Genomic DNA, 72,089 nt, shown 5'->3' with positions numbered 1-72,089 from the left:
TGAAATGTAACAATACAGAACTATGTGCCCTTGGGCATTGTTAAAAGCCAAATTATCAGGGCACCAGGAAGTACTCCAGGAGTTCTGGGAGCCTATGCTCTGTCATTTGAGCTGCGATGGAGGGATCTGTATAATGCTGTCCAGAAGGGGAAAGAAGGGCAATGCAGACCAGAGGCAGAAGCCAAGTTTCTAGTACTCTCCAAAAATGTCCCATTTTTTCCCCCTGCAATTCAGTGAAGGAGAACAAGTCAACCAGGCTGGGGAATATGGAAAGTGCCTACACGTGTACTGAACCGAGACTACTGCATTTAAGCCTCTGAATAGCTGGCAGGTGGTCAATTTCTTAAGCAATCTCTTGGAGATTGATATGGGGAAAGATATGGGGAGCACTGGGGTTTTATTACCCATCACTTAGATGCTAGCACCGGCTCCTCTTCTCTCGCTCCCTGCTTCCCTCCCCCTCTTTCTCCTTCTCTTCTTCCCATTTTACTTTGTCTCCTGTCATTCTCTGTTATAATTAAGACAAATAGAAAACATTGCAGGTGTCTGCTATAAAACATCTGCAGATACTGTACGTTGCATGGGGGGAAAAAAAGCAGCTGCAAATTGTGTAATTTGGTCTTTAAAGAAAGCCTGAAAGACATTTCCGGAAACAAATACATCTTTCATCCTGGTAGACGTTGAATTTTCTTTTTGTTTGTACTTCAGCCCAGTTCATCACCGTTTTCTCACTGCCTTGCACAGAAAGTTTCAGCGCTAACCAGCGACTGTTGTCCCTACTTTAGAAGAGATGGGGGATTTCTGGAATGATGGCTTAAAATGCGGAAACCGTGACTGCAGGGTCTGGTGCAGTTTTAGACAGTGTTTCTCTCAGTCAAAACAAAACCTAAGAATGACAGCATCTGTAAGTTACTAAATGTGGGAAGAAAGTAAAAATACGCTGAAATATTATCTGCAATAGTTGGAAGGGACCTGTCTTCCCCAAAGGAAAACAATGTATTGGCATGGATAACACTGGGGACACCCCATGCTTTCTTGGGTTACCCATTCAGTCTGCAAGTGATTTTTAACAATCTCTTTCTAGGGTGTTCCCCACTAGGTATTCCAGTTTTAGCTTGAGGTTCAGCTATGTCTTCCTCTCCCTTGATTTTCAAATTTCCCAAAGCAGTAGAGTAGGTACAAGGGCTGGGGAAGCCAGGTTAGCAACAAAGAGCTCAGATTCTCCAGTCAGAAAGAGCTGGGATTTAGATCCTGGCTCTACCTCTGAATATGATCATCGGACAAGTTGCTGAACTGCTTGATGCCTTTGTTTCCTCATCTGTAAAACAGAGCCAGTCATCCTATGTGCATCACACTCCTAATTCTTGTGAGTCCAGAAGGAGACAATGCATATGAAGTATTTACTTATACAGTGCCTTGTATGGTAAATGCTCCAGAAAGGATAGACAACAAATGCAGTGATAGTTTTTTTAAGGAACTTCCTTAAAAACTAGAACTAGAGTTACCATATGATCAAGCAATCCCACTCCTGGGCATGTATCTGGAGAAATACCTAATTTGAAAAGATACATGCACCCCAATGTTCATAGCAGCACTATTTACAATAGCCAAGACATGGAAGCAACCCAAATGTCCATCGACAGATGAATGGATAAAGATGTGATATTATACACAATGGAATATTACTCAGCCATAAGAAGATTGAAATAATGCCATTTGCAGTGACATGGATGGACCTAAAGATTATCATACTAAGTGAAGTAAGTCAGACAGAGAAAGACAAATATCATACAATATTGCTTATATGTAGACGCTAAAAGAATTATACAAATGAACTTATTTACAAAACAGAAATAGACTCACAGACATAGAAAACAAACTTACGGTTACCAAAAGGGAAGAGGGGGAATAAATTAGGAATTTTGGATTAACAGATACACACTACTATATATAAAATAGATAAAACAATAAGGATCTACTATAGCAAAGGAAACTAAATTCAATATCTTGTAATAACATGTAATGGAAAAGAATCTGAAAAAGATACTCTTTTATATGTATACCTATATACATATATGTATATACATGTGTGTATATAAATATATATATGTATAACTGAATTACTTTGCTGTATACCTGAAACATTATAAATTCACTATACTTCAATAAAAAAATAAAATAAAACAAACAAAAAAATGATAGTGATAGTGATGGCGGTGGTGGTGGTGATAACTTTGCTTCCCCTCCTTTTAGAGCCCCATACTGTCACCTTGTCTGGGTCACGTATGTACATATATACATCAAAACATACTACATATGTACATCCACCCATCCAATTATTCATTCAACAAATATTATAGACCTTTATTAGGTGCCAGGCATCATTCTAAAGTTCTATAAAATACTACATGTATTTGTGTTCATTAATTTTTAAATAAAGAAAAACAAAAAGCATCCAATTAGTAAAAACTTAACAGAAATGAATAATGAAAGACATGCATATACATTCTCAGTAAATGAATATTAGGTTGAAGTGAAGGGCCTTGGTTATTAGTCAGGCTGTATTTCCACACTTATGTTAAATGTATAGTGCCTCCTGTTGTTCCTTTTGCCGCTGGTAGCTAACCTTTGCATAATAAATTAAACTTCCCTTGGGAGAAACACAAAACCCTTGAAAGCTTTCTCGATCCCAGCAGAGAAATTTATAAAGCCCAGTCCCGGGCCAAAGCATTTGGAAACCTTCACCACATTAGCACCATCACTTTCTGAATGGCTTTTCTGGCTGACCCAAATTTTATTTTGTTTGAGGGTATAGCCATCAGGCAAATTTTCTTTCTGAATTCAGTGGTAAATATTTTGTTCCTTTCTTTTTTACTACAACATGGTTTCCTGCTGGTCTTCTTGCCTTTGTTTCTTTCCTTTCCATTTTATACCGCATGCTCATCTTCCCTGAAAGCCAGGCTATCATTCATTTCATTCATTCATTCATTCTCTTTCACTCAATCAACACTTATCAAATGTCCACTAGCACCAGGAATGTGTCACTCTTCTCCTTAATCACCAGTAATGCTACCCTATCATATACTGAATCAAGGCCAAAGTCTTCACTCCAATTCCACCCTTAGAGTTTATCTTATTTCCATCATGACTGTCTAGATTGGTAGCAGGAGAGTCCTTTGCACATACACTATATTCATTTTCACTTTTATGCCTCTGTTCTCCAACAGCATCTTCCCTACCAGCAAATTTTCAACCATTATTACCCTTCTTATCATTAAAAGTCTTGCTCAAGACTCATTTCCTTTATGTAGTATTCTTGACAATTCTAGCTTGGTTATTCCCAGACTTTAGACTTCATGGAGTGTAAATGAAAAAACAAAACAAACAAAAAAAACAAAAACAAAACAAAAACCAAAACAGGGACCAATATAAGGTTGCTAGGTTGCTACTTTTTTCTTTTATTGTAAAGTAAGTACATTTTAAAATATGGGTTACCAGCTCCTATTATCACTACTCCATAAAAGAAAGGCCATTTTCATTTTTCACAGAACTAGAACAAAGAGTTTTTAAATTTGTATGGAAACACAAAAGACTCCAAATAGCCAAAGCCATCTTGAGAAAGAAAAACAGAGCTGGATGAATCAGGCTCCCTGACTTCAAACTATACTACAAAGCTACAGCCATCAAAACAGTATGGTACTGGCACAAAACCAGAAATATAGATCACTGGAACAGGATAGAAAGCCCAGAGATAAACCCACGCACCTATGGTCACCTAATCTATGACATAGGAGGCAAGAATATACAATGGAGGAAAGAAGTTTCTTCAGTAAGTGGTGCTGGGAAAACTGGAGAGCAACATGTAAAAGAATGAAATTAGAACATTCTCTAAAATCATACACAAAAATAAACTCAAAATAGATTAAAGACCTAAATGTAAAACCAGATACTATAAAACTACTAGAGGAAAACATAAGCAGAACACTCTTTGACATAAATTGCAGTAATATCTTTTTGGATCTGTCTCCTAGAGTAATGGAAATAAAAACAAAAATAAACAAATGGGGCCTAGTGAAACTTAAAAGCTTTTGCACAGCAAAGAAAACCACAAACAAAACAAAAAGACAACATCCAGAATGGGAGAAAATATTTGCAAATGATACAACTGACAAGGAATCAATCTCTAAAATATACAAACAGCTCATACAGTTCAATATCAGAAAAACAAATAACCCAATCGAAAAATGCGCAGAACATCTAAAAAGACATTTCTCCAAAGAAGATATACAGATGGCCAAAAGGCACATGAAAAGATGCTCCACATCACTAATTATTAGAAATGCAAATCAAAACAACATTAAGGTATCACCTCACACCAATCAGAATGGCCAAGAAAAAAACGTCTCCAAATAATACATGCTGGAGAGGATGTGGAGAAAAAGGAACCCTCTACACTGTTGGTGGGAATGTAAATTGGTACAGCCACTATAGAGAACAGTATGGAGGTTCCTTAAAAAACTAAAATAGAGCAACCATATGATCCTGCAATCCAACTCCTGCGCATATATCAGGAGAAAAAAATAATTCAAAAAGATACAAGCACCCCAATATTCATAGCAGCACTAGTTATTGTACAATAGCCAAGACAGGGAAGCAACCTAAGTGTCCATCGACAGATGAATAAAGAAGATGTGGTATACACACATACACACACACACACACACACACACACACACATATACACACAATGGAATATTACTCAGCCATAAAAAAGTTAAATAATGCCACTTGCAGCAACATGGATGGATCTAGCAATTATCATACTAAGTGAAGTAAGGCAGACAAAGACAAATATCATATGATATCACTTATATGTGGAATCTAAAAAATTATACAAATGAACTTATTTACAAAACACAAATAGACTCACAGACATAGAAAACAAACTTATGGTTACTAAAGGGGAAAGTGAGGGGGGATAAGTTAGCATTTGGGGACTGACATATACACACTACTATATAAAATAGATAACCAACAAGGACTTAACTCGTACAGCATAGGGAACTCTATTCAATATCTTGTAATAACCTATAATACAAGAGAATGTAAAAAAAGAATATATATATATATAACTGAAAACTAACACAACACTGTAAATCAACTGTATTTCAATAAATATTAGAAAAAAGAAAGGCCACTTTAACCCAAATAGGAAGGAGAAAATCCATAATCTTAGAATAAAGAGCAGTTCATTAAACACATTTAACTTTATAAAAAACATATTTATGTTTCCTTATTTTTTTCATTTTACCGTGAATATCCATTCATGAGCCAACATGTAGGAAGCACTTACATATAGCATTCTTTGATGCTAAACAAAGTGGATCAGAAGTGCATGATCTTCTTCCAATTTGGCAGGGAAATGACAACTCCTAGCAAGATGATTATTACTACTTCAGGTACTAAGTACCTTTTAATCATATCACTTAATTTAATCCTCACAGCAATTCTATTAATGTTCCCATTCTACAGGTAAGGAAAGGAAGGCTTAAAGAATTTGTTACTTTCTCCAAGTAGCAGAACTAGCAAGTGGTGAAGTTACTATTCAAATTCAGGTCTATATAGTTCCATAGCCCATGTTCTAAAACTTTATGCAATGCTATCCCTCAGAAGTGCAAAATATGAAAGGTCTAATTCACTGTAGATTTCTTCCTAAGCCACACAGACAAATTCCAAAGTTGACTGAACACTTCGAGTTGACTCAAAGTTTATCCAGAATTTTTCAACCTTGGCACAGATATTTTGAGCCAGATAATTTGTGGCTGTGGGGGGCTCTTCTGGACATTGCAGGATACTTCGCAGCATCCCTGGCTTCTACCCACTAGATGCCAGTTGTACTGCCTTCGCAGTTATAATAATCAAAAATATCTTCGGACACTGCCAAATGTCACCTGAGGGGCAAAACTGCCCCTAGTCAAGAACCACTGGTTTAATTCAGTCTTGCTGTATGGATGCATCTAAAGACCTAAACATTATACAAAAGTGGGAATAGTTGTACTGTGCACAAACATATTTTCTTTTCTTTTTTGTGGTACGCGGGCCTCTCACCGCTGTGGCCTCTCCTGTTGCGGAGCACAGGCTCCGGACGCGCAGGCTCAGCGACCATGGATGGCTCACAGGCCCAGCCGCTCCACGGCATGCGGGATCTTCCCGGACCGGGGCGCGAACCCGTGTCCCCTGCATCGGCAGGCGGACTCCCAACCACTGCGCCACCAGGGAAGCCCCATATTTTCTATGAGTAGCTCTGTAAGATAGTTTTAATAAGCAACAGCATTGTCATTTAATTCAAATACCATTTAAAACATTACTCAAAACAATGTTTTTTTTAAGGAAATTTAGCTTATGAAAGAAAACAATTTTATTTTGCTTATTATAAGAGAATAGTTCCAAAAATTTATTTCAAACAAGAAAAGCAGTAACAATTAAATCCTTTATAAGGTTAACACATAAAGGATGTTCAGGGAATAATCGACACCATCCAGTTGAAAAGGCTTCCTTCTGATACGATACAACCACTAGCAAGATCAAAAAGTCTCTCAAGACTGAACATAGATGGCAGCGAGATATCAAATGGGACCTGAGAAAAAGCATAAAAGTGTTCATGAAATGCATTGTTCCGAACTGTTGACTGAAGTAATGTTCTCAAATACCAATTCCATGTAATAATTTTATGTGAAAGATTTTTAACTCTTGCCTAAGACAAATTTCACACAAATTTCACATCTCTACCCTGCTGAAATGTCACATATATCATTTTCTATCCCATGAAGATTCATATCTATGAGTCTATAAAAACAGCCTACAGATTCATATCTGTAAATGTATAAAAATGAGCCTACAAAACAGCAGACACTCGTATAAATATGGACCATTCGTGTTTATATAATCATTGTATATGATTGTAAGTGTAGGAATTTTGGCCCAGTTACTAATGAACCACTTTCCTCCATAACACATTGCTCAGTAGACAAATCTCCCTCCCTCATTTTGAGCTTAAATCCTGACATGGTGAAGCAAAAATTGTGTTTGGAGCTCACTCTTTCTGAAAGAAACACCTAGTTACCATGCTGAGGACTAGTGCAGCCTAAGTCATCTAAGCAGCCTGAAAGATGGAAAATAAAGACCACTTTGGGGGTCATAGCACTGGTTATTTGAATGGGAGAAGGGCAAGAAGGAGAGAACAAACATGAAGGAAAGGAAATAAATGTTTACTGGGGACGCACTTCACGCAGACTTAGATACTTTTGAAGATGTATGAGAAACATCACGGAGAATGGTCACAATGAATTAGATCCTTGGGGCCCTGAATCCTGGTAAGAAACTAGAGGACAAGTTTTTTCAATGTCTTGTCTGTTTGTTAAATGAAACTTTTATTCTCAAGAAAACATAATGAACTTAAAAGTAGAGACTGGTTTTCATTTCTTATTCTTCATTTTATTGGATTAAAAAAATGATCAAAGTATTCCAATGCTTTCTATAACTTCAGATAATAAAGAGGTGAAAAAAATTAATAACATCCTCCTTTTTTACTCAATCCTGAACTAATCAGTGTTAGCAGTTTAAAGAATATCTTTCCAAAACTTAAAAAATCCTCATACAAATGTATAATCATGTGGGTTTTTTTCTTTTCCTTTTTTTCTTTACTTTTTTTTGAAATAGGATAACTAGATTTCCATTATTTGCTTTTACAATTACCAATATGTAAGAGAAATCCCACCTTAACCAATTCAGGGAGGCAGAATAACCACACGGAGGTTAAAAGTGTACATTCTGGAGTAAGACTGCTTGGTTCACTCAGACCTCACCATATACCAGCCGGGTGAGGCTGAGTAAACTATTTGATCTGTTTAAATTTTAATTTCCTAATTTCACTACCCCAGTCCTTGGCAAACACAAATATGCTTCCTGTCTCTGTGTATATGTCTGTTCTGGATATTTCATAAAAATGAAACCATACAGTATATGACCTTTTATGTCTGGCTTAACTTAACATAATATTTTGGAGGTTCATCCACATTGCTGTGTGTATCAATACTTTGTTCCTTTTTATGACTAATGCTCCATTTTATGAATACACCACATTTTGTTTATCCATTCATATGTTGATGGACATTTGTGCTGTTTCCACCCTTTGGCCATTGTTAAGTGTTACTGTTAAATACAAGTACAAGTTTTGTTTGAACGTCTGATTTCAATTTGGGGGGGTCCATATCTAGGAATGAAATTACTGAATCACATGGTAATTCTATGTAAGTTATTGAAGAACCACCAAACTGTTTTACTCTATGTTTTACATAGAGGCTGCAACATTTTACATTCCCACTATTAATGTATGATGGATCTAATTTTTTCACATCCTCTCCAACATGTATTTCTTTTTCACTGTACAAGTTTCAGGTGTATAGCATTATAATTCGACGTCTGTATATACCACAAAGTGATCACCATCACAACTCTAGTTGCCATCACCACAATAAGTTGACCCCCCTCACCTATTTTGCCCACTCCCCAATCCCTTCCCCCTCTGGTAACCACTAATCTATTCTCCGTATCTATGAGTTTGTTTTCATTTTATTTTGTTTGTTCACTTGTTTTGTTTTTAGATTCCACATATAAATGAAATCATACAGTATGTTTCTCTCTCCATCTGACTATTTCACTTAGCATAATAACCTCAAGATCCATCCATGTTGTCACAAATGGCAGGATTTCATTCTTTTTTACGGCTGAGTAATATTTCATTGTATTTATACCACATCTTCTTTTATCTATTCATCTATCAATGGATATTTAGGTTGTTTCCATATGAACACAGGAGTATATGTATTCTTTCAAATTAGTGTTTTCATGTTCTTTGGATAAATACCCAAAAGTGGAATAGTTGGGTCATATGGCAGTTCTATGCTCAATTTTTTGAGGAATCTCCACACTGTTTTCCAGAGTGGCTACACCAATTTATAGTCGCACCAATGGTGTACAAAGGTTCCCTATCTCCATATCTTCTCCAACATTTGTTACTTCTTGTCTTTTCGATAAGTCATTCTAACAGGCATGAGGTGATATCTCATTATGGCTTTGATTTGCATTTTCCTAATAATTAGTGATGCTGAACACAGTTTCATGTGATTGTTAGCCATCTCTATGTCTTCTTTGAAAAAATGTCTATTCAGATTCCCTGCCCAGTTTTTAATTGGGTTGTTTGGGGGCATTTTGTTTGTTTCTTTTTGTTGAATTGTATGAGTTCTTCATAGATTTTTGGATATTAACCGCTTAGTTAATATATGATTTGCAAATATCTCCTCCCACTCAGTGTGTTACCTTTTCATTCTGATAATGGTTTCCTTCACTGGGCAGAAGCTTTTAGTCTGATGTGATGTAGTCCTGTCTATTTATTTTTTCTTTTGTTTCCCCTGCCTTTGGAGCCAGATCCACAAAAACATTGCTAAGATTGATGTTAATGAATTTACCATCTATGTTTTCTTCTAGGAAGTTTATGATTTCAGGTCTTACATTCAAGTTTTCTATCCATCTTGAGTTAACTTTTTCAATTCCATATTTCAAAACTTAACTTGTTTATTGAGCACTTTAAAAAAGATTATAGTTGATTTACAACGTTTCAGGTATACAGCAAAGTGATTCAGTTATACATACATTTATCTATCTATACTTTTCCAGATTCTTTTTTTCTTTTTTTTTAATTGAAGTATAGTTAATCTACAGTGTTGTGTTGTTTCAATTGTACAGCAAAGTGATTCAGTTATACATATGTATATATTCTTTTTCAGATTCTTTTCCATTATAAGTTATTACAAGGCACTGAATATAGTTCCCTGTGCCGTACACAAGGTCCTTGTTGTTTATCTATATAGTAAGTATGTAACTATTAATCCCAAACTCCTAATTTATCTCCTCTCAACCCTCCCCCCATCCCCTTTGGTAACCATAAGCTTGTTTTCTATGTCTGTGAGCCTATTTTTGTAAATAACTTCATTTGTATCATTTTTCTAGATTCCACATATAAGTGACATCATATGATATTTGTCTTTCTCTGTCTGACTTACCTCACTTAACGTGATAATCTCTAGATCCAGTTTGCTGCAAATGGCATTATTTCATTCTTTTTTACAGCTGAATAATATTCCATTGTATATAATATACATGTCTTGGGTATCATAAATAGTACTGCTATGAACATTGGGGTGCATGGATCTTTTCGAATTAGAGTTTTCTCCAGATATAGTTTTTGACTGGGTTTTTTTTTTGATATTGAGCTGTATAAGTTGTTTGTATATTTTGGAAATTAATCCCTTGTCAGTTGTATCGTTTGCAAATATTTTCTCCCATTCTGTAGGTTGTCTTTTCATGTCGTTTATGGTTTCCTTTGCTGTGCAAAAGCTTTTAAGTTTAATTAGGTCCCATTTGTTTATTTTTGTCTTTGTTTCCATTACTCTAGGAGGAGAATCCAAAACTGTATTGCTGTGATTTATGTCAAAGAGTGTTCTGCCTATGTTTTCCTCTAGGAGATTTATAGTATCCAGTCTTACATTTAGGTCTTTGATCCATTTTGGGCATATTTTTGTATATGGGTGTTAGAGAATGTTCTAATTTTACTATTTTATTTGTTGTTGTCCAGTTTTCCCAGCACCACTTATTGAAGAGACTTTCTTTTCTCCATTGTATATTCTTGCCTCCTTTGTTGTAGCTCAATTGATCATAAGTATGTGGGTTTATTTCTGGGCTGTCTATCCTGTCCCATTCATCCATGTGTCTGGTTTTTGTCTTAGTACCATACTGTTTTTATTAATATAGATTTGTAGCGTAGTTTGAAATCAGGGAGTGTGATACCTACAACTTTGTTCTTCTTTCTCAGGATTGTTTAGGGTCTTTTGTGGTTCCATACAAATTTTAGTATTCTTTGTTCTATTTCTGTGAAATATGCCATTGGAATTTTGATAGGGATTGAACTGAATTTGTAAATTGCTTTGGGTAATATGGTCATTTTAACAATACTAGTTCTTCCAATCCATGAACACATAATATCTTTCCATTTATTTGTGTCTTCTTCAATTCTTTCACCGGCATCTTATAATTTACAGTGTACAAGTCTTTCACCTCCTCGGTTAAATTTTTTCCCATGGGCTCCATGGCACTTTGGACACTTCTCCAGCTTCAGCTTTTGGAAATTTTATGGAAGGTTCTGGGCCTTTCATAGGGAACTTCTCAAGAAAATTTAGGTTCCAGGTGAAATTACTGAATTTCTTTCTTTGTCATTCGACAGAGATAACATTGGCAATCACATAATTACTGAGAAGTCTTGTTTGTGTTTAGAAAATAGCTTTGAGTCCAAATTGTCCAGGATAAGGTACCAGAGAATCTTGGTTCCTTTTCCTGGATTAGGAAACACTTTGTAGAAAGGAAGGAAAAAATATCTTGGTAGGTAGCAGATTGTAATTTAGTTCAAGCAGGTTATGGTTCAAGGAGCAATATTAAAGAAATGATGATGATTTTGCCTGCCTAGAGAGGATAAAAGTCTGAAACAGTACAAGGAAGGGAAAGGAAGTTAATCAAAGCGGGGCACCCTGAAGGAGTTCATTCAAATCTGGCCTGGACTTGAACTTGTTTGGGGGAGTTCTGAAAGCCATTGGAAAGTTAAAGGTTTTTTTTGCCAATGCTATACTTTATATGAGTTTCTGCCTGAAAACTAGATTTTATCATAATGAAAGATTTTATTACTTCTGCTCCTTTGTTCTATTTTCCTTGATTGAAACAAAAATCATGTTGTATTCAAAGTATCTATGCTTTGTCTTAAGCCACTGAGTTTTTATTGAGCACCTACTTTGAGACATCTTCTTGCTTCTCTCAGCCCAGTGTCATTTGTCTTTTCATTGATTCTAAGTGTTAATGACCAAGAAAAAAGGGAGAGAGCCAAATAACCACTAATCAATTAGATTTGCCTACTCTTGTAATTGGTAAGCAGGATATAAAAAACTGCAAGCTTTGTGAAACAATTGGATTTAACTTTGTGTCCTTTCAAGAACCTTAAAATACAGAGTCACAGCCATTAAAAGAAAAAACAATAGCTTCGAGGTAGGAAAGCAAATATTGTTTTTTTGTTGTTCTTGTTCAACCACAAATATTGATTGAGCACCTACTATGTGTCAGTCACAATGTCAATCACGCTAAGCACCATGTGAGCCTCAACTTTCTCATCGGCAAAATGAAAACTTGTGCTTCTCAATAGAGAAACAATGGGCATCTTGGGCAGGACAATTCTTTGTGCAAGTCTGTCCCCTGCCCTCTAAACGACATGAACTCTACCTTGTAATTGGTTCAATCCAATGACGCCCCCACACATTTCCAAAGGGCCCCTAGGGGCCATTTCCACCCTGGATGGAGAATCCCAGGCCTACCATCTACGATATCAGGAGCCAGGGAAAGTGGAGAAGCCGTGTAACTGGCAGATTTTGGATGATGTCGAGTCCCAAGAAGAGCAGGTTCTGGACCATGTTTCCAGGGAACTGAGCCACACAGTGGTCCCAGGGTGACGTCAACATCCTAGGGGTTCTTGGTTTTGGCTCCTGAGTCAGAACTCCTACTCCCTATATGCAGCCACGATACAATCCAGGAACTTCGGGTTTCCGTTCCCAGCTGAGCCTGGGGTTCATTCTGAAGAAGATGAAGCAGAATGAGCGGGAGCTGCGACTGCTCATGCTGGATCCTCCTGGACGCCGGAGCCGTGAGGGTAGCAGGGGGGCCCCCGTCCAGCTGGCAGTGCCAGGCACCCCCCTACCGGACACTGGATGTGTGGCCAGCCGGCCCGTACCAACAGGAAATACTGTTTTTATCTAGCATTTTCATATATATATCTTTTTCTACCATGTTTTCTATCTCTTCTTTATATGTCATCTGAGTCTTTGAAGTCTTTTTTTTGGACTGGGGAAAAAACATGCATTCCAAAGTAGAAAGGATAATACAATACTAGCTTACTTAAGAGCAGATATCATGAATGACTGGTGACCCATCTAATAAAAGTTCCAGATGAGAGGGAACTAGATGTATTTGGTTTCACTATATGTTATATGATTGAGAGAATCCCAATACCAACAATGTTATTCTCCGCAATCTAACAGAAACAGCACCTAACTCTTAGGAAGGTGAGAAGGGCTTATATACAACCCTATCAGACCACAGGAAATTTCACACTTTGCTGCAAACAAGATTATCTTTTTCATCACTCTAATTTTTGTATTAATAAAACTTTAAATATAGCAGAAAAGAAGTTTTCTTAAACATAATATGAGATCACAGGGTCATATTGGTAAGGTGGTAGAAATCTTCTAAATTAAAATGTAAAGAAATAACATTATTATAAAGACATTTTGCAGAGAACAAGAAAATTAGAAATTAAAGACAGGATTACCGTTGACAAAGCATATGTTCAGGAAATTGGTTCAATTGTTGTACTGCCTTAGAATAGAATCTCTTCTTAAATCATCCGCCCCATCACCATCGCTCTCACTGACACTCTACAACCACTGAGCCCTGGCTATGCATGGCATTTCCTTGAGCTCTTGAGCAGAGTTCACCTTTTAATAAAGGACAATTCCTGCTCAGATATATTGTCCCACATGGTCAGGAAACCAAAGGTTTCAGTCCAGCCAAAGACATTTCAGCAACATAAGGAGCCCTGTCTCCATTTTCACATCTAAGTAGATGCCAGAAATGTTTTGAACAATGGAACAAACACATGAAGAACACCTCCATGAGAGGAGATATATTGAGGGAGACTACATTCACTGGGATATATGTTTAAAAATCAATTTTACGTGATGTTCATACTTTAAGAGAAAATCCATATTTGGTTTTTGTCCCAGTTTCTTGGCATAGAGGTCCTAAATCCCTTGGAAATTTTCTTTTGTATGTTAATAAGATGACTAAGGTGGGGAAAGGTGCCTAGATAGCTTCAGCATGGGGTTGGTCACCAAGAAAACCAACCATGTGATTAGAGAGTTAAACTTTCAGCCCAGTGCCCCCGACCTTCAGGGAGGGGAGAGGAACTGGACATTAAGTTCAGTCACCAACGGCCAATGACTGAATCAATCATGCCTCCGTAATGAAACTTCCACAAAAATCCCATAATGACACATTTTGAGGAACTTCTTGGTTGGTAAACAAATTGATGTACTGGGAGGGTGACGCACCTGGAGAGGGCATGGAGACTCTGTTCCTCCCAACCCCCATATCTTGCCCTATGCACCTTTTCTATTTGGCCATTCCTCAGTTGTATCCTTTATAATAAACTGGTAATCATAAGTGAAGTGTTATCCCGAGTTCTGTGAGTCTTTATAGCAACTTATCGAACCTTAGGGGGCATCATGGGAACTCCTGAATCTGCAGTCTGCTGGGACAGAAGTATGGGTAGCCTGGGCACCTCATTTACAGCAGGCATCTGAAGTGGGGGCATTCTTGGATTGAGCCCTTAATCTGTGGGAGTCTGTGCTAACTCTGGGTAGTAGCGTCAGAACTGAATTGAATTGTTGGGCACCCAGTTGGTGCCAGAGAACTGTAGAATCGGCTGGTGTCAGGAAAAACCCCACAAGAGTCGTATCTGGTATTATGTAGATTAGGGCAGTGCTCAGCTAGTGAATGTCTCTGGGGCCTTTGGGGCTTTCTCCTGCATTCTTCCTCTTCCCTTGCACCCCTTCTGCACACATTGCCCTTCATACCCTACCCCAGGCTGAGCCAAGGCACTACGTGATGAAAACTGATAGAGCTGGCAGTGGTATCTCCATTATGGATATATGCTTTTTATAGGGAACTATTGAACAAAACAATCTTTTGAGACCATTAAGAAAAAAGTAAAAGTTTAGGCTGTGCGTATCCAGGCTTATTCTGACGTTCAAGAGTCTAAGTCCCAGAGAAAAGAGCCTTTGAAACCCTATTGTGCAGAAAGAACAGCTGCTCTCTCACTCCAGGAAAGTCTCTGTCACCATATAAAAAGCTAATAAAGGGTCTCAAACAGGGCAAATCCCCTTTAAAATATCAAAAGCTCTAATCAGAACAGGAAGCAGAGTCATACAACCAACAATGAAGTGCATAAGGCATAAAGGCTAGATGCAAGTTTTCGGCTGACGGTTCCGTGCTTATAATCAGAGGTTGGGGATAGAATTAAAGGAAAAGTGTTTTGGGGTAGATGACTGAACAGAAATGCTTATAGTCAATGTGTTGTAAAACTGAGTGTGTATTCCTCACTCTCTGTGGAGATTTGAGCATAAATTCTGATATAGTTCTATGCGTGATGACATCGTTCTTTACATCATTGCCTTTATTTGCATAAAATGGTTTTAAAGCTTTACCAAGTCCTTGTTTTTTTACTCTGGGAAAAAACGTTTCTCTGAAAAAGGAAGCCTGCATTTATTGAGGATTGGATATGGGCTCGAATCTTTGTTTTACAGACTTTATATCATTGTAAATTAACTGTTAAAACAGAGGTCAAAGGAAACTGTGATTGAACTGTGGGGTCACACTGCAGAAGGTATTTTTAATCATGAGTGGGTGATGTGTATGATGTCTTCCCCTTACTTCTACATTAGAAAATAAACTTTCGACAGAAAGTGTGTTTCCAAGTTCCTTCAGAACTCTTCTAATTCCAATAAATAAGGATTAATGGAGTACTCTTATGTATTCATCACCAGTCAGGGATCTTCATTTTTTATTATTATTTTTAACTCATTGTTGCAGTTCAGGTTCCTGGGAAGCAGACCCTGAGATGGAACTTAGCTTTCAGGAAGCTTATTGGGGCATACTCTTGGGATCAACACCCATGGGGAAAGGGAAGAAAGCAGGATTAGGTAGAGGGAGAAGACTGGCTGCAATGCAGACACAACAAACCCCCTGCCAACCCCATGGGGAGCTTTGAAGCTGGAGTGGCCCTTCAGAGTTGTCCCAACTTTTGTGGGGGGGGCTGGTTGGGTCACTGCACACCCATATCAGCCAGTAATTAGATACAGATACCCCCCCAACCCACCCCTGCCCAAAAAGGCCATGTCCATTAGACAGGGGCAGTTCCTGGAGAGGGTTGAGAGCTGAGGGCTGCTGGTCAGCACATTCCCAGAGCTGGGAAAATAAGTTCTTCGGTCCGGAAGAGGAGCTCTTAGTGGCTCAGTGAAGGGGCCACCCAGGCGTAAATATTTAATTCAGTGGTTAACGATAGAACCATTAAACAAATGGCAATATGGCAAAACGCATACTAGTATATAACCAATACAAGCTAACGGGAGATTTAAAGTACTGAGAATTTTTATACCGAATTTCTAGAGGCTTCTTTTCTGGGTCATGGTAAAACAAACTTAATACCTTTCCAGTATCATTTCTATTAATCATGTTATTTGATTACCCTTAGGAACACTTCCCCCTCTAGAGTATGAGGAAGAGAATTAGAAACTAAGGAGCAGGAAGAAGATTCAGAAATATCTTCCCTCAAATAATATCCCTCCCCATACACTTAAATACGAAGAAATTCAATAATTTCTCCTGAAGCCTAACTTTTCTTGAGAATTCCCTATGGAAGCCCTAGAACCTTACATAAAATTTTTTCCAAAAGCGGAAGCTGGAAATGTGTCCAGGGGCCCACAGTGCCCATGGAAGGAGCAAGAGACTGAAGTCAGGTAGGTGTGGGAGGAGAGGCTGCATGCAGCAGGGGCGTTTCATGGTGGATGGGCATGGTAGGGGGAGTTCAAGGGCAGCTGGGCAGTAGGGCAGAGGCAGTGCAGCTGGGTAGTTAGAAACGTGATCTGAGGAGCCAGTCTGCCTGGGTGTAAATCCTGGCTCCGACATTAACTAGCTAAGGGACCTTGGGCAAGCCACTTAAATATCTCACACGTAAAAGAAGGATTTTTTTTTTTACAGACATCTAAACAGAAACAGAAACCTAAAGTCACATGCTGAATTTCAGAGTGCACGTGTGTATTAATGTCCTGCTGCTGCTGTAACAAATGTAAGACAAACCTAGTGGCGTACAACACACGCTTGTTCTCTTACAGTCCCGGAGGTAAGAAATCTGAATTCAGTTTGGCTGGGCTAAAGTCAAGGTGTCAGCAGGGCAGGTTCCTTCTGGAGACTCTCAGCAAAGAATCTGTTTCTTTGCCTATTTTAGCATCTAGGGGCCACCTGTTTTCCTTGGTTTATAGCCCCTTTTCCATCCTCAAAGCACATCTCTCCAAGCTTCACCTCCATCATCACGTTGCCTTCTCCTCTTCTGCTGTCAAGTCTCCCTCTGCCTCCCTTTTACAAGGATACTTGTGACTACACTTAAGGCGCACCTGAATAATCCAGGATAACCTCCCTCATCTCAATATCCTTAACTTAATCACGTCTGAAGAGTCCCTTTGGTCATATAAGGTAACAGGTTCTGGGGATTAGGATGTGGACATCTCTGGGGGGCCATGAGTCAGCCTACCATAATGTGTGATTAAATGAGATGGCTTAGTTCGTAAGAATATCATATTTCTAACCTATCTTCTCAACAGAGTTTTGGTAATTGAAGTTATTGAATTAATTCTGTGGAAAAAATTCGTGGCGTTCCTGCAGATGCCTGCTGTGCCAGAGGTTACTAGAGCTCACTGAAGTACATACTTGTTCCTCTATGGTTCTCTACATCCTTGCACATCAGGGCAAGGCCAATAGGATATGGGCAGAAATTATATGCTAGCCATTCCATGCTGGCTCTTAGAAATGGTCACCCTAATTTATTGCCTAAACTGGGAGACTGCTGAGAATAAAAGGAGAGTATATTAACCATCACACCACATCAACAGGTATGCGCTGTGACTGCTGCAGGCAAACCTGTATCTATAGTCACCCAACTTAAAAGCATCCTACGAAATCCCCTAGCCCTCTTCTCCTCCAACTTGGAGGCCGTGTAGCCCAGACAGCACAGTTACAAGATGAAGGAGAGTTGCGGACCCCTCACTGGACTTTTATGAGAAATAAGCAAACCTTGACTGCCACTGAGGTGTGGGGTTTATCTGTTAGCACAGCACAGCTTAAGCTATCCTGGCTCAAACAGCTACACTCTGGCAAGCTTGTTCTCCCCTTGCTGTATTTCTGAATAGGGGACATTCCATCAGAGTAAGGGTTGGACTCCACTTAAAGGTCAGGTCGTTGACTCTCAGCAGCAAAGTTCCAGGAAGAAATGCTCTAACTGGGTACAAATGCTGAAGGTGGGTTGCCTCCTGAAAGGCTGTGACTGATCTGCCTGTGGGCTTTTGACCTGAGATACTGAAATGAAAACTCCAGAGTTTGAACAATACTTGGCATTTCTTGATGCTTTTTCATGAAGGAGCTCAGCGAGCTTAACATCTGGCAACTCTAAACAGGGGGCTCTTTTTCAGAGCAAAGGCTTACAAAGAATGTGAACTGAAGTTTGCATTTTGTTCCTGGGATTTTGTTGGTTAGAGTGAAAGGCTGAGGGGCTTTGTTAGTCAGCAGCTCCCACTGCAGCAGAAACTAGAGCGCAGACCCATGAGCACGATGCGGAAGGAAACACTGCTCACGCTGAGTCCTTTGTTCCCATCCGTTTACATTGCAAGCATCTGCAAACTGTTCTTACAATGTGGCCTACACTGACCAGCAATTTTTGAAAGGAAGTCTAACAGAGCTTGCAATTTACAAAGCAATTTCACATAAAGTATTTCTTTTAACTCTTTTTGGTATTTCTAACTTGAGCAATCAGCCTTTGTCTGTCAATATCCATAAGAAGATGTGGAGAAGAAGGGGGCAAGGAAAGAGGAGAAGGATGGAGAGGAGGAGGAGAGGGAGGAGGAGGGGTGAATCAGGTAGAGTGGGATCCACCCCTGCGCCTCAGTGAACCTTTACCCCACACTATGTGCCAGGTACCACAACAGGCACTTTTGAGCTAATGATTATTATGTGGCCAAAGTAAAATATTCAATGTTCATAAGGATTTTTTGGTCCATCAAAAGCATGATTTAGGGCTTCCCTGGTGGCGCAGTGGTTGAGAGTCCGCCTGCTGATACAGGGGACACGGGTTCGTGCCCTGGTCCGGGAAGATCCCACATGCCGCGGAGCGGCTGGGCCCATGAGCCATGGCCGCTGGGCCTGCGCATCCGGAGCCTGTGCTCCACAACGGGAGAGACCACAACAGTGAGAGGCCCGTGTACCGCAAAAAAAAAAAAAAAAAAAAGCATGATTTAATGGTTCTCCAGGGAATTAAGCTGAGTGAAAAAATACCAATCCCCAAAGGTTACATACTGTATGGTTCCTTCAATATAACATTCTTGAAATGATACAATTATAGAAATGGAGAATATATTAATAATTGTCAAGGGTCAGGGACAGAGGTGGGGTGTGAGAGGTGGGGGTGGCTATAAAAGGAGAACAGGAGGAGTCCTTGTAGTGATGAAATTGTTCTGTAGCCCGACTTTATTAATGTCATTATCCTCGTTATGACACTGTACTACAGTTTTACCTTATATTATATTATTATAATGTATTACATTATTATTTCTTAAAATTGCACATGAGCCTAACATGATCTCAAAACAGAAAGTTTAATTTAAAAAGGATGATTGAAAAATAATATTAAGACTACATCTATTAAATGTCCCTTTACTCTTTTGAAAATTAGCAAACATTCAGATAGGCCAAAAGCCACCAATGCAGAGAGTTACGAATGATCAAATGAAGAAATGACTCATTTCTCATTATTTTAAGGCAGGGAAAAATAAAGATGGCCACAATGTATTGGATGCTTACCCATGGCGTCGACAGGCACTATATCAGACGTGTCACATACTGTTTCTAATGCAATCCTACATGAGGAGAAGCTATCACCAATGGACAGATAAGGAGCTGAAGCAGAGAAGGAAAAGTGAGTAGCTCACGGTCACACCATCAACAGATGGTGGAACCAAGAATCAAATCATGTTTTGATCTGCTGAGAAACGTTGCTTCCGAGACCTTCAGCAGCATGTAATTGACCTGAGGTCTTTAAGGACTAATGACTTGTCCACAAGAGCAACAGTGGGGCTCCAGTGTGTGCCGAGCACTCTTCCCACCGTGCTGTGCTCTCACAGGTGGTTGAGAAAAGAACATAATGGTACCAGCTACCTGAGATACAGGAGAAATAAGGGCAAAAATCTCTAATGACTGGTGTCCAAAGTATTAACAAAGAAAATGGGTAAATTTACACCAGTTTCTCCTTTGTGGATTTATTTAAATATAAAGAACATTGGTCTGGAGAATTTCAAAAGGCTTGTCAACTGACTGAGAAATATGAGGCCAAAGTCAACATCCTCCTAAAATGAATTATAACGCCATTGTTAAGGGTCCAGATTTTTAATCAAGACAAAAACGTTTCGCAAAATGCATGAAGTGAATGAAACTAAGCACTTGACTCAGTTTTCAGCAAGACAGAAAGCAATGTACAGATCTGCTAATAATACCCCTGCCTCTCACTTCCTTTGAAGTTATACAAAGTGACTAAACTTCAGGAAATTGTCCCCTTGATTCTGAAATACAGCTGTACCCAGAATGAAGCCAGGCTTGCTTTCTCAAGCATTGCACACACTTCTTGCCACTTTTACAGTAAATACACAATATCAGGTTCATGACTATATTTTGGTTTAACTTATATCCAAGGATCATTATACCCCCAAATAGCACGTCTAACAATAGTGGGACCAGTGCTTTGAGTGCAGAGAACACAAAGGCTCTCAGTTCCTGGATGAACGAGAGCTATTTCACCTTGACACTGTTGCTGGCAAATCTCCGAGAGATGAGCATTTTGAAAACGCTATAAACAGCTTAGCCTTTTCTTAGCATTTTGAAGAGCACATTAATAGCCTAGCCTTTCTTAAGGGCTTTCTTTTTCCCTTAGCCAAATTTGACAGTCGGAAATGAATAGTGAAGCGGATGGAATCAAAGTCAGAGCTGTGTTTTAGAGGCAGTGTGGAACTGATGTCATTCGGCATTGTCTCCAAAAGAATATAAGAATATTAAGTGGATGTCTCATGAACTTACATACAAAGGATACTCTTCACTTGAGGACAGAATAATAATGTCTCACAGAAGAAAGATGTAATGCTTGATGCCTGTAAAATCTATTCAGACAGCTCTTGGCTGGTACAAAAAAAACAAAAAACAAAAAAAAAAACCAACTACAACTTTCAACTGAAAGAAGTTATATTATTGAATTAATTTTTTAATACTTAGTAAACTACAGAATACCTTGTTCCCAATGCTATAAATGACAGTTTACAGACAGTATTGTCATTGTCACCATTTGGGAAGTTTTGTTAAAAAGAAACCAAGGGGCATAGGGTAATGTAACAAAATTAGCCAAAGGAAGTTAAATAGCCTACCCTCTAGGACTTAACAGCTTAAAGGAAGATAAATAGCCTACCTTCTAGGACTTAACAGCCCCCCCAAAAAGTGACGTGGAAGCTATCCCACATATATTGGGAAACATGCAACTCCATCCAACAGCCAGAAAAACTGCATAGCTTCTTTCAAAGGGAACTGAGAATCCACCTAGTTTTTCCTATGTCCTCTGGGTATAAACACACTCAGCAACTCCATAACAGTTACCTAGTATATTTGGGGACAGTTGCTGACTAATTTAAAAAATTGGCTAAGCACAGAAGAGTGTGGCAGGACATATTTAAAGTGATGAAAGGGAAAAACCTACAACCAAGATTACTCTACCCAGCAGGGATCTCATTCATATTCAATGGAGAAATTAAAACCTTTACAGACAAGCAAAAGCTAAGAGAATTCAGCACCACCAAACCAGCTTTACAACAAATGCCAAAGGAACTTGTCCGTGCAGGAAACACAAGAGAAGGAAAAGACCTACAATAACAAACCCAAGACAATTAAGAAAATGATAATAGGAATACACATATTGATAATTACCTTAAATGTGAATGGATTAAATGCTCCAATCAAAAGACATAGACTGGCTGAATGGATACAAAAACAAGACCTGTATATATGCTGTCTACAAGAGACCCACTTCAGACCTAGGGACACATACAAAATGGAAAAAGATATTCCATGCAAATGGAAACCAAAAGAAAGCTGGAGTAGCAATTCTCGTATCAGACAAAATAGACTTTAAAACAAAGACTATTACAAGGAACAAAGAAGGACACTACATAATGATCAAGGGATCAATCTAAGAAGAAGATATAACAATTACAAATATTTATGCACCCAGCATAGAAGCACCGCAATACATAAGGCAAATGCTAACAGCCATAAAAGGGGAAATCCACGGTAACACAATCATAGTAGGGGACTTAAACACCCCACTTTCACCAATGGAAAGATCATCCAAAATGAAAATAAATAAGGAAACACAAGCTTTAAATGAAACATTAAACAAGATGGACTTAACTGATATTTATAGGACGTTCCATCCCCAAACAACAGAATACACTTTCTTCTCAGGTGTTCATGGACCGTTCTCCAGGATAGATCATATCTTGCATCACAAATCAAGCCTTGGTAAATTTAAGAAAATTGAAATCATAGCAAGTATCTTTTCTGACCATAATGCTGTAAGACTAGATATCAATTACAGGAAAAACACTGTAAAAAATACAAACACATGGAGGCTAAACAATACGCTACTAAATAAGCAAGAGATCACTGAAGAAATCAAAGAGAAAATCAAAAAAAGCCAAGTAGCCTAGTGCCCCTCAAATGTATGACTTTTAAATCTCATTGTGGCCCTCAATTCTTCTACTTTTTCTTGGTCAGCTCCTTGCTCATCACACTCAATGACTGTGAATATTCAAGATCTTCATCTCTCTTAGAAGATCATACCCTCAACCCTTTACCCCACTCCAGTCTTAGATGAACTTGCCTCTACTTCATTGAGAAAGTGAAAACCACTGGGTGTGAACTGCCCCCGCTTCTCCTAACCTTCTCTCACACACTTACTCACATCCCTTCCTGCCCTTAATCTGCTGCCCCAAGACCTACAGAAAGAGATGTATTTCCTGTTTCCAGGCAACTATCTCACTTATGCTGTCAATATCTTTCTGTTTCCGGCCCACTCCCTTAGGCCTTGCTTCATCATTTGTCCTTTTTTCTTCTAGACAGGCAAACTGCGCCCCTCCCAACTCTTTGCCCTGTGCACTGCTGCTGTCCTAACACCCGCCCTTGACTCCTTGCCTCCTGGGAGCTGTTCCTCCACCCTCTCCAGACTCCTGTCCCAAACCTTCTCAAAGATTCATCTACACTTGCAACTTTCCCTTTCTCACCTCTCACTCCTCAACACCCTGCAGCATCTGCTCCCTCTTCTAATCAGACATGCACTGGGTGCACTTTAGTTAAAGATGCAGATCCCGGATGTAAGCGGATCTATGGTTGACTAGTGCCTCCTCTACCTACAAGCTGCAAGAGCTTGGGCATGCTGCTACACCTCCCCATTTCTAAAATGGGGATAGTAACAGTAACCGACTGCATAGGCTTCTTGTAATGTTAAATGAGATACTGGATTTAAAACACTGGACAGTGTCTTCACATGCCATGTGCTCAATAAATATTAAAATTACTACTACTATTAGTAAGATTTGCAGTTTAATGATTATTATCGTTAGTGTTTGTCAGGTACTATAGTAGGTCTAGCTAAAAACTGTGAACTCAAAAAATATCCTACTAAACTCATGCAGCCAAGAAAAACTACTTTGCAATCTCCTCTACAATGTGTCCTTTCTCTAGGCTTAGGGTCACCTTTTCCACCTTCAAAGCAGGATCTGCTCCTAGGAATTTCCTCTCCATCCTGAGTCTGTATGACTCAAATCAGTTCAATACATACATACACACATGTACACACACTACAGATATACGTAACACACACACAGATACACCTACTACATACATACACACACACACACATATTAGGTAAATTCACATGTATCATGTGAACCAATACGAAAGTATTTAATTTAGCTGAATGCAGGAACTTAAACCTATGCTGCCTTTACAGCAACAAAAGTATCTACACCAATGTTCTGCATGCAGCTGGAAGTCAAAAATTACTGATGAATGGAGTTGTATAGAACGACTCCCCACAGGCGGTCACAGCAAGAGCGGAAAGAATATTTCTAGCGTCATGTTTGAATCCTACCTGACAACTTGGAAACTGCAATAATCTGAACCTATGTAGGCAATGAAAGGATCGCTTCATTGTTGGTGCACCAGAAAGTACACCTAACGGTCATTTACATTCTGTAACTAATCACTAAGAACATTAGCACGTAGCACTCATTCCCTTCCTTCACTTCCTTGCTATCTCAGGTTATTTCTGTCACAAGTTGTGTGTGGCAATATTTATTTTAATTAAGAAGAGGCAATACAGGCAAAGGCAATTATAATAGATATGTTCAGTAAGGAATTAAACTGAACAGGAAGATCTCATGCCAGTGACAAAAGAAGGCATGTAATTTTATTTAGACAAATTTACTTCTTCTTTATTTTAACCATTTACTTCTTGGAACCAGCCTGTAAACGCCCACGCGCCATCCAGCACTATCAGGTGAGTCTCGCTCTCAGTGGACGGCTAGCGTGGGATTCAGGTGAGTCTCGCTCTCAGTGGACGGCTAGCCTGGGATTCAGGTGAGTCTTGCTCTCAGTGGACGTGCTAGCGTGGGATTCGATTGGAGGCACCTTCTCTTGGACCAGTGATTCTTTCACGACTGCGATCTCATGTTGGGATCTTGTACCCTGACCTAATTCCTCTAGGATTCAACAATTATTTACATTACAAGCAAAGAAAAGGACTCCTGGTTTTCTCTCTCTCTTTAACACTGTTACTCTCCTTTTCTGTCAATATTTCAAAACAACTTTGGATCTTAAAAATCTGTTGAAATGAGTTGACTAGAGGATGAAGAATTCACACATGGAAGGCAGGACCATGGTAGGGAAGATGCTAATGAAGATGACATGATGAAATAGCTGATAATTATTTAACATTTATTTGCACTAGATCCTAATCCAAATAGTTAACATACATTATTTACTTTAGTCCTCACAACTGTGAGGCATTGTTGGCATTATTACCCCACTCTACACATGAGAAAACTGAGGCTTAGAGAAGTTAAATGATTTGCCTCAGGTCAAACAAGATCCAAGGCTGGGATTCCAACCCAGGTCTGTCAGGGGCCAAAGCCCATTAATGTTATAAATCATGTGTCTTAAAATAACAATTTTTTTCTGTGACCTATTTGTAAATCACAGTTTGTTCAAAACTAGATTTAAGCTTGATTTTTATTGTCAATGGTCTGCTGCAGTAATTCTACATATTTCCATAATAAAAAATTAAGTTCCTCATTTAAAAACATGGGAAAAGAACATGAATGGCCAGATGAAAAAAAAATTTTAAGCAAATATTAAATTTCAGGTATTTAAAACTAAAGAGAATTTAATTCAAGAAACAATAACCAAGTGATGTTGTGTACAAGGCACTGTAAGCATTCAAAGATTAAGATAGCACCACCCCTGCTCCCGAGAAGCTAATGATCTAGTGGGAGGGACACAGTGTAATGTTTCAGGTCTTCTCCTAAGAGAATTCTTCCCTGACCACCCATCTAAACTGTTGCCCCATCCCCTGTTATTTTCCATCACAGGGATCAGAATACTTTTTTCTGTAAAGGGCCAGATAGTAAATAATGTAAACTTTGTGGGCTATATGGTCTCTGTCAAAACTACCGAGCTCTGCTGTTGTAGCTCAAAAGCAGCTACAGACAACTGGTAAACAAATGAGCATGGCTGTGTTCCAATAAAACTTTATTTACAAACAGGCAGTGGGCCATAGTTCACAGGCTGCAGTTTGCCAACCCTACTCTAACATCTCACTCTGTTTTTTCCTTCATAGCACTTAACAAAATGCAGAATTATCTTGCTTATTGATTTATTTACTATTTCTCTCCAAAAACAAAAACAAAAAAACGGCAGCTCCGAGAGAGTGAGGTCCTTGTTGCTTGTTCACAGCAGGCTCTCTAGGGCCTAGAAAGGAGTTCCTGACACATAGGCAGTTCACTCTAAGTATTTGTTGATTGGCTAAATGAATGAACACCATTCCACAAAAGGAGACACACAGACTGCCAAAAAAGTAGGAACTATATTTGGCTTTACTATTAATAAATATAAAATAATTGAAAATGTCATTTTTCACTTGTCAGACCTACAACAGTTAGAAGAAGAGGAGGGGGACGAGAGAGAGGAAAGGGAGAAGAGGAGGAGGGAGGGAGAGAGCAGAAGAAGGAGGAGAACTAATGTGGGTGAATACACAGGTACACTGGGCCTCTCACCTACTGCAGATGGGAGGGAAAACTGGTGCCACATTTCTGGAGGCCATTTGCAATTATATACCCAAATGTATAAGCCCATTCAAAATGGGCAAAGGATTGAATAGACATTTCTCCAAAGAAGATATAAAAATGGGCGATCGGCGATTAAATTAGTCATTAGGGAAATGCAAATCAAAATCACAATGAGATACTACTTTCCACCCATTAAGATGGCTATTATCAAAAAAGAGAAAGTAAGTGTTGGTGAGTATGTGGAGAAATTAGAACCCTCTTGCACTGTTGATGGGAATGTAAAATGGTGCAGCTGTTGGGGTTTTCTTAAAAAGTTAAACATAGAATTACCATATGATCCACCAATTACTAAGTCCACTCCTAGGTGTACACCCAGATACTTGTACACCCATGGTTATAGCAGCATTATTTATAGGAGCCAAAAGGTACAAACAACTCAAATGTCCATCCACAGAAGAGTGGATAAACGTACAATGGGATATTATTTAGCCTTAAAAAGGAATGAAGTACTGATACACGTTAAACATGGATGAACTTTGAAAACATTGCACTAAATGAAATAAGCCAGCCACAAAAAAACCAATATTGTATGATTCCATTTATATGAGGTACCTAGAATAAGCAAATAGTAGAACAGAGATTACCAGGAGCTGGGGGAGGAGGAAATGGGGAGTTATTACTTAATGGGTACAAAGTTTCTACCTGGGATGATGAAAAAATTGTGGAGATGGATGGTGGAGATGTTTGCACAACGTTTTGAATGTACTTAATGCTACTGATGTGTACACTTAGAAATGATTAAAATTGTAAATTTTACATTATGTATATTTTACCACAATAGAAAATGTATACAGATCTTCCTTTACTTATGATGGGGTTATGTCCCAATAAATGGGTAAACTCATCAGAGGCTGAAGATATCTTAAGTCAAAAATACACTTAATACACCTAACCTACCAAACATCAGACCTTAGCCTAGCACACCCTAAACACGCTCAGAACACATACATTAGCCTGCAGTCGGACAAAATCGTCTAACACAAAGCCAATTTTATAATAAAGTGTTGAATAGCTCATGTAATTTACTGCATACTGTACTGAAAGTTAAGAACAGAATGGCTGTCTGGGTCCCGAATGGTTGTACGTATGTGGGTTGTTTCCCCTCATGATCATGAAGGTGATGCGAGCTGCAGTTCACTGCTGCTGCCTCACATCACAAGTATTGGACTGCATATTGCTAGCCAGGGAAAAGCTCAAAATTCAAAATTTGAAGTATGGTTTCTACTGAATGTGTATTGCTTTCATAATATCATAAAGTCAAAAAAATCATAAGTTGTAAGTCAGGGACTTACATTGTAAGTCAGGGACCATATGCATATACTTTTTACTCCAAAATCCTATTCCTAAGAATTAACTCTGAGGATGGGTGAAACAGAAGGGTGAAATACATGTTCTAGAACCCATCAACCTCAAGATCCATGAATAAGGATCTAGTTATATAAACAGAGCCTGACATGACAAATACTTAAAAGAAACTATTATGTAGGCATGAAATAAGACAGGGTAGACTTTTCACATAAAAATATCTCCATAGCATTATTGTTGAATGAAAAAAAAAACAAGTTACAGAATGCTTGTGCAGTATGATCCCACTGATATAAAAATTCAAAAGTCTAACTATACATGAAAAAAATTTAAGATATTCTCCAAAATGTTAATAGTGGTTATTCCCTGAATGGTGAATTTGAAATGATTTTAAGATTATCCTCTCCACAACTTTCTGTACTAGTTGATTTTTTAACAAAGAATATTTCTAACCAAAATAACATGCTATTATAAACTAATGCTTAGCACTTTTCATATTAATTAAGGATGGTTAGGCCCTTGATACTTTCATAATAGATGTTTTCTGTATTTCCATTTCCATAGCAACAACAATACTTGTTAGGGAATCACATACAGTTTTAAAAGAGATGCATACCTCAGATAGCGGAGTTGCCTCTTCATCAGGCAAAAACAAAGATGCTATTTCAGAGCAACATTCAATAATCATGTTCTAGAAATAATAAGACAATATAGTGAGGTTGATCTTATTGGTAAAATACTAGATATTTTAATTACATATTAGTTATTTCATTTGTCTTTTGTTACATCACTCCCTAACCCTAATTCCCAGGATGAAACTTAGAGGGATTCAGAGGTCACAATCTTTTAAGTAATTAGGGTTATTTGAAAAGATACAAAATAGCCATAAACTATAAGATTTAATGACAAATAATAAATTATTTTAGGATTCTTTCCCTGCAAAATTCACAATTAAAATTCATGTGTTAGAGAAGAACAAGTAAAGTAATTCACACCAGAATAAGATTTTGGAAGATCGCTTTTCTTCTGAGAAGAGAGCCCTGGAATAAAGAGGTTCAGATCTGAGAAAGGGTTTAAGCAGAGATGAACAGTTGGGAATCGAGAAAGAAATGGAAAGAGAAAATGAAGAAGAAGAAGAGAGAGTTGATATCATACGTGGTCTATTGCTGAGGACACTGCCGCAGCCCCTACTGTTTGGACGCAGCGTGTTTCTGTGTGGACATCTGACCCAAGAAAGATCTACCTATGGGCAGGGTTGAATCAATCAGATTCTCCATCATTGTAATTTCATATAAGGAAGGACAACAGAAGAGAGTTATCATCAGGACTGGCCGGATGAGCTGAGAGGTCGCAATACGGAGTTGGAGAAGGCACCTAATGGGCTAGATGTAACATGAGTGAGCAAGAAACAGAGATAAATGAGAACTGACACCGTCTGTGGGACTGAGTGCAATCTTGGCTCCCGACTGTCCAAGTTTCACTTTCTGTGGGGCCCACTGTGTTTTGTCCCCAGTCCTTGGTTATGCACGAGCTTACTTACCATGCCCTGCCAAATACTGCCTCCTTACCAAACCTACTTCATTTGAGCTAGCATAAGTAGTTTTTCTTTACTTACAACTAAAGGAGTCACGATTATAAGACTATCAGACACTATAAAACTCTTAGAGGAAAACACAGGAAGAACACTCTTTGACATAAGTCACAGCAAGATCCTTTTTGACCCATCTCCTAGAGAAATGGAAATGAAAACAAAAATAAACAAATGGGACCTAATGAAACTTAAAAGCTTTTGCATAGCAAAGGAATCCATAAACAAGATGAAACAACAACCTTCAGAATGGGGAAAATATTTGCAAATGAAGCAACTGACAAAGGATTAATCTCCAAAATATACAAGCAGCTCATGCAGCTCAATATCAAAAAAACAAACAACCCAATCCAAAAATGGGCAGAAGACCTAAATAGACATTTCTCCAAAGAAGATATACAGATTGCCAACAAACACATGAAAGGATGCTCAACATCACTAATCATTAGAGAAATGCAAATCAAAACTACAGTGAGGTATCACCTCACACGAGTCAGAATGGCCATCATCAAAAAATCTAGAAATAATAAATGTTGGAGAGGGTGTGGAGAAAAGGGAACCCTCTTGCACTGTTGGTGGGAATGTAAATTGATACAGCCACTATGGAGAACAGTATGGAAGTTCCTTAAAAAAACTAAAAATAGAACTACCATATGACCCAGCCATCCCACTACTGGGCATATACCCTGAGAAAACCATAATTCAAAAAGAGTCATGTACCACAATGTTCACTTGAGCTCTATTTACAATAGCCAGGACATGGAAGCAACCTGCGTGCCCATCAACAGATGAATGGATAAAGAAGATGTGGCACATATATACAATGGAATATTACTCAACCATAAAAAGAAAGGAAATTGAGTTATTTGTAGTGAGGTGGATAGACCTAGAGTCTGCCATACAGAGTGAAGTAAGTCAGAAAGAGAAAAACAAATACCGTATGCTAACACATATATATGGAATCTTAGGGGGCAAAAAAAAAAAGGTTCTGAAGAACTTAGGAGCAGGACAGGAATAAAGACACAGACGTAGAGAATGGACTTGAGGACACGGGGAGGGGGAAGGGTAAGCTGGGACAAAGTGAGAGAATAGCATTGACATATATATACTACCAAATGTGAAATAGCTAGCTAGTGGGAAGCAGCCGCATAGCACAGGGAGATCAGCTTGGTGCTTTGTGTTCACCTAGAGGGGTGGGATAGGGAGGGTGGGAGGGAGACGCAAGAGGGAGGAGATATGGGGATACGTGTATATGTATAGCTGATTCCCTTTGTTATACAGCAGAAACTAACACACCATTGTAAAGCAATTATACTCGAATAAAGATGTTTAAAAAAAAAAGTATAATGAACAGGGAATACTTCCTGGAGAAAGGGTCATATAAACTGAGGTATGAAAGAGTAGTAAGACTTCAACTGGCAGAGAATGGGGACAAGGGCATTCCAGATGGAGCAATGAAACAGCAGATATTCAAGAAACATAAAGAACCTGATACGGTCTTTACTGCTGGTGTGTATAGGAAGCACGGTGGTGAGAAATAAGGCTGAGAGGTGTACTTATAACAGGACACGTAAACGTAAGGAATTTGGATTTTGTTGCTTAGGAAATTGAGAGGCACTGGACTGAGGGGATAATGATCTGATTGCTTTAAAAAGACAATTCTGGGGCTTCCCTGGTGGTGCAGTGGTTGAGAGTCCGCCTGCCGATGCAGGGGACACGGGTTCGTGCCCCGGTCCGGGAAGATCCCACATGCCACGGAGCGGCTGGGCCCGTGAGCCATGGCCGCTGAGCCTGCGCGTCCAGAGCCTGTGCTCCGCAACGGGAGAGGCCACAACAGTGAGAGGCCTGCGTACTGCAAAAAAAAAAAAAAAAAAAAAAAGACAATTCTAGCTACCATGTAAAGCTGAACTGGACTAGGAAGAGAAAAGAGAAATTAGCTAGGAGGCTACTCAAGCTGTTTGGGCAGGAAGTGATCATGGCCAGAAGTAGGGCAGCTTCCATGGGACCAGAAAGGATGGAGGGCAGGCAGGACATCCAGCACTGACTGGGGGACACCATCTTCCTATGACGAACTTTCCAGGCTCCTGGTCCACTTTACTAGACAGAGGGGAACACACATCCTGGAGTACATTCTTAACGTATTCTTCTTATTTATCCAAATTTCTATATTTCTAATTGCGTTCTTAGGACTGGTTAAAGTATGTTTTCTTTCTATACAAAAGATTTCAATAATAGCTGTGATGGGTTACTGTCATGATTTCATCAAGAGCTATCAAGCAAAATGACACTGTATCATTAATCATTTCTATAACAGATGAAGACAGCCATGTCACCTGATAAATGCCTTCCATGGCTTGTCTCAACATTTATCGAACACAAATTTCGCCTCAACAACGTTCTGTTTCTTTGGCATTATTTGAGGTAAACCACATACACACTTGGGAAACTGGCTGATTCGATGTTGGGCTGTGGGAAACCTCCCGTGACCTTGCTGCCACAGAAATGAAGACAAGGAAAGCACTGAACTCAACAATCCCAGGCAGAAGGCGGTTGGAGGGATGGTGCAGTTGGCAAGGGGCCTGGGAGGGCACAGAAGGACCCCTGCTCAATCTCTGTCACTTTCCCTTAAAGAGGAGCATCTGTTGATTTGATGAGGGACAGGCTTCGGAGTGACTTCCAAAATAACAGAGCCAACATTTTGACTTAGTTGAAGTCCTCATTGTTCACCCATTTTATGGGAAAAAAACCTTCCTAAGTTGCTTTCCATCCTCCAAACTCTTGCTTCCTTCATCCGTCCTTCACATGCCATCAGGGTTATCTTAGCAAATTTCAGGGTGGATCATGAGATGCTCTTCCGGGCATTGCTCCCAGCTTTTCCTACGGCCCATGCCCAGCCCTGCCTTCCCAGGGCCCTACATTCACCCTGCACTCCTGCCACCCTGAATACAACATCCAGCTCCATGACTTCACCTCTCATCTCTTGCTGTATCCTCAGTCTGGAGTAAGTGCTCTCCATAGGTCTCCAACTAGAAGTTGGTTACTGGGCTAGATATCAGAGAAGACCCCTGAGCAAAGGAATTCAAAGTCAAGAGAGAGGAAGAGACACAGAAAGAGATAATGACCAAAACAATAGAGTCAGGGTACAGGGTGCAAGGAAACATGATTTTTATTTCAGTCTACAGGGGCTATAAAATGCTACCTGCGCTACTGAAGCAAGCACAAAGTCTAGCTCAACCCTTTCTCTTAACACACACACACACACACACACACACACACACACACACACACCCCTATGTGAATGAGATTTTTTTTAATGATAAATTAGAATAGTTTGCATCAACAGCTCCACCATTGAGAAAGAAGGATATCAGCAACCTTGCCCTTTTGTATAAGTGTAGAATCCAGATAATGGGGGAAACAGGAAAAGGGGAAGGTGTCAGAGAGACTAAGCTGAACTTCACAACGAAGAGCTGAACCAGATTCACTTTGTTATAAAGCAGAAACTAACACACCATTGTAAAGCAATTATACTCCAATAAAGAGGTTATAAAAAAAAAAAAAAGAGCTGAACCAGAGCGGGAAGGGGAGAGGAGTCAAAACACTCCATGCAGACTGAGTTGGAGGGAGAGGTTTAGGAGTCTGAACCAATGAGGCAGAGGTTGGAGAGCTGCCACTGTGAACGTCAGAGAGGCACTAAGAGTAAGGCAGTTGGGAAAAAGGAGATTTAAAAGAAGTTATGCTGTATATGATGAAAGGATTTCCTCTCAGATATTCTTACAAGAGACTCATAAGAATAAGGTTTAGATTATTTTCAATGGTTTTGAACATTATATTGATGTTTCTTTGAATGCCAGACTTTGCTTGCTAAGAGAGGGCCACCGGGCAGCTGGGCTCATTATGAATTACATCTGGGTACCTATGGTCATACTCACACAGTGATTAAGCTCCTCCTGACAAGGACCTAATTGTGCTGATTTCAGTATGTCCTTATCTCCTCAAGCCTGGAAAATTTTTGCACGTAACGGTTTCTCAAAGATAACGTGTTATTTGATGCTAATGTTCAATTGTATTTTGTTTTATGTTTTCATAGTACTTTGATACTGGGGATATGTTGACTATATATAATTGCCCGGTACAATCCGGGCATCCCACACGTGTTTGCTGAACTCATCTTAGGTGACTTGGTAAATATATTTTAGGCTTATCATATCAGTATGTTATCATTCCAAAAAAGGTGTTTGTGTCGTAAAATCAGAATGGTTTGCACCTTTTATATGCTTTAAAACACCTGATATGCTCTGAAGATACCCCATAAAGCTGTGAATGACAGGTTAAAACAACCCAGTGATTCTGAGCCACTGTTGTCCATTTTGGAAGAAGGACATGTTTTCGAGCCAGAAGTGACTGGAACACCTGTTCTGTAGCCCTCCCAAAACATCTTAAATTAATACCTGTGTTCTGAAGCTTTTGGCTTATTCCAGACCATAGGGATTTGGGGGAGAGAAAACAAAAAAAAAAAAGAAGGGAATGAGAAAGAGAACAAGATTCACCACCTCCCATATCAACCAAAGGTACATTTTCTGGACCTTTATATTTAACAACCCACCAAAAATCCATACTGAGATAGAAATAAATATATTTGATTATAGAGGTTATGAAATCCTGTCCAACTCCCAAACAGAATTGATCTCTTCAAGTGTCCTAGTTAACTTCTCATTAGCTCCAAGTGAAGGTTGTCATGACAACAAACTGGCAGATTTTAGTCCCTGGAATTTATTTGATATAACCTAGAACCTAGCTGTTTCTTTTTTTTTTTTTTCTAAGTGCTGGTTAGTATATAGGGAAAAAAATACAAAAGCTTATTCCTTCCGTTTCACAACTTTCAAATGATGTGAATTAATTTGTTTGCTAATTCACCTAAACTAAAAAGAGCAGGTTTTTTTCCATTTTGTGACATTCTTTCACATATAGAACTACCAGAACTGGAACACATCTCAAAATGCCCTAATTAAATCTGAAGAAACACTTTTTAAGTTGGAGGATAAAGTAAACTCAAAAACACAGAGGAGGGCTTCCCTGGTGGCGCAGTGGTTGAGAGTCCGCCTGCCGATGCAGGGGACACGGGTTCGTGCCCCGGTCCGGGAAGATCCCACATGCCGTGGAGCGGCTGGGCCCGTGAGCCATGGCTACTGAGCCTGCGCATCCGGAGCCTGTGCTCCGCAACGGGAGAGGCCACAACAGTGAGAGGCTCGCGTACAGCAAAAAAAAAAAAAAAAACAAAGAAAACACAGAGGACAACATCAGGACTGAAAGCAGTTTGTTGTACTCAGGGACTGAGCTACTCACATATATCACTCAAGTCAGGACGTGAGAGCAAGTCACAAAGCTTGGCTAAGCCAAGGTGGGCCGTCTGGATTCTTCCCTCTGCTTGCATTCAAACGCCCCTACTTGCCCCTATTTATTCCTGATTTGTTTATATTCATAGTCAACTTCTTGGCTCAGGCACTGGGCTCATTGTGATGAACTTGATACCGATATCTGACTCCCAGGAAAAATTCTGATGGCTCTCATTCCAACCAAGGGACAATCTCTTCATCTCACCAGTAACTGAGTGAAAGGATCCTGTTTAGAGATGAGGAGAAAACTAGTCCCAGGAAACATTAAGTGACAGACCCTCGGTAGGAAAGCTGAGTGGCAGAGCACAACCTAGAATCCTTACTCTTACGGACACTCACTCTCCTGTCTCAGACAATGTAAGTTGAAAAGACAAATGGGTTCAGGAGAAAAATAATCATTTGCCTTTTATGAACTATATAATAATGGATTCAAGGACAATTTCAGCAAAGAACAGTCTAGGTTATGGCTCAAAGACAGAAAATTGGTAAGTTTGGTCTATGACTAAAAAACTGTGATTGTAAGTGATCTACTAAAGAAGTTCGAAAACGAAATGAGCTGAGTTCTTGAAAACAGATATGAAAGGGCAACAATGCACTTTACGAGAAGAATTACATATATGAATCTCATGAGTTTGAGGTATCTGATCTACTGGGATATTTATTCTGAGTACTCAGAATATCATTACTATAGTTAAACATCTGGTAATTTGTGTTGTAACATTTGAGGACACTATAAAGGATGTGCACTATAAAGGATGTGTGGAGAGGCCACAACAGTAAGAGGCCCGCGTACCGCAAAAAAAAAAAAAAAAAAAAAAGATAACGTAAACAAGAAAACAAAAAGAGCCATACCAATAATGCTCTTTAAGAATTAACAATATTTTGTTATTGGTCACCAATTGAATATTAAACTAGCAGAAAGTGATTTTTTTAAAAAGATACAGCAGAGCAAAAATAAAGATCCTAAAAGCTTTCAGAGAAGAAAAACAGAGATGGGACCCAAGTGGCTGGGAATTCAACCAGAAAAGCAGCAGAGGGAGGTCCCAGAATCAGAGCTGTGCTGCAGGCATTGGGGGCAACCAGTCCTTAACCAGAGCAGGAGAGGGGCCTCCAGGAAGGAAAAGAAGAGTTGAGACATAAATATAAACACTTGGGTACAAATCTATGGATGAATATATGACAGATCCGATGTAATGATCAGAAAGAAGTTAAGAAAAAAGACAAGTGAAGAAAAATCAAACCTTATACAGGCAAGGAAAATAACCACAGTACACTGACTTGGCTGTGAACATTGTTTACAGGGTTATAATGACATAAACACTGAATGCTGATTTAATTAAATTCTGTGATATAACAATATTTAGAAAGGATGGAGAAAGGAGAAGTTGAGGAGAAATATAGGGAATCCTTGTATAGTAAAGTCCTTGTATAGTAAAATCAATAGATATTATATAAAACTGATTTATCAAGAAAAAACAATTGTTTTTGGCTGTCATTAGCACTATTCAACAATTTTTCCAGCTTTCCTCTTTCCAAGTTGATAGCAGAATTGTTGGCATGGCTCGTGACTTACGTGGCCAGTGAAATGTTAGTGCAAGTGATATGATGGAAACTCAAAGAGCCAGGGTGTGATTTGCCCCTTTTCTTCCCTCCTGCCCAGTGACTGGGGATGTTCCAGAGGATGGATGTGCCACCAGCCTGGAGGCTGGTGTGGGGAGACATGGAGCCCAGTGGACCCACTTGGATTTGAAGGGTGTTGGTTATCTTGCTTTTCATGACTGATCCTGCATATTATTTAGAGTCTTGGAAGTAAATAACAAAAGGAACAGCTGAAAGAGTTGAAAATGGCCTGCTCGCAGGACTGTGGGGTGTGGACAGGTCAAACAGGAGACTGTCCCTTTTCATTTTAAACCTTGTACATCTATTTGATTAAAAAAAAAAAAGCCATGGTACCTACAGAATATATATCTCAAGCAACCAGATGAATGTGCAAATGGAAATTCAAAGAGCAAGTGATTAGGGGAGAACAGGTATTCCCTGCTCCTCTCATTTCCATAGAGGGTAAGGAACTTCCACTCCACTCCCGAAGAAAGGGGGACACTTCCAGCTTCTTTTGGATGCAGCCAGGAGAGTGGAGTCACTTATCTGATTGGTGAGTTTGGGAAAAGCAAACTAGGCTCATCCCCATTGGGTCAATCTTTGCTTACATTTTTGAAGGCACCCTGCCTACGGGACTATTACTCTCTACTCCCCCATGCAGTCAGCCGGGCAGTCAGCAGGGGAGCGGGGGAAATCCTACAGCTACACAAGTGTGCTAGATTATTGTGTGACTAGGTGGGCAAGGCTGGCTAATTCAGGGGTGAAATATTAATAAGCTTGTTTGGCCAGAGGTCCAGAGCCATGTTTGCTAATCAGCTTTGTCGGTAATGATGCCAGTGTTTGAGATCTCCATATATCAGTTTCCTGTGTCCTATTTCTCAATGGGTTGAGAACTCAGAAGGAACTCCTCCAAAACATGAATATCAGTCATCACTCAACTCTGTAATCAGATTAATAACACACTATAAGGATAATGCCTTTTTTCTAGTTAGAAAAATACAGATGTGTAGAAAAAGTCTGAAAGATATATGCTTATCTATATTTTCTAATTTTTCTTCCCATATTACTTGGGTAATAAAAATGCTCAAATACTAGACTTAGAATTTAAAAGTAACATTATAAATTTACAGAGCATTGTTTCTTAGGATTCATGGTTATATCTGAATGATTTATCTAGATTGGCTTTGTTTTCATTTACCATCAGTTTCTTATAATTGGTATGCTTAGAAGAGCTTTGAAGAAAACATTACTTATGTGTCCAAAAGTTGGGTTATATCTGGTACTCTAAGTAGAGAAAGTACAGGCCAGAAGAACCACACTGTTCAAGTTTAGTTACATAGTTATGCTCTGATAAAGTAAAAAATAATTTAATTATGTATAATGACATCCATCCTGCAATGGCAATAAAATTTTCCATTATTTAATAACCTACTTCCATTTCTTTACCAATTGATTCCTCTTCTGTTTCTTCTACTTGAGATACATTTTCATTTGAAGTAACTTTAGGAGTTGTAGGCAATGATATTTCAGCGATTTGCGTAAGATTAGATAATTTCTCGTGAACTGAAATAACTCTAAAAATAACAAACATGCATGCATTTTACTTGAAAAGTTAAGTAAGGCATTCATTTATTCCCAGAATCAATAAAACATGTAAAGTAAGTGCTTAGTTATTTAACACTTAGATTTCTGGCATCCCCAAACATCATTCAATCATTCCTTCATTCAAGAGACATGAGAACAGAGACACAATTCTCACCTGCATAGTGTTTATGATCTAGTTATATGCTCAGACAGATTTATAATTATAAACTGGCAAAGACACAAAGCAAAAAAAAATGTAGACATCCAAAATATTTGCTTAAGATGAAAATAAAGAAAATAAATATCTACATGGGCAAAGAAACACCAGGCAATGACAGAAGATCTACTCCTACTTAAACTCAGTGCCACGCTCTGATTGGCTGGCTGGCCTGAAGCTAAGAATTAGGACAAGTCAGCAATGGCTCTAAGAGACGGGTCAACGAGCCCACACAGTGACATGTACTGTGTGGGGAGTGGGGGCAGGGAGAAGAATCAAGTAAAAAGGAAAAGCTAAAGCCGAGGAAGAGGGCAGAGGACGCACTGGCAATCGTGCGCAGGACAGAAAGCTTCTGGAGCCACGGTCCAGTGAACCATGGAGGCGCTGGAGACAGAGGTTAACTAGTGAATGCAGTCAGAAGCTGGAAAAGCATTGAAACAGCTGAGGGAGGCGAAGAGCCACCTGCAGGGCTCCCAGTGACTCTAGGATACAGGCACGTAGAGCGCAGGTGCGCACATATTCGTGCGTGGGTGTGCGGGTCTCCATGCAGGGGCGGAGGGGAATTTTTATGAAAATGAAGGAGATGATGCAAAAAAGCAAAACGACATCAGGAGCAAATGCAGGAACATCGATTTCCCCAGTTTCCCGCAGCATGCTCTTCCTTTGCCTTCTATAGGCTGATCAACAAGAGCAATTCCCCATAGACTGATCGTGACCCTCATAAGAACACAAGGAACTCCACCCTGGGTGGGAGAAATACTGTCACCAAGGGATGAATCAGATGAACGTTTGTCAGGCAACTTCCTCTATGATAGCCTCAGTGACAGGGGCATGTCCCTAACTTTAGTCACCCTACCATTGATCATAAACACATGAAAATCCAGAACTTTTTGGAGTAAAACAAGAATCCTGTCAGTTTGATTACATTCTGCTCTGCAGAAATTATAATCATTTTCATCATGTGGTTCTGAAAAAAAAAATTCTGCCATGTTTCTGGATGTACAAGGAAAGAACATAATTTCCTAACTTTGTGGCTTAGCTGTGCTGGTATAGTCCTTTGTCTAAGATTTTCCACCATGACACTGAAAAAAATTTTAAAAAGGAAAAGAAAAAGAAAGTTGACTGAATAATTGAAAGTATGCCAGCTCTTGAAACATCTCTTGTTTTATTCTCTTTCATGGAGAGGCCAAAGAGAAAAGAGTTCTTCAAAATGGAAATCAAGGACCAGGAACCAGACTCTCCAGGTGAGGATGGAGAAGCGCCAAGTCCCTGCACTCAGTAGGTGGTGAGCAGGGCAAAGAGCTAACACTGACAGACACAGGAGGCCATGATGAGACTTGACACTTGCCCAGTGCTTTCAGCCTTTCAAAGTATCTGCATACGTTATACATGCATACAAAGTATATGCATACACTGTCTGGCCTGATCCTGACAGTAACTCCAAAAGGTAGGCGAAATATTATTTCCATCTCAGAAATGAGGAAATGGAGGCTGAGGTCGCAAGGGCAATGAACAATGGAATCAAAACTAAATTAACTAGGGCTTCCCTGGTGGCGCAGTGGTTGAGGGTCCGCCTGCCAATGCAAGGGACATGGGTTCGTGCCCCGGTCTGGGAGGATCCCACATGCCGCGGAGCGGCTGGGCCTGTGAGCCATGGCCGCTGGGCCTGTGCGTCCGGAGCCTGTGCTCCACAGCGGGAGAGGCCACAGCAGTGAGAGGCCCACGTACCGCAAAAAAACAAAAACAAAACTAAATTAACTAAGCAAAGAAAAAAAGAGAAAGACAAACAAGGAATTTGGTAAGGTGAAATCAGAAAAGAGAGAAACCAGGCATGAGCAGAAATTAGAGTCTCCATCCCCGGTTTGAAGGAGAGGGAGGAAAACAGAGTGGCTGACGCAGAGGCTTTTGACTTGGGGAACAATATAAAATAGGACTGGTCAAAGAGGAAAGGGTGAGACCAGGATGGTGGTGGAGTCTGGGCTTAATTTTGCAACTTAATACAGAGCCACATTAAGTTCTTTTTAAAACACACCCCAAACTACAGGCAAAATATAGTACAGACAACATCTTTGTACTGTCTGTAATCTTTATGAAGTACCTGAAACCATTCCTCCAACAACTCTAGGTCCTATTATTATTATTCCCATTTTACTGATGAAGAGACTGAGGCACAGAGAGGTTAAGTAACCTGGTCAAGTTTGCTGAGATAGGAAGATACGAAGGGGCACAACCAGCATTTGAACCAAAACAGGCTGAATTCAGAGTTCATGCTCTTACCCACTGCAATATCATACTCTGCTAAGTAAAAGGAAGACTTTTCCAAAAATGTCTTCTAAAAGTTCGCCTGTGATTTACCTTGTATATTACTGAAACAGTCAATATTATGAAAGTATCAGCAAAGAGCTGTGGATAATCCATCTTTACTTGCCTGTTTAGTGGAACCCAGAAAGAGCCAACATATACATTGTTGTAAGCAGTAGATGTAACATCTGAAATATTCAGGGGCTTCATATTATAGGCATACAACAATAACACCTATAAGAAAGTTAAAAGACATATAAAATGTTACATCAAACTTACACTTTGCCTCAAAAACTGCAGCATCGGTTCTCAAAATAGTGTCATTATACTTTAAAAGGTTTTTCTTTGGAAGAGAAAAATGAGGTTTTTTTGTTTGTTTGTTTCCAATTCACTTTAAAGAGAAATGATATAAATAAGAATTGTGCAAAGGTTATGAGATGAAAATAAATGCTAGTTGGTACCAAGGTTATATTATTTTTGATGACTGACACTTCTTACTGCAGTTAAGTTTAAATTTCAGCCTCTGAAGGCCCTCTGCAACAAGTTCTAATGTATATTGTACCTGGTGAATATCCAACTTTGTTTCTTGTTCCTTCTCCATATGCCCCTTTCCCATCGGTGGTCATAGGTACGTTTGTGCATTCACTTATGCTGTTCCCTTCCTGTTCTCTCCGTGTATTCCAACCACACACAACTTACCAGCCCCCATCTCTAAGATGAAACTTCTCCTAATGACTCATGCTTTAGTAATTTCCCTGATGTTTGAACTCTGAAAATTCTTAGAGTCAGTCCCACACTCTACAGCACCTATTTACAATCATGAATTCACAGTATTTGAGATTCAGAGGACCTTAGAGGTGGTCTGCTTTAAGTCCTTCCAAGAAAGCTGAGGTCCAGAGCTGACAGCCAAAATTAACTAATTGAATGTATGCATTTATCTCCGCTTCCTCACAAATCAAACTAAAATAAGAGTAAAGGGATTTTGGGAATTCCTGGCAGTCCAGTGGTTAGGACTCTGTGCTTCCACTGCAGGGGGCATGGGTTTGATCCCTTGTGGGGGAACTAAGATCCTGCAAGCCACCTGAAGTGTGGCCAAGAAAAAAAGAATGAAGGGATTTTTTTTTCTTAAAGGCATAAATCCACAAAGACAGAAGCAAGAGAGAAAATGAAGCAGATGAGAGATGTTAGCAACATTTTGAAAGCACCTGAAACATTTGAAAGCACCTCTGCTTAGTCAGCAGAGAGGAGAGGCTGTGTCCCACCTGCCTTCAGAGGGGCTGCCAACAACAAGCACGACCAAGAACCTCGAAAGCCTTGGGGACAACCTCCCTCCCATCCCTTCTCCGAGTCCATCCAACCAGGAGACTCCCTCCCTCCTTCCCTGCCTCTCCTCTGCTAGCCAAACTTCTTCCATTTTTCTCTCTGCTGAGGTTAAATCAAAGATCTATGCTCAGAAGGGACATTAGATTCCAGAGGTGGGGTGCTGAACTGAAAACGTTGGAATGAAGTGAAAGTCTATATTCTGAACAAGAGACATCCCTCTACCCCACTCCAGCCCCTGCCCAGAACACATAGAAAACTAAGCAGTAGTCTAAAAGAGTCCTCTTTGGGGAAATTTACCAGATGAAGAGAAAAGACCTACAGATACTGACATTTCAGGATCCACCAATGAAGCTGCTAGCTCCCACAGTCACCCGGCAATGAGGCTAAAAGCCCATAAGCCTGACTCAGTATGCTTCTCAGTGCCTCAAACATGAACAGACAGCCAAGGGTCACTAGACATGAAATGAAAGGTAGAGACCAAAACTAATGTAAGAAAAGAATTTGGAGAATCAAATACAAGATAGAGAGCAGAAGAAAACATCACTGAAACCATAATTAATATCCTCAGAGAGAGAAAGGCCAATATTGCATCTATGAAATAAGAACACAGTGCTATTAAAATGAAAGAGGATAAGAGAAGTAAACATTCAATCTAATAGGCTCAATATCTGAATAACAGAAATTCCAGAAAGTGCAGAGATCATCAGAGGGAGGAAATTATCAAAGAAAAACGTCTCCACGAACTGAAGAATATACTTCACATATTGAAAGGGGCACCCTAAGAATCCAGCACAATGCCCACACCAAGGCACATCATGGAATTTTAGAACACAGGGGACAGAGGGCAGATCCTCAGAGTTTCCAGAGGAAAAAAGTCACAAAGAACTAGGAATCAGAATGGGAACAGAACTCTCAACAGCAGTGCAGGATTGCCAGAGATAATGGAGCAGTGCCACCCACATTTTGAGGGAAAGTAATTTTCAACCTAGAATTCTATGCCTAGGCAACAATGAATTAAGCATTAAAATGATGCTTAATTTTTGTCAGACATAGAAGGCCTTAAACTCCTATGAAAGTTCAGGGTTAATTTTAGTCTGTTGCAACCTTGTTAATCATCTCGGGGACTGAAGTCATGGAATTATTCCTTGGTGAAACCTAAATAGCGATTGTAGCCCTGTTTTAGGGTCTGAAACACACAAAGAGGCAGCCAGCTAACCAGCATCTTTTGTAGAAAATGCGCGTGTTGATGATTTACATCCGAATTCTATTGTTACCTTCACTTCTCTCACTGAGTCTGGCTCACGCCTGGTTTTGACTACATGATCAGAGAGGTACAAAAGCCTCCTCTCCCAGGTAAGACAGCAGCTTTCTTGAAACCAAGATATCTCACCGTATTTCGGCAGTTCATGACCCACAGAGAGAGGACCCAGGAAGCTGCTCCTGGGTATCTTGGTCTCTCCTTTAGTCTGAAATCAGAACTCACTTGAATAAAGGAGGTCAATATTTAAACAATAAAACACTAAACTCACTCGCATAGTTGTGAGCCAGAGCTCTGGAGCCGGGGTGCCTGGGTTCGCCTCCACCACTTACTGGCTGTGTGATCTTGGGCAAATTATTAAAACATTATGCTTCTGCTTTCTCATTTGTAAAATTAAGATATGGTAATCCCCATCCCATGGATCAGGGTGAGGATTGAGTGAGTCAACGTAAAGTGCTTTAAGCAGTATTTAGAGCATTACTGTTGTCATTTTTAGCCCCATGATCACTACTGGCTCCTTATCCTTCCTGGATACCTCATTTTCTATATTCTCTTGGACCTGCTGCTAATCCCAAACCAGCTTTCCATCTAATCCCCCAGCCTGTCCTCATCTAATCCACTTAGTTCTTAGTTGATAATAGTGCTTAGTTCTATTCCCAACTTGTCGTTACTCCTCAAGGATAAGTTATATAACCTTGCATACTCAGGACTGGATTCTTCAGGAGGCAATGCGCCCATGATAAAATTTCCAGTGTTCCTTTATTCACTTCTGAAAATACTCTTTTCTTTCAATGGAAAGAAGTGATATGGTTTTGACGAACACTGAGGAATACTATATTTAAAACTGCCTTGTATGTTCATCATTATCAAGTAGGATTTATCTCAGGGATGCAAGGATGATTCAGTATTTGCAAATCAATGTGATGCACCACATTAACAAACTGAAGAATAAAAATTATATGATTATCTCAATAGATGCAGAAAAGGCTTTTGACAAATTCAATGTCCATTTATGATAAAAACTCTCAACAGAGTGGGTATAGAGAGAACATACCTCAACATAATAAAGGCCATATATGACAAACTTACAGCTAACATCATGCTCAATGGTGAAAAGCTTTTCCTCTAAGATCAGCAACAAGATAAGGATGCCCACTATGACCACTTTTATTCAACACAGTATTTGAAGTCCTAGGCACAGCAATCAGATAAGAAAAGAAGATCAAAGGTATCCAAATTACAGAGGAAGGAGTAAAACTGTCACTGTTTGCAGATGACATGATCCTATATATAGAAATCCTAAAGACACCACAAAAAACTATTAGAACTCATAAATGAAGTCAGTGAAGTTGCAGGATACAAAATTAATATACAGAAATACACTGCATTTCTATACACTAACAATGAACTATCAGAAAGAGAAATTAAGAAAACAATCCTCTTTACAATTGCATCAAAAAGAATAAAATACCTAGGAATAAGTCTAACCAAGGAGGTAAAAGACCTGTACTCAGAAAACTAAAAGACACTGATGAAAGAAATTGAAAACAACAGAAACAAATGGAATGACATACTGAATTCATGGACTGGAAGAATTAATATTGTTAAAATGACCATATTACCCAAGACAATCTACAGATTCAATGCGGTTCCTATCAAAATACCAATGGCATTTTTCACAGAACTAGAACAAATAATTCTAAAATTTGTATGGAACCACAAAAGACTTCAAAGAGCCAAAATAATCTTGAGAAAGAAGAACAAAGCTGGAGATACCATGCTCCCTGATTTCAAATTCTACTACAAAGCTATAGCAATCAAAACAGTATGGTACTGGCCCCCAAACAGACACATAGACCAATGGAACGGAATAGAAATAAACCCAGAAATAAACCCACACTTATACGGCCAACTAATCTACAACAAAGGAGGCAAGAATATACAATGGGGAAGAAAAAAACCTCTTTAATAAATGGTGTTGAGAAAACTGGACAGCTACATGCAAAAGAATCAAACTAGACTACTCTCTCACACCATATACAAAAATAAACTCAAATGGATTAAAGACTTAAATCTAAGACCTGAGGCCATAAAACCCCTAGAAGAAAACACAGGCAGTATGATCTTTGACATTGGTCTTAGCAATGTTTTTTTGGATCCATCTCCTCAGGCAAGAGAAACAAAAGCAAAAATAAACATATGGGACTACATCAAACTAAAAATCCTCTGAACAATGAAGGAAACTATCAACAAAAGGAAAAGACAGCCTACTGAGTGGGAGAAGATATCTGCAAGTGATATACCTGATAAGGCATTAGTATCCAAAATATACAAAGAACACATGCAACTCAAGCTCAAAAAAAGCAACAAACAAACAACCTGGTTAAAAAATGGACAGAGAATCTGAGTAGACATTTTTCCAAAGAAGACATACAGATGGCCAACAGGCACATGAAAAAATGCTCAACATCAAACATTAATAGGGAAATGAAACTCAAAACCACAATGCTCACCTCACACCTGAAAGAGTGGCTATTATAAAAAAGAACAAATAACAAGTGCTAATGAGGATGTGGAGAAAAGGGAAGTCTCATGCACTGTTGGTAGAAATGTAAATTAGTGCAGCCACTATGGAAAGCAGTATGAAGGTCCCTCAAAAAATTAAAGATAGAACTACCATATGATCCAGCAATTCCACTTCTGGAAAAAACACTAATTCAAAACAATATATATACATATATATATATATATATATATACACACACATATATAGTTATCAATATATCAATCAATCAATCAAATATTTCTCAGCCATAAAAAAATAACAAGATCTTGCCATTTGGGACAACATGGATGGACCTAGAGGGTAGTATGCTAAGTGAAATAAGTCAGATGGAGAAAGACAAATACCACATGATTTCACTTACATGTGGACTCTAAAAAACAAAACAAATGATCAAATGTAACAAAACAGAAACAGACTCATAGGTACAGAGAATAAACCTGTGGTTGCCAGAGGGGAGAGGGGTTGGGGGCATGAGTGAAATCGATGGGGGGAGATTAAGAGGTACAAACTTGCAGTTTCAAAATAAATGAGTCACAGGGATGTAATATACAACATAGGAAATATAGTCAATACTACTGTAACAACTTTGTATGGTGACAGATGATAACTAGACTTTTCATGGTGATTATTTTGTAATGTGTACAAATGTGGAATCATTATGTTGTACACCTGAAACTAATACAATATTGTAAAACAATTTTACTTCAATTAAAAAAAAAAAGAAAGAAAGAAAAAGAAAAAATCATCTTGTCCTCACAGCCCAGGAACAGTGAAAGACAAATCCCTCTTCCACTAGATAGAGCTGATTTGTAATTTCCTCATCTTGATATCTTAATCACCTAACAAAATGCTTGGCACATAGTATGCACTCAATAAATACTTTATTCATTAGTTAGTAAGCAGTTGAGCTATATGTGGTTTGTAAAGAAATCAATATTAAGAATGAAAAGACTTAGGTTCCATTCTTATTTTTGTCACTAATGAGTTGTGGTATTGGTCAAGTCATTTTACCTCTGTGGAACTTTTCTTCCTCATCTGTAAAATGAGAATGTCGATTAAGTGTTCTCCTAGTTTCCTTTCAGTTCTGACATTTGACCTGGGTGATACCAAAAGTCAGAGGTTACCAACAGAGCCCACTATATAAACTGGCAATGGAGTACCTTCTTGGAGAGTCATCATGAGAGCTGTAAGTTCACTGGTAGCACCAGCCTAGACCAGTGCTTCTCAGCCTTAAGTGTGCATACATTACTTGCACATTCTAAACTGTGCAGGTAAAACGAACATTCTGATCCAGTGGGTCTGAAGTGAGACCTGAGATTCTGCACTTCTAATGAGCTTCCAGGGGATGCCAGCGGGGCTGTTTCCTGACCACACTCTGCAAGGGCCAGGGACTATCAGATGCCTGCCTCATTTATGCAGCTTCTGTCTTCCCCAGCTTCCAGAAGCTGGATGTAATTTTGGGCCCCATCTGCAGGACCAGGCTCTAGTTAATCACTTAGCCAACAAGTCGCAGAATCCAGAGGACCTCAGAGGGAGGTCCTGGGCATCCGTATGATCTCTAAGTTATAGCACTCCTGACATCCAAGTTGATAACACTGGGCTTTTGCTTTTGTTAAGACTTGATAATTTTCCCAGGAACCCTAGCTCATCTTTCACTACCCAGCTAGGCCTGAGCTTGTCTTGAATGCACAGCCTGTTTCTTTGGGACCCTGAAATAGAGTCTTGCTCTTCTTAGGGATTTAAAGCCCTCCAGAAAAGAGCACTGGCTCCATATTTCTTGTTCCCAGACTGGCTGGACTTCTGAATAAACTTATCTCCAAGAACTATTTCAGCTCTATCCAAGTTTCTGTTTTTACTTTGCCAGATGGAGTCTTCCTTTTCAGTGCTTTGCTTGATCAGACTTCTTGCACTTGATCATGCTTGTCTGCCTACATCTTCTGTGGCCTCTGAAGAACATGCCTTGGGCTGTCCAGCTGCCTTCAACACAACAGCCTTTGCGGTCGTTTGCTTCCCTCCAACTCAACAATGTGTTGAGTTGCTCCAATCCTGATTCATTGTCAACTAGCATTCCCCCATCCTGGGTCTCAGTTTCCTCTTTTGTAAAATGGGGCTAATGATAATACTCAGCCGTTTGGATCCATGGGTTCGGCATCCGTGGATTCAACATCCCGTGAATCAAAAATATTTTTAAAAATCCAGAAAGTTCCAAAAATGAAAATTTGAATTTTCCATGTGCTGGTAACTATCTACATAACATTTACATTGTATTAGGTTTTATAAGTAATGAAGAGATGATTTAAAGTATACAGGAGGATGTGCATAGTTTATATGCAAATACTATGTCATTTTATACAAAGGACTTGGACACCTGTGGATTTTGGTATCTGAGGGGGTTCTGAACCAATCCCCTGTGAATACTGAGGGACGACTGTACCTACCTCATAGAGTTGCTGTGAAGTTAATGAAGCAGAATACCTGGAACACAGTAAGCTCTAAACTGGTGTTCATTATTGCTATTGTCTTATGGGTTTCATGAGCTTCACCCAGTTTTTCCAACATTAAACTCTACACTAAAGGTCTAAGATAATAACTAGATGAATACTCACATACATGAATATTTAAAGCATCACACAAATTTCAATGTTGTCTTCTGAAAACATAGACTCTTAGGTCTGAGAAGATCTAGCCCTCCCAAGTCAGCGTTTCCTGATTTGGTAGCTGACATTTACGGCAGCAACTGAATCTTTTATCATGACCCAATACATACATACTCACTTTCAAAGGGGGAAAAATGTCCCTGAACTAAGATAGGAAAACTGTGTGTTCTGGGGGCTTCCCTGGTGGTGCAGGGATTAAGAATCCACCTGCCATTGCAGGGGACACAGGTTTGAGCCCTGGTTCAGGAAGATCCCACATGCCGCAGAGCAACTAAGTCCGCGCACAACTACTGCGCCTACGCTCTAGAGCCCGTGAGCCCACGTGCCATGACTACTGAAGCCCACACACTTAGAGCCTGTGCTCCACAACAAGAAAAGCCACCCCAATGAGAAGCCTGCGCACCAAAACGAAGAGTAGTTCCCATTCGCCACAACTAGAGAAAGCCCACACGCAGCAATGAAGACCCAGTGCAGACAAAAATTAATTAATTAATTAAAAAAAAACTTGAGTGTTCCGTGCCTTTGTGGCTTACGCAAATCACTCAAGCAACCTGTTTAAATCAGAATTTGTTAGTTGGTGCTCCACTTCTAATCTCTGTCTGACACCAGTTCATGCGCCCATGCTAATTGTCAGACATGGCTGTTGATTCATGAAACCTCGTTATTCTAATTATCAGCCACAGATGCAGGCTTAACATTAACTCCCAAGATCATCCTGCCCCAGACTGATAGGGATGTGATATTTCTACAACCTTGTGAAATGAACTTTATACTTTGTTCCTCATTTTTTAAAACTAACTATTTGGGTAAACAGTCTGTTTCCCAACAATGTCATCCTTCCACACCCTTTCTGAATGGATATACTCTTTTATCACACCTTGTTGGTTCTCTTGCCGGCAAGTAAAGAAATTCTTCAGGATGCCGAATGTCAATCTAGAAATGTTCTTTTTAACAGTATCTGTCATGAAACAAAAGTTTCAGAAAACAACGTTTTCACTTACTGTGTGTGATGCATTCTGATATTGCCTTCTTATATTTAATTTCTTTAAAAAGATACTATTCATGACACACTATATTGACTCCATGACCCATGAGTATTCTTGGAACTTTGGTTTGAAAACTACTGCACTAAATTCCCCCAAAGAGACCACAGATTTATTATTTTAAAATGTACATGAAATATCTGGCAAGGATTGGGTATGGAAAGGGTGGGAAGGAGAGTACTTTCAAAATATGAGAAATAGCATTAAATGTTTCTGGGGAGTGATGTGTTCAAGTTTCTCTTTTTTGTATGAGTAGGAGGGATGTATAACTGACCAAGAGTTAGCAGCAGGTTGCCAGCCTAAGGAAGAAGAATGAAGAGGCTATTGGGAGAAGCGTGCTTGAGAGCAAAGAGAGGTGGGCTCTGGAGGTTTCCCCACCTGACACGGTTCACACGAGGCAAGGAGCAGCAGAAGTTACCAGAGCCATAGCTAGAGGGGACAGCGCTCAAGAGGTAGGAAGTACAGGGCCAGACCATGGTAGGAGGCAAAAAACACAGATAAAAAGTACTGAATAGGGTAAAACTATATGGCAAATGTTTTATGGGAAAGAGCCTGAGGCTCTTCTTAGAGACAGCAGTAATCAAAGGAGTGCTATAGTGGAAGGTTCCTCTGCAAAAGGTGGTAGTTAGACCCCCGTCCCATTTTTAAAAGCTTGACTCTTCAAGACTCTCCTAGAATCGGAATCACTGTTCTACCTCCCAGAGTTCAGGCATTGATACTGAACTGCTCCCAAATACTTGCCCCCTTTCCTGCTCCCCAGTTAGCCCTGTTGCAAATGTCTATACATGTATATGAACATAGATATGGATACAGATATAGAGTTAGATAAAGATAATAAACATTAAAATAAGGAGTTTCGTATGTGATACAAATTTGTAACCAGCATTTAGAGAGAAACTAAGTTTTTTCTCCTATTTGCTATGCACTTTAATTTTTGCTGGTTAGGCAGAGTTTACTCTCTCTTCTGCCCATTGTTGGCAGCTAAAGTGTGTATAAGGAGATATTGTTGGTAAACTTTAAAAGGTGCTTTAAAATAATGCTTACCAACTGTATTACATGTGTATTTGAAGTTATTAAACTTTCAAACAGCATAATAATGTGAAAATCATTTCACATAAGAATAATAAATGATAACTACTGTTTAGGTCGAGGGTTTACACAATTATGTCTAGGGTACCCATGATACAGAAAAGTTAACTAATCTACTGAAGGTTACAAAATTACTAAGTAACAGAACTGGGATTCAAAACAGGAGTCTGATTTGCTCCATTCTGAGGGCTCTAGAGTCTGTGTTCTTAACCACTACACTAATGTAAGCAAAATAAATAAAAGAAAACCATTCCCAGTAAAACTGTGCAAGGACAAAGTCTCAAAAGTGGCTCATGAAAGAAGTCAGAATATTTTTAAAGCAACAACAATTTGACTCTCAAGAGAACAATGGAAATGAGTAGATGACATTCTGAATGTACTGAAAGAAAATAATTTCCAATCTTTAATTCTTTACTCCATAAAAATTCATTTCACAGATAAATGTAAAACAATGATATTTATCAGGCAAACAAAAATTGAGAGTGTTTGCCTCCAGAAGATGCTCACCACAAGAAATTCCAGAATATGTACTTCAACAGAAAGAAGTTGATCCTAAATGGAATGTCTAAAATGCAAGAGGGAGTAGAAAGCAAAGCAAATGATGAATATGTAGAAAATTCTAAAGGAAAATAACTCTTGTATAAAACAATTAAAAATAATATTTTGGTTAAAAAAAGAAAATGTACAATAATATCATTTAAGTCATTAGAGGAATAAAGATCATTCATTAACTTTAGACTGGGACTTCCCTGGTGGTCCAGTGGCAAAGAATGCAGGGACTTCCCTGGTGGTCCACCTTCCAATGCAGGGACACCGGTTCGATCCCTGGTCAGGGAACTAGGATCCCACATGGCGCGGTGCAACTAAACCCGTGCGCCACAACTACTGAGCTCGCGCGCCTCAACTAGAGACCACGCGCCACAAGCTACAGAGCCCATGCGCTCTGGAGCTCATGTGCCACAAATACAGAGCCCACGCGCTCAGGAGCCCCAGAGCCACAACTAGAGACAGAAAACCCGCATGCCACAACTAGAGAGAAGGCTGCACACTACAATGAAGAGCCTGCGCACTGCAACGAAAAAAATCCCACATGCCTCAACGAAGATCCCATGTGCCGCAACCAAGACCTGACACAGCCAAAAATAAATAAATCTTTCAAAAAAAAAAAAAAAAGAAAGAAACTTTAGACTTTGATATGTTGTCCTGAGGGTAACCACTAAAAGCACAGCAAAAGAATGCATAATTTCAAAGTTCAGCGAGGACAAATGAATGAAAAAAGTAATCAATCCCAAAAAAGGGAGAAAGACAGAAAACCTGAGGAAAACAGAAAATCTGAGACAAGTGAAAACACAAAATAATATGGTAGATTTAAAACCAAATATATTATTATTTACATTAAGTGTGAATGGACTAACTTCTCTAGTCAAAATACAATATTGTCAGACTGTATTTTAAAATATCCAAGTGTATACCTTTATTTAAAAATACAATTAAGGGACTTCCCTGGTGGTCCAGTGGTTAAGAATCCACCTTCCAATGTAGGGAACTCGGGTTCGATCCCTGAGAACTAAGATCTCACATGCTGCGGGGCAACTAAGCCCGCATGCTGCAACTACTGAGCCCGTGCGCTTTGGAGCCTGCATGCCACAACTAGAGAGAAGCCTGTGCACTGCAATGAAGAGCCTGAGCACTGCAATGAAATATCTCATGTGCCACAACTAAGACTTGGCACAACCAAAGAAATAAATATTTTGAAAAAAAAATTAAAACACAAGTACACAAACGGGTTGAAAGCAAAAGGTTAGAAAAAGAAATATTATGAAAATAACAACCACAAGAAAGTCACTTTCCTCTAGTAATATCAAACAAGGCAGGCTTTATGAGGGAAATATCATTATTACGAAAAGGTCAGAAGTCACTGAATTCACCAAGAAGTCACAATGCTTATTAATCTGTTTGCACCTAAGAACAAAGCCTCCAATTAGGTAAAGTAAAATTTGACAGAACTACAAGAAAGAACAAAACAACAGCAATCTCAGTGAGAGAATTAAATGTTAAAATCTCAGTACAGTTGACTCTTGAGCACACGGGTTTGAACTGCACAGGTCCCACTTTATGAGAATTTTTTTCAATAAATACGTATGATTATACTACACAGTCCATGGCTGACTGAATCCAAAATGTGGATATGGAGAGCCAACTGTAAAGTTACACATAGATTTTCAACTGTGAGGAAGGTCAGCACCCTGACTCCTATGTTGTTCAAGGGTCAACAGTAATTGATTTAAAAAAAATAAATCCCACCGAGGCATGTGGGATCTTTTGTTTTGATTTTCAAACAAAAATAGAAAAATCACCAAGAATATAGAGTATCTGAACAAGAATATACAAACTAACCTATTGGACATATATCAACACTGCCTCAACAACTGAGGAGAGCACATTCTTTTTAAGAGCAATGGAATATTTACACAATAAACACCTTCCTGGCAAAAAAAAAGCAAGCTTCTACAAATATCAATCATACAGAGCATTTTTTTATTACCACAGAACAAAATAATCTACGAATAAATAACAAAAGATAACTAGAAAAGCTTCATATAGTTTGTAACTTAAGAAACATATGTTGAAGTGACCCACAAGTCAAAGAAATCACAATGGAAACTTTAAAAGTTATTTTTAACTGAAAGATGATGACAATACTATAATAAAACTTGTGGGATGAAGCCAAAGCAATATTTAGAGAGAAACTGATAGCCTTAAAATGCATAGATTAGAAAAGAAAGAACTAAATATTGAGCTAATATCTATCTCAAGAAGTCAGTAGTTAGGAAAAGAACACACACACACACGAAAAAAACAGTAGAAGAAAGATATTTAGGGTTAACGAAATAAAACTAATTAATGAGAAATCTCTGGTGATAATGACCAAGAAAAAAATGCACAAATAAGCAATATAAGGTGTGAAAAGGGATACTTCACTACAAATACACCAGATAGCTTAAAAATATGAGAGAAATTTTAAATAAAATGGGAAAATTCCCAGAAAAAGCAACTTAAGCAAAACTGACTCAAGAAGAAATAGAAAATCCCAATGTTCTATAAACAGGGGTGATAGTTAGAATACTTAAAACTTGGTTTGACAAAGGCACTAACCATTACAACAGATATTAGCCCAGTCAGAACTGATACCAGCTGTGATAACCGGTACATTAGTACTATTGCTTAAAGACTGCCTCTAACTATGGAGAATTACATCACTAGTCTTATATTATCTCACAACAAAAACACAAGGGCTTTATTGATGAGCTCTTAGCAAATATCTGAGGAAAAAGGTTACTCCAAACTTACACAAACTTCACTATAGAACAGAAAAACACGGTTATATTTATCAACACATTTTATGAGCCTAGCAAAAGCCTCATACAGAAAATATCTGACAAGGATAGCACAAAAAGGAAAAATTATAGTCCAATATTACTCTTGAAAACAGTGGCAAAAATTCAATATGAAACATTAGCAAACTGAATCTAGTAAAATGAATACATCATGACCAATTTGAGTTTATCTCAGGAGCACAAGGCTGATTTAATATTATAAAATCAATTACTATATTAAAAGAGATAAATGATAAAATCCTCTTAATAGATACAGTAAAATATTCATGATAAAACTTCCTATTAAGGTGGGAATAGGAAAAAATTTCCTTAATGTGATAAAGGATAACTACAAAAAAATATTAAACATCATATGTAATGGTGACACATTGGAAAGTTTCTCTTTAAGTTCAGGAAAAAGGAAAATGATCAATATGAATCCAGCTTTCCCAGGATCTCTTAATTATTTAACATTCATTCTGCTAGACAACATAGATTCTAAATTGCTGTATATTTCTGTCTATATGATAAGAAGATCTTCTCTACTCTTTAAGTTATAATGGCTTCATTAAACTTTATATCCAATTGTAAGATTTAGCTTTATAATTATATTACATACCATAGGTTCTGTTTCCTTTGGAGGTTTTTCCAGGGGAGGAATGTACCACTGAAAGCAAAGTTCTTTGTTTAAAGCTTGTGTTGCTACAACTGAGGACATCACATCTCCATATGATGGGCTGGCAAAGAGTTTTAATGATAAATTGGAGTGTAGAGAACTGTCAGTTGTTCCTAACTGGGGAACAAACAGAAACATCAGCTTAATTGCTGGTAATGAATTTATTCAATATTTAAAACATTCATTCAATTTTCATTCAATATTGACTATTGGAAAACTTGGGGAATCATCTCAGGTTGTTTTATGGATGTAGGTCTTAAAACTGCCCCTGATTACCACAGAGAAGATTCTTTCATAGAAAAAATTTATTTCAAAACCCAGTGAACTCAACAAATATCTTCCACTTTGGTGAATATTCAAGAGTAAAGATCTAGAGGGAAAATGTCCATGCTATCATTTCAGTCTCAAGGTCACCATGTGGTCTAAGAACATCTTCTACTTTTCTTCTTGTTTATTCACTGGTGAATATACTGAGGGTTTGGTTACAATTTATTATCTACTTTCCAATAGCATTCTTTGCAGTACCATATGCAAAATAAGACAGAGTTTTTGCTCTAAGAGGTTAAAATCCATTACTCTCATTCCCTCTTTAAATGAATGTAGCTGATTTGTAAGTTTAGTCTTGGGGATCTGGGCCCAGCTCATCTGATGGAACTTGGTCCCTGAATCAGGAGTTTTCAAGAAACAAAAATGTGTAGACTGCAATTGGCAACTTCATAAAATATTTACTTAGATTTTTAAGGTAGCTAAGAAAGTAAAGCATGAATGCTATCAACAAAATAAGAGTCTAGCCAGAGAGATAATAATGCTGATAATAATATCTCAACTCTATAAAGGCTTTTCTTCAATGGAGAACAAACTATTTTCAAAATTAATTTCTTGTTATTCCCAAGATTACAGCATGGTAGCTGGAAAGCAGTTCTTCTACTAAACTCTTGACATCTAAGGTGTCTCAAAGGCTTGGTGACCAAAGGGAACATGTCAGTGGCTAGAAACAAATGCCTGGTGTTTCTATAACACTTTGTACCTTCCATTTCTGAGTCTATTCAAGACACAATAGAAGACTGTCAATGCAAAGTCTTCAAAATAAAAATAAAGAGAGAAATAAATACATTGACCTTTCAAGTTGTCTACCAATAAAAGAAAAAACATGTCTGGACTGAAAGGTAATATCAAAGGTGAAAACTATTTTAAAATATCTAGAGACTATCATAAAGGGATATGATAAGCCAGAATCCTCATTTATTAGCACTACGATGCTAAAAACATGACCAAAATGCATAATAAATAAGATTATTAGGGTTAAATAATCATTTAAAAGTGCTTAATAAAGATTAATTCTATGTCAGGCAGTTCACAAAAAATCAGGTAAATAATTGATTCAGAAAAAAATTCTCACATTTTTTCATATCTGAGCACCTTTCAGAGGTTCTGACTATTTTAGCAAAGAATTCATATTTAATAACTAGCTAAGTGGAGAAAAATAAAAAGCAAATACCTTCTATTTCAATATATATAGTGTTTATTAGCATGATGGCCTAATAATAATAAACTATAACAGAAATCAATATTAAAATAGGGCATTTAATTTTCTATTCACTTTTTAAAAACGTAATATCTAATTGCGAATGGGATTAATTACATAAGCTAGTCGATGGGCTATACACTGAGTGCTCTTTTTTTTAGAAATTTCATGTAATGTCTGAAACATTTATATTAACATATTTCTATAAAAATAATCCAAAGAAAGTTTAGTATTAGTTGTTTTTTTTTTGTTGTTTGTTTATACTGCAGGTTCTTATTAGTCATCAATTTTATACACATCAGTGTATACATGTCAATCCCAATTGCTCAATTCAGCACACCACCATCCCCACCTCACCGCAGTTTTCCCCCCTTGGTGTCCATACGTTTGTTCTCTACATCTGTGTCTCAACTTCTGCCCTGCAAACCAGTTCATCTGTACCATTTTTCTAAGTTCCACATACATGTGTTAATATATGATATTTGTTTTTCTCTTTCTGACTTACTTCACTCTGTATGACAGTCTTAAGATCCATCCACGTCTCAACAAATGACTCAATTTCATTCCTATTTATGGCTGAGTAATATCCTATTGTATATATGCGCCACCTCTTCTTTATGTCCATCTGTTGATGGGCATTTAGGTTGCTTCCATGACCTGGCTATTGTAAATAGTGCTGCAATGAACATTGGGGTGCATGTGTCTTTCTGAATTATGGTTTTCTCTGGGTATATGTCCAGTAGTGGGATTGCTGGGTCATATGGTAACTCTATTTTTAGTTTTTTAAGGAACCCCCATACTGTTCTCCAAAGTGGCTTTATCAATTTACATTCCCACTAACAGTGCAGGAGGGTTCCCTTTGCTCCACACCCTCTCCAGTATTTGCTGTTTGTAGATTTTCTGATGATGCCCATTCTAACTGGTGTGAGGTGATACCTCATTGTAGTTTTGATTTGCATTTCTCTAATAATTAGTGATGTTGAGCAGCTTTTCATGTGCTTCTTGGCCATTTGCATGTCTTCTTTGGAGAAATGTCTACTTAAGTCTTCTGCCCATTTTTGGATTGGGTTGTTTGTTTCTTTAATATTGAGCTGCATGAGCTGTTTATATATTTTGGAAATTAATCCTTTGTCCGTTGATTTATTTGCAAATATTTTCTCCCATTCTGAGGGTTGTCTTTTCATCTTGTTTATGGTTTCCTTTGCTGTGCAAAAGCTTTGAAGTTTCATTAGGTCCGATTTGTTTATTTTTGTTTTTATTTCCATTACTCTAGGAGGTGGATCAAAAAAGATTTTGCTGTGATTTATGTCAAAGAGTGTTCTTCCTATGTTTTCCTCTAAGAGTTTTATAGTGTCCAGTCTTACATTTAGGTCTGGAATCCATTTTGAGTTTATTTTTGTGTATGGTGTTAGGGAGTGTTCTAATTTCATTCTTTTACATGTAGCTGCCCAGTTTTCTCAGCACCACTTATTGAAGAGACTGTCTTTTCTCCATTGTATATCTTTGCCTCCTTTGTCATAGATTAGTTGACCATAGGTGTGTGGGTTTATCTCTGGGCTTTCTATCTTGTTCCATTGATCTATGTTTCTGTTTTTGTGCCAGTACCATATTGTCTTGATTACTGTAGCTTTGTAGTATAGTCTGAAGTCAGGGAGCCTGATTCCTCCAGCTCTGTTTTTTTCCCTCAAGGCTGCTTTGGCTATTCGGGGTCTTTTGTGTCTCCATACAAATTTTAAGATGATTTGTTCTAGTTACATAAAAAATGCCATTGGTAATTTGATAGGGATTGCATTGAATCTGTAGATTGCTTTGGGTAGTACAGTCATTTTCACAATATTGATTCTTCCAATCCAAGAACATGGTATATCTCTCCATCTGGTTGTATCATCTTTAATTTCTTTCATCAGTGTCTTATAGTTTTCTGCATACAGGTCTTTTGTCTCCCTAGGTAGGTTTATTCCTAGGTATTTTATTCTTTTTGTTGCAATGGTAAATGGGAGTGTTTCCATAATTTTTCTTTCAGATTTATCATCATTAGTGTATAGGAATAAAAGAGATTTCTGTGCATTAATTTTGTATCCTGCAACTTTACCAAATTCATTGATAAGCTCTAGTAGTTTTCCGGGGGCATTTTTAGTATTCTCTGTGTATAGTATCATGTCATCTGCAAACAGTGACAGTTTTACTTCTTCTTTTCCAATTTGAATTCCTCTTGTGTCTTTTTCTTCTCTGATTGCCATGTCTAGGACTTCCAAAACTATGTTGAATAATAGTGGTGAGAGTGGACATCCTTGTCTTGTTCCTGATCTTATAGGAAATGCTTTCAGTTTTTCACCATTGAGAATGTTTGCTGTGGGTTTCTCACATATGGCCTTTATTATGTTGAGGTAGGTTCCCTCTATGCCCACTTTCTGGAGAGTTTTTATCATAAATGGGTGTTTAATTTTGTCAAAAGCTTTTCCTGCATCTATTGAGATGATCATATGGTTTTTATTCTTCAATTTATTAATATGGTGTATTACATCCATTGAGTTGCATATATTGAAGAATCCTTGCATCGCTGGGATAAACCCCACTTGATCATGGTGTATGATCCTTTTAATGTGTTGTTAGATTCTGTTTGCTAGTATTTTGTTGAGGATTTTTGCATCTATATTCATCAGTGATATTGGTCTGTAATTTTCTTTTTTTGTAGTATCTTTGTCTGGTTTTGGTATCAGGGTGATGGTGGCCTCATAGAATGAGTTTGGGAGTGTTCCTTCCTCTGTAATTTTTTGGAAGAGTTTGAGAAGGATGGGTGTTAGCTCTTCTCTAAATGTTTGATAGAATTCACCTGTGAAGCCATCTGATCCTAGACTTTTGTTTGTTGAAAGATTTTTAATCACAGTTTCAATTTCATTACTTGTGATTGGTCTGTTCACATTTTCTGTTTATTCCTGATTCAGTATTGGAAGGTTATACCTTTGTAAGAATTTGTCATTTCTTCCAGGTTGTCCATTTTATTGGCATAGAGTTCCTTGCAGTAGTCTCTTAGAATGCTTTGTATTTCTGTGATGTCTCTTGTAAGTTCTCCCTTTTCATTTCTAATTTTATTGATTTGAGTCCTCTCCCTCTTTTTCTTGATGAGTCTGGCTAGTGGCTTATCAATTTTGTTTATCTTCTCAAAGAACCAGGTTTTAGTTTTATTGATCTTTGCTATTGTTTTCTTTGTTTCTATTTCATTTGTTTCTGCTCTGATCTTTATGATTTCTTTCCTTCTGCTAACTTTGGGTTTTGTTTGTTCTTCTTTCTCTAGTTCCTTTAGATTGTTTACTTGAGATTTTTCTTGTTTCGTGAGGTAGGCTTGTATAGCTATAAACTTCCCTCTTAGAACTGCTTTTGTTGCATCTCATAGGTTTTGGATCATCATGTTTTCATTGTCATTTGTCTCTAGGTATTTTTTGATTTCCTCTTTGATTTCTTCAGTGATCTCTTGGTTATTTAGTAACGTATTGTTTAGCCTCCATGCGTTTGTGTTTTTTACGTTTTTTTCCCTGTAATTGATTTCTAATCTCATAGTGTTGTGGTCAGAAAAGATGCTTGATATGATTTCAATTTTCTTAAATTTACTGAGGCTTGATTTGTGACCCAAGATGTGATCTATCCTGGAGAATGTTCCGTGCACGCTTGAGAAGAAAGTATAATCTGCTGTTTTTGGATGGAATGTCCTATAAATATTTTTTATATTTATATTTATATTATGAATTTTCTATTCACTTTAAAAAATATAATATCTAATTGCTAATGGGATTAATTACATAAGCTAGTCAATGGGCTATACACTGGTACTTTTTATATGTTTGATTTATTGTTTGAAAGGAATGAAACAACAGACCTACCAGAAGCACTCTTGTTCACAACGTCCTATAACCAACAAATCACTTTGCACTAATGAAATATTTGACCTTACACAGTCTGTCACGGTCTAAACATGAATAACTCAGCACTGTGCAGCATTTTAATCATGTCCTTTTTGGTTTGGGGAATTTTTAATGTAATTTGTTTAGCACTTTTGTTTTTCCATCACAAAGCTTCAATAGACTTGACAACATACAGCTTCACAAAGCTGATGAGCATGACATGTAGCAATGATGGTTCTGGAAATGCATCTACTTCTTTGTGGAGGAAAAGCAGGTTGTATCAAAGTATGGAAAGAGTTTGACTGAAATAGCCTCCTGAGTGATTAAAGGCTCAAAAATGTTTTTATAAAAATCAGCCAAGCTTGGAGGATATTTTTTTAAAAATCCAAAGGCTTTACGCTCGTTTTCTGTCTACCCCAGTGAAACAAACACATGATTAGGTGGCTTGCACCTGTCAGGCAAGTGACAGTGATCTCCGGAGCTGATTATCCTGGGAGAGTGTTACACTAATTATATCCGCCCCCCCCCCCCCCAAAAGAGCAGGTGAAACAACTCTTTGATAATATTGCTACCATTCGAAATATCACATGTATTGATATTTACACTGTATTCAAGGTTGTACGTTTGCAGCATCATCCTTAGGAACTGGATAATGATGGGCTGCCCTTAATACTGAAATATTCAAGCAAAGCTCCTTTCAGAACAGTATTTACGAAATCACACATATTAGTTTCCAAACTCTTATAAAATATTCACAAGAATACATCCATTGAAACTATAGTTCTCAACCTTCCCATTCTCTCTCCCCTACTCCAAAACACCTGAAGCGTCTGGGACATGTGGCAGTAAACCTCAAGGTAGTCTCGGTCCCGAGGATGGGTGAACCAGACTCTGGTGTTAGATGGAAACGATGTGACCCCACTCCACAGTTTCCTGCACTGTGGAGGGCCAGACATCAATGATACATTCCTGGCCTTTCCACCTCCTCTCACTCCTCTCCCTCAAGAGAATTACTTCATTGGTGAATCTGAGAAAAAGAATTTTGAATATGCATTATTCTGCTCTCTCTGCTTATGAGCATACTGTTTGTAGGAAGTGAACAGTCTCTGCTCCTTCATGCAACAGATTTTAAAGGGTTTCTGTCCCCACAGATTTTAAGTAGGCCTGTAATGATCCCTCTCCCTGCCAAAACCCCCAAGCCTGGATTGGTAGAACTGTAAACTTTGCTAATCACGACTAGGGAGACCATTTACCAGTAAATATAAACCGTATCCTACAATATCAACTTTGTGATTCATAAAGTTGCATATTTATTAATTCCACCATGGCTTACTCTTTTATTTCTCAAAGATTTAGAATCTGGGGCAGGAAATGGAGATGCTGAGTATTGGCCATCCCAATACCCCAGAATCCAGAAAGTAATTTGAAAAATCCTCCTATGTGGATTCCAATACACTGCCCTGGGGCCAACTCCATAACCCCAATTGAGGATCACTTCTTTAACTGAATTCTTAAATATTCCTTAGTAGGTCTTTCCACTACTTTTAAAATCACAGTTTATTCACAGTCACCCTACTCTCTTGTTCCAAAGAATGATTTAAAAAAAAAATTTTATTATTATTTACCCCAAACATAAGGTTACTATACTCCAGTAGGATAAAATGAGAAAAGGTTCCCATTTGAAACAAGCCACATTTTCAGGTCACTTCTCTCGGATAGTTGAAAACAGAAACATGAACGTGTCTGGTATGGGCAAGTCTATAATTATAAAAATTAAAGTACTGTATGGTGAAGTCCAAAGTCAAGATAATTCAAAATAAATGAATGTTATTTTCCTATTTTAGAAAGAATTCTACGCAAATGACTTGATTTATTCATTTCACAAATACATATTGAAAACTTACGTTATGTCCTCTTAAGTTTTCTAGTATCTCAAACTCTGTATCTCAGAGCTGAACATACCAACCTTCTCCACAAACATTCTCACCCTCTCGCCTCCACTGTATCTGCTAATGGTGTTACCATGCTCTAATGATCACAGAGGTTCCAAATGATGAAATAAACATTGATCATTCTCTTGTCTTCACTTTCCATCTACACAGGGTCACTAAGCTATTTTGTTTTGTTTTGTTTTCAATTTTACTGAAGCCATATCTTTTACATCCATCTCTTCCTTTCCATTCCTATGGTCATAAGCTTGGTTACTTCATCAGCTCTTTCTTGGATAACTGCCTTTCGTTTACACTTTGCCCATCAGCCCTACACGTTATTGACAGTAGAAATAACATTTTAATTTTCATATTCTTTCTGCTGTTAACCCTGCCATTTTCTCTTTAAAAGCATCCCTGAAGTGCTGCAATTTTCCTTTGTGCTATAACTCTACCCATCTCTCTCTGCTACCACACCAGAACTATGCACAGCGACTATGCCTTATCCATTCCCGCTTCCTCTACCAGATAAAAGTATCTGGCATATTGTTAGTATTCAACATATGCTTGTTGAATATAACAAATTTGAAACAAATCTCTATTTTTACTAAAACTCTGTACTTTTTCTGTGTCTTCCAATTCATCCATTTTGATAGTTTATTTTAAAACTACTATTATTCAAGACCCCAGTAGCTTAAAAAAAAAAATCATTCATACTCCTCTTTTTATGTCTCTTCAATAGGTAACTTAAAAGAAGTTTCCATATTACATATTTTGGGAAAGCCCATCCAATTTAATAACACTTGCCGCCCTCAAAAAAAAACAAACCTTCAAGCTTTTAACTTTACTTAAAAAACCTTCCCTTTACTATTTATCACAATCATGATTGCAAAAAATACACAGAATGCATTTTTTTAATTACATGTGTAAAACAAAGGTACAGAAATTGGGCATAGATTTAGAAACTCAGTCTAGTTTTCTTATAGGGTGATTATATTGAAATTTGTATAACTTCTTGGCAAAATGACTCCCTGAGAGATACTGTTATGTGTAGGAATATAGAAAATTCTGAGACATTTTGAAGATTTATGAGAGCAGCAGAACAGGACATAAGAAAACAGAAAATCCAGGATGTCTGGTTGGCCTCTCTCTGGTAAAACAGAAACAAGCCTTCCCAGGAACTCTGAGGGAACTAGAAACCTTTGTGCCAGCATTGAGGTTAATGTGCTTCTTTCGGAAATATAAGGATGATTCTAAGAAGTGTTACAGAAACATATAACGTTTTGAAACATTACCTTGCTTGATGAGTCATATAAGAATTTTTCTGGAAAAGATGGATTTTCTATGACTTGAAATAGTTCTTTTGGAAATTCATCAATACAAGAAGAAGAATATAGCTGTAAGAATCTTTTAAGGAAAAAATGCATTTCTTTTTGGCGCAAAATCAATCCAGAGTTGAAAAGAGAAGTGAGAAGTGTGTCACCTGGCAAAGACATTCCAGATCCTGGCTTCAGAGATGCTTAAAGAAAAAAAAAAAAAAAAAACCAAAACACTAATATAGAGTCATGTTAGATAACAAAATGGTCTCAATATTGTTGGCCTTTACTCATTAACTTTATTCCTGTATATCCCCACCTCCATTTTTCAAGCTTATACACTAATAGAATTGCTTCTGGCCAAGCTTAGCAATGCAAAATATTCTATCTAGCTGTCTTATTTTGGGTTTTCCCCCCAAAAAAAACTTAAAGCAAAAATGTAGGTGCAGGTAATTTATTTGAAAACCGATGTCAAGTGAGAGAACAGGAAAAGTGTGATAGAGAGAAGAAAAGAGCCAATGAGATTGAGTTATGAAAGGGCTACAGCTATGGACAAGGAGGGCTCAGTCCTGCTGAGGACCTCCTGGAAAAAACATGTAACATTGTTCCATCAATGTTACAACTATCTACCAGTTCCCTACCTCAGGTTACTGCTGAGTGTGTGGAATCCCTGGTACTTCCAGGCTGTCCTGCCTGCATGCTGGGCCGTAGTAACTTCTGAGAAAGCCCAGAGCAGAAAGCAGTAAAATGTGGGCGATTGACATGGGAAGCCCCAGCAGGTGAATCCAGAAGTGAGCTGAGTTGATAAGGGGGAGGGCATCACCAGGGCCTGCTGCGCTGGCTCATGTCCACTTCCTTGACATTGAACTCTTGGCCCCATCACAATGCACCTTCTACCCAACACCTTTCTGAGTGCTTGTCCATCCCATCGCTAACTCCCAATAACCATGCTGAGCCACCCCGTGACTCGGCCTATTTGCCCTGCTGGCTTCTCCATCACTGGGCACTGGCATGGTCAACCTGTCTTTTCCAACTGTTTGCCAATAAGCAACACTGAATCACCAATTTTATGGCCACAGATAAACACATTGTCACAAAAACATAGGAGGAACTGATTTAAAGCAGATTATACACGTTTTTCTGGATATTCTTTAGATCTTTAAATCAATGATTTAAAAGAAAAAAAAACTGAATAAAATCCAAAACTTCGTGGAGTTAAATATCCTATCTTCCCCTTTACATACTGGATACTGGAACACTCTCTCCTTAAAGCCAAAATTTCACCTTGTTCATTTTATAAGCTGTCACATTATGGTCACTCTGATTCTTAACCGTTTTGACCCCCACACCACTTTGGCAGTCTTGGGGGATGCCTCTGGATGCCTCCTTCTAAGGACGTTTTCAAATACATTGAAATACAGTTCTATCCAAAGGTCCACGTATCTCAGTTTAAGAACCCCTAAAATTTCCATCTTCTGATGAGAGTTCACTCAGAAAGAAGTCAAAAGTATTTTATAATTCTAAATAAGAAATATGACTTAAACAATAAGTTTAAACAATATATTCCTGGAAAGGAATATATTCTTTCTTAACACAGAAAAGGCCTACCTAGCAGTTTGCTCATATTATTAATTCTTTGCAGGTGAATATAATAGCGCAGCAGAAGAATCCATGTAATATCCACTTTAATTGGGGTTTCTTCCCCAGTATCTACATTCTCATATATCTCATCACTAGGGTAAGAGAATGTACAGGCAGTCTGGAAGGCAACTTGGTAGTTATCTGAAAGTAAAAAAAAAAAAAAAAAAAAAAATTGGAATACAAATATGCTTTCCTTGAAAAATAACCATATGTGAAAAAAGAAAAGGAAAACTCATAAACGAAATACTGACGCTTAGGGCTGCATTCAATTAAAAAAAAAATTTATATCACAAAAGACACCAAACACAAAGTTAAATGACAAACCATAGACTGAGAAAAGATACTTAGAATACACAAATTATATTTTGTCTACTATGTAATCAATAAGAAAAAGTCAGCTAGTTCAACAGAAACATGGGCAAAAAATTTCAACAGGCAACTCATAGAAAAGGAAACCCAAATGGACAAAATTTTTAGCATAATTAAAAATCAGATAAATGCAATTTAAAATGAAATACCATTTCACATTCCTCAGGAATTAACAGAAACTAAAATCTCAAAATAATAAATATTGTTAATAATGTGAAGAAACCAGAATTCTCATACAGCACTTGTGAAAGCAAATTCCTGGGCAGGGTCTAATAAAATTTTAAATGCAGATACCCATATATGTGTACCAGGAGTCTTGCAGAAGGTACTCATGGCAGCATTGTTTGTATTACCAAAAAATAAGAAAAAGGAAACTTGAATAAATACAGGCATTAATTTGATGGCATTTCAAATGAATTAACTAAATCCATAAGGGAGAAACTATACTCCATGGGACAAATCAGGCCCATGCATGTTTATGTATGACCCATGAGCTAAGAATGGTCTTTATATTTTTAAGTGGTTGAAAAAATTTTAAAAATAGTATTTTGTGACATGTGAAAGTTTATGAAATTCAAATGTCAGTGTCCATAACTAAAGCCTTAATGGAATACAGCCATGTTCATTCATTTACATTTTGTCTATGGTTCCTTTCACATTAACACAGCAGAGTTGAATAGCTACAACAGAGACCACAAAGTGTAAAATATTTACTATTTGGCCCTTTATAAAAACATTTACTGACCCAGACTTTGCTCAAAAAAGATAAAGTGGAGAAAAATACCTAAAGATAATTAATATAGAGACATCAATAGCCTCCACACGAAAACAACAACCAGTAGAAATCTAATGAAAAATTTTGCAATACCAATAAAAAGGTAAAATATCCAGAAATAAACCTGACAAGAAGTATACAAGATCTATCTAAAGAAAACATTAAAACACTCTTAAGGGACTAATATTTTTTTAAAAGGCATGAACTAAAAAATATAGGACATAAAATATTCTTGGTTAAGATGACTCAATAGAAGAAAAATGTTTCTAAGATAAAATATAAAAGTAATGAAACTCCAATGAAATTATGAGAGAGCTTTTTTAACTAGACAAGCTGCTTCCAAAGTAAAAATAAAAAGCCATAAAAGACAAGAAAAACAATTTTGAAAAGAAAGAGTAATGAGTGGGGATTTACTTTAATAGATATTAAATATATTATAAGGCTACAATAATTAAAACTGTGTGGTACTGAAACCTGAATAGACAGATCAATAGGAAATGAGTAAAAAGTACAGAAATAGGGTGGTCATCTGGAAAAACTAAAATTGTATCCATTTGTTATTTTTTATATATTCCAAATAGGTTTCCATAAATTAGTAAAAGGGTCCATGGGAGAACTAATTCATAGTCACAGAATAGGGACAAAACCTTTCTAACTATGACATAAATGCAAAACTTATCAAAGAAAAGTTTAATAATGTATACCATTTAGAAATAAAAAGTTTCTTCATGGGACAGAACCACCATAAAGAAGGCTAAATAATAACTGATAATTGAAAAAATATATTTGCAAATAGTATCACAGTTAAAGGGTTGATTTCTATAATTAAGAGCTTCTACAAATGTTTAAAGAAAAGGCAACGGAAAAAAACCAACACCCCCCCCCCCCCCCCAAAAAAAGGGCTTCCCTGGTGGCCCGATGGTTGAGAGTCTGCCTGCTGATGCAGGGGACATGGGTTCATGCCCCAGTCCAGGAAGATCCCACATTCCGCAGAGCGGCTGGGCCCATGAGCCATGGCCGCTAAGCCTGTGCATCCGGAGCCTGTGTGTCCGGAGCCTGTGCTCCGCAACGGAAGAGGCCACAACAGTGAGAGACCCATGTACCGCAAAAAAAAAAAAAAAAAGAGCAAATCATAGGCAGAGAGTTCACACAAAAGATGCTTAAGCTTAGTCCTAGTAAGAGATGTGTAAATTTTTTTTTTTACATCTTTATTGGACTATAATTGCTTTACAATGGTGTGTTAGTTTCTGCTTTATAACAAAGTGAATCAGTTATACATATAAATATGTTCCCATATCTCTTCCCTCTTGCGTCTCCCTCCCTCCCACTCTCCCTATCCCACCCCTCTAGGAGGTCACAAAGCACTGAGCTGATCTCCCTGTGCTATGCGGCTGCTTCCCACTATCTATCTACCTTACGTATGGTAGTGTATATATGTCCATTCCACTCTCTCACTTTGTCACAGCTTACCCTTCCCCCTCCCCATATCCTCAAGTCCATTCTCTAGTAGGTCTGTGTCTTTAGTCCTGTCTTACCCCTAGGTTCTTCATGACATTTTTTTCCTTAAATTCCATATATATGTGTTAGCATACGGTATTTGTCTTTCTTTCTGACTTACTTCACTCTGTATGACAGACTTTAGATCTATCCACCACATTACAAATAGCTCAATTTCGTTTCTTTTTATGGCTGAGTAATATTCCATTGTATATATGTGCCACATCTTCTTTATCCATTCATCCGATGATGGACGCTTAGGTTGTTTCTGTCTCCGGGCTATTGTAAATAGAGTTGCAATGAACATTTTGGTACATGATTCTTTTTGAATTATGGTTTTCTCAGGGTATATGCCCAGTAGTGGGATTGCTGGGTCATATGGTAGTTCTATTTGTAGTTTTTTAAGGAACCTCCATACTGTTCTCCATAGTGGCTGTACCAATTCACATTCCCACCAGCAGTGCAAGAGTATTCCCTTTACTCCACACCCTCTCCAGCATTTATAGTTTCTAGATTTTTTGATGATGGCCATTCTGACTGGTGTGAGATGATATCTCATTGTAGTTTTGACTTGCGCTTCTCTAATGATCAATGATGTTGAGCATTCTTTCATGTGTTTTTTGACAGTCTGTATATCTTCTTTGGAGAAATGCCTACTTAGGTCTTCTGCCTATTTTTGGATTGGGTTGTTTGTTTTTTTGTTATTGAGCTGCATGGGCTGCTTGTATATTCTGGAGATTAATCCTTTGTCAGTTGCTTCATTGGCAAATATTTTCTCCCATTCGGAAGGTTATCTTTTCACCTTGTTTATGGTTTCCTTTGATGTGCAAAAGCTTTTAAGTTTCATTAGGTCCCATTTGTTTATTACTGTTTTTATTTCCATTTCTCTAGGAGGTGGGTCAAAAAGGATCTTGCTGTGATGTATGTCATAGAGTGTTCTCCCTATGTTTTCCTCTAAGAGTTTTATAGTGTCTGGCCTTACATTTAGGTCTTTAATCCATTTTGAGTTTATTTTTGTGTATGGAGTTAGGGAGTGTTCTAATTTCATTCTTTTACATGTAGCTGTCCAGTTTTCCCAGCACCACTTATTGAAGAGGCTGTCCTTTCTCCAATGTACATTCCTGCCTCCTTTATCAAAGATAAGGTGACCATATGTGCATGGGTTTATCTCTGGGCTTTCTATCCTGTTCCATTGATCTATATTTCTGTTTTCGTGCCACTACCATACTGCCTTCATTACTGTAGCTTCGTAGTATAGTCTGAAGTCCGGGAGCCTAATTCCTCCAGCTCCGTTTTTTGTTCTCAAGTTTGCTTTGGCTATTAGGGGTCTTTTGTGTTTCCATACAAATTGTGAAAAAATTTTTTCAGTTCTGTGAAAAATGCCAGTGGTAGTTTGATAGGGATTGCATTGAATCTCTAGATTACTTTGAGTAGTAGAGTCATTTTCACAATGTTGATTCTTCCAATCCAAGAACATGGTATATGGCTCTATCTATTTGTATCATCTTTAATTTCTTTCAACAGTGTCTTATAAATTTCTGCATACAGGTCTTTTGTCTCCTTAGGTAGGTTTATTCCTAGATATTATATTCTTTTTGTTGCAATGGTAAATGGGAGAGTTTTCTTGATTTCACTTTCAGATTTTTCATCTTTAGTGTATAGGAATGCCAGAGATTTCTGCACATTAATTTTCTATCCTGCTACTTTACCAAATTCATTGATAAGCCCTAGTAGTTTTCTGGTAGCATCTTTAGGATTCTCTATGTATAGTATCATGTCATCTGCAAACAGTGACAGCTTTACTTCTTCTTTTCTGATTTGGATTCCTTTTATTTCCTTTTCTTCTCTGATTGCTGTGGCTAAAACTTCCAAAACTATGTTGAATAAGAGTGGTGAGAGTGGGCAACCTTGTCTTGTTCCTGATCTTAAAGGAAATGCTTTCAGTTTTTCACCATTGAGGACAATGTTGGCTGTGGGTTTGTCATATATGGCCTTTATTATGGTGAGGAAAGTTCCCTCTATGCCTACTTTCTGCAGGGTTTTTATCATAAATGGGTGTTGAATTTTGTCAAAAGCTTTCTCTGCATCTATTGAGATGATCATATGGTTTTTCTCCTTCAATTTGTTAATATGGTGTATCACGTTGATTGATTTGTGAATATTGAAGAATCCTTGCATTCCTGGAATAAATCCCACTTGACCATGGTGTATGATCCTTTTAATGTGCTGTTGGATTCTGTTTGCTAGTATTTTGTTGAGGATTTTTGCATCTATGTTCATCAGTGATATTAGCCTGTAGTTTTCTTTCTTTGTGATATCCTTGCCTGGTTTTGGTATCAAGGTGATGGTGGCCTCATAGAATGAATTTGGGAGTGTTCCTCCCTCTGCTATATTTTGGAAGAGTTTGAGAAGGATAGGTGTTACCTCTTCTCCAAAAGTTTGATAGAGTTCGCCTGTGAAGCCATCTGGTCCTGGGCTTTTGTTTGTTGGAAGATTTTTAATCACAGTTTCAATTTCAGTGCTTGTGATTGGCCTGTTCATATTTTCTATTTCTTCCTGATTCAGTCTTGGCAGTTGTGCATTTCTAAGAATTTGTCCGTTTTTTCCAGGTTGTACATTTCATTGGCATAGAGTTGCTTGTAGTAATCTCTCATGATGTTTTGTATTTCTGCAGTGTCAGTTGTTACTTCTTTTTCATTTCTAATTCTATTGATTTGAGTCTTCTCCCTTTTTTTCATGATGAGTCTGGCTAATTATTTATCAATTTTTTTTATCTTCTCAAAGAACCAGCTTTTAGTTTTATTGATCCTTGCTATTGTTTCCTTCATTTCTTTTTCATTTATTTCTGATCTGATTTTTATGATTTCTTTCCTTCTGCTAACTTTGGGGGTTTTTTGTTCTACTTTCTCTAATTGCTTTAGGTGCAAGGTTAGGTTGTTTATTCGAGATGTTTCCTGTTTCTTAAGGTAGGATAGTATTGCTATAAACTTCCCTCTTAGAACTGCTTTTGCTGCATCCTATAGGTTTTGGGTCATCGTGTCTCCATTGCCATTTGTTTCTAGGTATTTTTTGATTTCCTCTTTGATTTCTTCAGTGATCACTTCGTTATTAAGTAGTGTTTTGTTTAGCCTCCATGTGTTTGTATTTTTTACAGATCTTTTCCTGTAATTGATATCTAGTCTCATAGCATTGTGGTAAGAAAAGATACTTGATACAATTTCAATTTTCTTAAATTTACCAAGCCTTGATTTGTGACCCAAGATATGATCTATCCTGGAGAATGTTCCATGAGCACTTGAGAAAAATGTGTATTTTGTTGTTTTTGGATGGAATGTCCTATAAATATTAATTAAGTCCATCTTGTTTAATGTATCATTTAAAGCTTGTGTTTCCTTATTTTCATTTTGGATGATCTGTCCATTGGTGAAAGTGGGGTGTTAAAGTCCCCTACTATGAATGTGTTACTGTCGATTTCCCCTTTTATTGCTGTTAGTATTTGCCTTATGTATTGAGGTGCTCCTATGTTGAGTGCATAAATATTTACAATTGTTATATCTTCTTCTTGGATCGAGCCCTTGATCATTATGTAGTGTCCTTCTTTGTCTCTTCTAATAGTCTTTATTTTAAAATCTATTTGGTCTGATATGAAAATTGCTACTCCAGCTTTCTTTTGGTTTCCATTTGCATGCAATATCTTTTTCCATCCCCTTACTTTCAGTCTGTATGTGTCTCTAGGTCTGAAGCGGGTCTCTTGTAGACAGCATATATATGGGTCTTGTTTTTGTATCCATTCAGCCAATCTGTGTCTTTTGGTGGGAGCATTTAGTCCATTTACATTTAAGGTAATTATCGATATGTATGTTCCTATTCCCATTTTCTTAATTGCTTTGGGTTCGTTATTGTAGGTCTTTTCCTTCTCTTGTGTTTCTTGCCTAGAGAAGTTCCTTTAGCATTTGTTGTAAAGCTGGTTTGTTGGTGCTGAACTCTCTCAGCTTTTGCTTGTCTGTAAAGGTTTTAATTTCTCCATCAAATCTGAATGAGATCCTTGCTGGGTAGAGTAATCTTGGTTGCAGGTTTTTCTCCTTCATCACTTTAAATACGTCCTGCCAGTCCCTTCTGGCTTGCAGAGTTTCTGCTGAAAGATCAGCTGTTAACCTTATGGGGATTCCCTTGTGTGTAATTTGTTGTTTTTCCCTTGCTGCTTTTAATATGTTTTCTTTGTATTTAATTTTTGATAGTTTGATTAATATGTGTCTTGGCGTATTTCTCCTTGGATTTATCCTGTATGGGACTCTCTGTGCTTCCTGGACTTGATTAACTATTTCCTTTGCCATATTAGGGAAGTTTTCAACTATAATCTCTTCAAATATTTTCTCAGTCCCTTTCTTTTTCTCTTCTTCTTGAACCCCTATAATTTGAATGTTGGTGCATTTAATGTTGTCCCAGAGGTCTCTGAGACTGTCCTCAGTTCTTTTCATTCTTGTTTCTTTATTCTGCTCTGAAGTAGTTATTTCCACTATTTTATCTTCCAGGTCTCTTATTCCTTCTTCTGCCTCAGTTATTCTTCTATTGATCCCATCTAGAGTATTTTTAATTTCACTTATTGTGTTGTTAATCATTGCTTGTTTCATCTTTAGTTCTTCTAGGTCCTTGTTAAATGTTTCTTGCATTTTGTCTATTCTATTT

The 72,089-nt window shown here is 38.1% G+C and overlaps 1 protein-coding gene across 1 annotated transcript; it reads right to left on the bottom strand.

Annotated features, from left to right (window-relative positions):
* Nucleotides 1–37,632: 37,632 nt before the first annotated feature.
* Nucleotides 37,633–65,121, bottom strand: LOC132434331 (cilia- and flagella-associated protein 54-like). Its single transcript, XM_060025989.1, has 6 exons — nt 64,730–65,121; nt 63,101–63,324; nt 54,397–54,570; nt 40,592–40,698; nt 37,809–37,936; nt 37,633–37,709 (listed from the first exon to the last, which is right to left on the bottom strand). The coding sequence occupies exons 1-6, from the start codon at nt 64,743–64,745 to the stop codon at nt 37,633–37,635; spliced, it is 726 nt and encodes a 241-aa protein (XP_059881972.1). The 5' UTR covers nt 64,746–65,121.
* Between the last annotated feature and the right edge of the window lie 6,968 nt (nt 65,122–72,089).

Source organism: Delphinus delphis, chromosome 11 (assembly GCF_949987515.2).
Source record: "Delphinus delphis chromosome 11, mDelDel1.2, whole genome shotgun sequence".
NCBI classification, from domain to species: domain Eukaryota; kingdom Metazoa; phylum Chordata; class Mammalia; order Artiodactyla; family Delphinidae; genus Delphinus; species Delphinus delphis.
The sequence above is the reverse complement of the archived record's forward strand: the minus strand, read 5'-3'. Positions and strand labels throughout refer to the sequence as shown.

Coding starts and splice junctions, on each gene's coding strand:
- LOC132434331 (XM_060025989.1), bottom strand. Junction 54,571..63,100: donor TATATGACTCATCAAGCAAG/GTAATGTTTCAA, acceptor TTTGTTCCCCAG/TTAGGAACAACTGACAGTTC. Junction 37,710..37,808: donor AACAGAAGAGGAATCAATTG/GTAAAGAAATGG, acceptor TTACTTTATCAG/AGCATAACTATGTAACTAAA.